General features: G+C 41.4%; 3 protein-coding genes and 1 long non-coding RNA gene across 5 annotated transcripts in view; 1 reads left to right on the top strand and 3 right to left on the bottom strand.

The window, feature by feature from the left end:
• Nucleotides 1-16147: 16147 nt before the first annotated feature.
• On the bottom strand, nt 16148-54880 carry ddb1 (damage-specific DNA binding protein 1). The gene is made up of 27 exons (XM_034580112.1): nt 54708-54880; nt 53182-53330; nt 52720-52836; nt 52165-52386; nt 51887-52001; nt 51293-51390; nt 47682-47840; nt 46327-46410; nt 45143-45259; nt 42505-42607; nt 41772-41847; nt 41585-41693; nt 40377-40555; nt 37399-37562; nt 35126-35233; nt 33277-33484; nt 32931-33026; nt 32145-32256; nt 31066-31189; nt 28917-29081; nt 28285-28379; nt 25048-25218; nt 23568-23677; nt 22724-22893; nt 19394-19496; nt 18391-18514; nt 16148-16869 (listed from the first exon to the last, which is right to left on the bottom strand). Exons 1-27 carry the CDS (start codon nt 54766-54768, stop codon nt 16786-16788), a joined length of 3423 nt encoding a protein of 1140 aa, XP_034436003.1. The 5' UTR covers nt 54769-54880; the 3' UTR covers nt 16148-16785.
• A 1916-nt stretch (nt 54881-56796) lies between these two features.
• Nucleotides 56797-67806, top strand: cfap70 (cilia and flagella associated protein 70). The gene is made up of 26 exons (XM_034578114.1): nt 56797-56917; nt 57613-57799; nt 58531-58626; nt 58752-58819; nt 59422-59613; nt 59895-60077; nt 60185-60279; nt 60549-60636; nt 60879-61016; nt 61149-61310; nt 61563-61646; nt 61853-61944; nt 62189-62249; nt 62383-62565; nt 62666-62797; nt 63165-63293; nt 63627-63760; nt 64676-64791; nt 65308-65508; nt 65694-65833; nt 65966-66118; nt 66232-66393; nt 66602-66691; nt 66906-67007; nt 67324-67371; nt 67678-67806. The coding sequence occupies exons 1-26, from the start codon at nt 56849-56851 to the stop codon at nt 67762-67764; spliced, it is 3192 nt and encodes a 1063-aa protein (XP_034434005.1). The 5' UTR covers nt 56797-56848; the 3' UTR covers nt 67765-67806.
• A 164-nt stretch (nt 67807-67970) lies between these two features.
• LOC117759143 overlaps nt 67971-71800 on the bottom strand; it is a 6855-nt gene continuing 3025 nt past the window's right edge. The window contains exons 2-3 of the long non-coding RNA XR_004613431.1: nt 71218-71226; nt 67971-68101 (exon numbers count right to left, since the gene is read on the bottom strand). This is a non-coding gene — a long non-coding RNA (uncharacterized LOC117759143). The remainder of the gene's footprint in view (nt 68102-71217; nt 71227-71800) is intronic.
• The window catches only part of LOC117759142 (transmembrane protein 138-like), a 4958-nt gene continuing 1258 nt past the window's right edge, over nt 68101-71800 (bottom strand). For both annotated transcript variants that reach the window (XM_034581080.1, XM_034581081.1), the window contains 4 exons: nt 70362-70895; nt 70042-70213; nt 69786-69861; nt 68101-68665 (listed from right to left, as the gene is read on the bottom strand). In XM_034581080.1, coding sequence (XP_034436971.1) covers nt 68553-68665; nt 69786-69861; nt 70042-70167 — 315 coding nt within the window. In that variant the 5' untranslated portion in view covers nt 70168-70213; nt 70362-70895 and the 3' untranslated portion in view covers nt 68101-68552. The remainder of the gene's footprint in view (nt 68666-69785; nt 69862-70041; nt 70214-70361; nt 70896-71800) is intronic.

The raw sequence follows: 71800 nt of genomic DNA, 5'->3' as shown, positions 1-71800 counted from the left end.
TGGAAATCCATCCAGTATAGTTTTTTTGTGTAATCCTGCAGACAGACAAACAAAGAAACAGGCAGGGGCACAAACATAACCTCAACGCTGGAGGTAAAAAAGAGAAACTGTGAAAGAGAAAAGGATTTTTCAGACCGTTGTCAATAAAAACACTCAAAAACAGCATAGGAGAAAATAGAATCAACAAAAAACTAACATTTGAGTGAATGAAAGCAGCTCAAGGCCACAGAGGTTCCATCTAACCGCTGTTAGAACGAGTCGGTTTGAGACGAGGTTGAAAGGCAGCGATCTTTGCCGGGCTGAGGAGTTTTTAACCTGAGGACCCTAATCTCTGATTGTGCTGCCTGAGAATCTGCCGGCGAGGGACGATATTCTGGGTCTGGGAGCCTTCTGGTTCCTGTTCCTACGTTGACCAGTCACGTTTGAGGGAGGTTTGGTTTCCCCGCAGGCAAACAGTCCGTGTGGAGAGAGAACGAGGTGAAGCAAATTGACCAAAATGCATCGGTTTTTTAATTAGCTGTTGAAAGGGATTAGCCGAGATGTCGTCTGGACCCGAAACACAGACAGAAAGTATCGTAGTTATTCAGCTCGTGTGCTAAACAGACTCCTGACCTTGATATCGATGGACTCTGAGTTTGTGAAGACCCAGATTATCATTATTTAGACAGTCGGGTGAAAGGCAATCATTTATTTACTCTGCTGTAAAACATCCAGAGTCTGGTATGTGATTAAACTGGATTCTAAAAGAAACTGAAAGCCAAGATTGTTGTGCCATCTAAGAAATGTTGTGTCATGTGTTAAAGAGAGAAAATTACGACACGTTATTACATTGTAGTGAAAATCTGGATGTAAAGGAACCGACTCTGCTGCTGCTGCAACGGAAAATATTCAGACCACGCATGAGTTGAATCTTCCGGCTGAAACTGAAGATATTGAATCGTCAATGTCACCGAGTGAATTTAGTTGAGAGGCTCCCGTCACTGGTGACTGGAAGCATCACTGTCAGAGGAGCTGGCTGACAGTCTGCAAACGCCACTGAAACAATCAGACTGTGACAAGCGCTGCAGCAAAGTCAAACAGCTTAGCTCCCGTCCTGTTGCAACACGAGCAGCTGCTCTGAAGGTATTTCCAGAAATCCTCAAAAGACTCATCTCAGACTCATCCGAGCGTCTAACAACATTTCAATCAGACAACGTGCTCGTTTGAAACGCGTGTTGCAAACGGGAGAGCGGCGTTTGGTGCCGAGGCGCCAACTTCATCGCTCCTCCAGATGTGATGAGGTTGATGTAATGAAGAGTGAGGAGCAGGTATCTTTAGCCTGGAGGGGTGGAGGAGGGGTGGAGGAGGGGCTGAATCGACGGGCCAAGGGAGAGATGGGAAATCTGTGCAGCTTAAACAGACCTGGGAGGATGTGTGATGATGGAGGGGGGGTGTGGAGAGTGAGGCAGGTCACATGGTTAGAGCAGCGAGTTGACGGCCCTCTCTGACTTCCAGCACACTTGGATTGTTTCTCCTCAGAGACCCAAGGACCCACCCTCCTCCTCCTCCTCCTCCTCCTCCTCCTCCTCTTCCTCCCTCGACAGACTCTTGCATTTCGACTTTCTTTTACATTGTGAGAAAAGAAATCTGGCACATTAACAGAAGTGATATCTACGAGTTTGTGCAGCTTCATTGAATTTAAGGGGAGCGTTGGGCCTTGTCTCTACGCTGCTGTGTGAATGTATGTTCATGTTGTTATGATTGCATGTGAGAAACGGTCGGTTAAGGTCAGGGAATGTGCGTCACAGCACTGCTCATATCAAGGTCTTACATATTCTCATCATTAACATCATGATGTTCTACAATGATTCCATCAAGTCAACTTTGTCACACATTTATTCCAGCAGCAGGACACTGGATCTTTTCCCAGCATGCACCTGGTGACACGCGTCTCACATACACAACATTTAGCCTCATTCACACATTTTATTATTCATGCAGCACATTCCAGTTTAATTCGTTCCCCAACAAATTTCACCCAAAGCACAAATCAACATCTGCCTGAAACGTTAAACTAAACCTGCAAACCAAGACTCACACAAGGAATTCACCACACACAAGAATACGACAGGTTTCAAAGTGTGTCAGGGCACAGATGGTTTGTTTTCTGAAACGTAAAGATGAATTTCCAATTTTAAGTCAAGTTTATTTGTGCGGCGCTTGAACGCATTCGGAGTCTCAAACGGCTTCGCAGCAGCTGCAATATGAAACAACAAATGAAAAACAATAAATGAAAATGATGAACCTCAACCTCGGGCCTTCAGAGAAAGTAAGAACAAGTTCCCACTTAAACTTCATCACACAATGAAGGACACACACTTTAGTAAAACTGACCAGGAACAGTCGAACAGAGTTTTCCGTGCGCACATGTGTCTCTGCCTCTAATGGCTCAGTAAACGTGTTCCCTGCTGTGAGACAGAAAATGAGCTATTCTGGTGGTGAAAATGAGACTCGAATACCAGCGGCTGATGTGACCTTAAAAACATAGTGGAAATAATTTATAGAGCGGTGAAGTTGAAAGTAAGGAGGAACGTGTTGGCCTAGATTGAGGCTCCGAAACACAAAAGCTTTGGAAATAAAATGGGCGAGTCAAAGTCGTGGACGGTTTAATAACTGAGTCCACTGAAAGAGACACAGGACGACAATATTTATTTGTCGCTTTGTGTCTTTTAAGTGTGGACGAACCGTGAGCTGTTCATTTCAGTACTTATTTTTTGAAAATAAATTCTCCTGATGTTTTCGCCTGGATGGGTGCAGACTTATTTCCTCGCAAACACATGAAAAACACAGCAGGAGATTCTCCGCTCAGACGCGTTCGGGACAGCACAGAAGTCTCTGGAGCGCTCAGGTGACGGGTTGAAGCTGCAGGACGTTGCGTATTAATTCTGCTGCGGAGATCAAGTGACATCTCCAGCATCACCGACAACTCTCTTGACATCTCCGTGACAACTTTTAAGTTTGTGGCTCCACTTTTTTCATCCTGAGATATTCGTTTTCTTTGAGTTTTTTTCAGTTTTGCATCTGTCGTGCACTAGAAACATCATCAGCGCCCCCACTGGCTTCCAAGGAATCTCCTGCTGCGTTCTCACATCAGCTCCTTTGGACATTATCCTGAGTTTTTGGAGGCTGGACGGAGAAACTTCGCAGAAAGTCTCGTGGCTCTCACTCGGACATTTGCGTTCTCACATACAGAACCTCTGGAGAATGAGGTTCTACCGAGTTCAGTGCATAAAGCAGCAGTAAGTCCTCCTGAAAGTTTGCGTTTTCCTAACCTTTTCATTTTTACCATGTATGTAGCATGAATAGGTTCTTTCTTTTGTCGCATGATCCATCCATGGTCAGACTAGAAAACTCCAGAGGGAAAGACACAGGTCATGAGCAGAGTGACAAAGACATTAACCTGTTGATGAGCTTATCAACGAGCTGGAGGCTGTGACCCTCTCACAGTCCAACTGTTCAAGCACGAGCACAAGTGGCTCCATCGACTCCATTAGCCGGAGAAGGCGTCTGCTTAAAACCCAGCGAACCTTCTCCAAACCCCAGCGTCGCTCCCCATCCGTCTGTGTCCCCCTCGACTTCACCTCCCCGCTTCACCGCTTCTCCGCCCCCCCCCCCACGCCACCTACCCGTCCAATGCATTATTCATTCTCATGTTCGCGGGCTTTCTCAGATCCTGCGCCTGATCAATAAAACATACCTGTGTGCTTGCTCCCTCACCTCTCCACCCTCTCGTCTTGTTCCTGAAGCCAAACTGTGAGCCCATGCTGATCTGATAAAACAACACGGATGAATGGCTCTTTCAAACTGGGAGAAAACGACTACAATTCAGGCTTTCTCCTGCCTGCGTGAGTTGTGTCTTCAATTCCTGGTGAAAGGAAGTCATTGCATTTGTCACTCACTTAGAATGCCCGCCACCCCCGCACAGGAAAAAAGAAAAATCCTGATAAAGGTGTCTTTGAAAAAAAGAGAAAGCAAAGAGAAGCTTTAGGAGAGATCATCCTTTTTTCTTTCTCTGTGTCTGACTGAAGAGACGAAGCATCGTGCAGAATATTTCTCTCAGGCACCAGGTTTGACCAGTGCTCTCCAAGGACCCCCCCCCCCCCCACACACACACACACACACACACACACACACACACACACACACACACACACACACACACACACACACACACACACACCCTGAGTCTGTCTTCTGTCTGAAGCTTCTTCCCTCCAATGTTCTTTCTCATTGAGGGAGCTGTTGGGACAGAATATTTATACATACTTTTGTTTTCAGGATGTTTTATGAAATCTTACTGCTTTTCAAATCACTTCCTAAAACTTTCTTTCAAAAAAAAACAACAACTTTCATCTTTGGGTGAATTTAAATTTATTTCATTTTCCTTAAATGTTACCGTGAAGCAATAAATAAAACTTTGTTGTTGTCGTTTTGTGTTTTTGGAGTGGGTTTGCGTCTTTGAGTTGTCATTGTGTCTCTTTGTTGTCATTTTAGGTTTCTTTAAAGTAATGTTGTGTCTGTCTGTTTTCTTTGTGAGTCTTACAGTTTGAAGCATCACGTTTTTATCTGTATTGTCATTTATCAGAGTTTACAGGCATTTCACATATAAATAAATACTTTTATATTTATAATTATAAATATGGCATTGTATTGATTCAACATGTAGGCTGTGAAGTTTCACTTTATTGTGGATTTTCTCTTGTTTTAGGTGTGAATTCTTTATTTAAAACTTTTAATGCTGATCTCACAGTGTCCTGTCATTATTTTGTTGGTATCAAAGTATGAACACACACACACACACACACACACACACACACACACACACACACACACACTCTGTGTCTGAACAGTTAAGTAAGATGAACTAATCTCCAAAAGGCATAAAGTTAAGGTGAAACATCATTTTTATTTGAACATGCTGTTGTTTGTGTTGGAGGCTCCATGCAGGACACACCAGCTTCTCTTCTTTAGATCCGGATCCTTCTGCTCAGTAGTATTCATCCTCCAGGTTTGGTTGATAAGGATTTTCCATGTCGGGCAGCAGGGGAGGACGGAGCGGCCTCGTATCGTAATCTGCAGAAACACAACAGCTCATTCAGATAGGTGTTAAGTATGTGACAACGTTTTAAATTCTATGGTATTAGTAGTTTTCCTTCTTTCATTAAAAGAGACTTACACAAAAGCTACTGAACAGATTTCCAATGAAACTTTTCAATGACAGGCACAGATCCAGGAATCTTTTATCTCTATAGACACAGACTTTCTAGAAAATAGTACATGGGCTGTTGCTAGGCTACATCATTTGTTCTACAATGGAGGTTGTGGTTTCATGATATGCATTGTTTTGTTGGCTGAGCTGTGAGACTCTTAAAGGTGAAAACCTCACCGTCAGTGAGGCCATGGTGGTGTTTGAGGAGGCGGGGGTCGAAGAGCAGCACCAGCTCTGCGCTGCCTTCACCGTCTCTGCAGGAAAACGACACGAGATGATGCCACAAATAGTTTCTACGCTTTACAATGTTTGCAACGGAACCAGGTCAGGGCACTTTAAGGTTTGCAGTTACTAGTTTGCTGGAATTGATATAAAATAGGGGGAAAGTATTCAGTGAAGCATTAGCACCGAGCCCTGTTTACTGAGATTACAGGGAAAAGGAGGATGAGTCGGCAGCACACACAGTAGAATGTGAAGTAAAGACGACCTACCTGCTCAGCACAGGTGCAGACAGACTTCCACTGATCACCAGGGACACGAGCACGAGGAGAGCAAACATCTCGTTTCCTGAATTTCTTTGGCCACGTTGTTAAAGAGAACACACAGAGAAAACTGCAGCATTGAATCAAAACAAAACTCCTGAGATTATTTATTCTATCATTCAAGTGGTTGCTCCTGTCATGGCCATAATTTGAATGTAAACACGTTTACTGTTAATCTGAGTGCACACCACTTCAGCTCAATGAGGATCAGTCAGCTGTATAAATCATGTGATATTGCAAACCACGTGTTTTTAGGCTACAACAGAACAATGACATTATGCAAAAAAGAATACTGAGGTGGGTGTGGCTGACTTCAGGTCAGTCAGATTCTTCCTCACGAGCCCTGCTTTAATAACCCTTTGATACACAAGCTATGCAAACCACTTCTAACATGAAGAACATGGGTCAAAAATGACCAGTATTGATTTCCTGTGTTATTTCATGCACGGCTGGGTGTTTTCTTTGCTTTATTCTTTTATAACTTATTCTTCCTTCTTCATTATGGAGATATAGAAAATGTGTCTTCAAAGACTCATCTTCTAAGTCATCAAAGGAGTCTTCTCCATTTAGGAGAGCTGGATTCCAGGACTGTTAAATTTCGAGTTTTATTTTGTTGATGTAGCTATGGTTAGCTAGCCAGAACAGAAGCTAGCTAGCTAAGAGCTAGTTAGTATTGTACATCTTTCTCTTTCTCACTAGTAATGGATGTCAATTAATATTTCATTATTTCACAAATATAGCAAAGAAAAACTCAGCCATGCATGAAATAACAAAGGAAATGAATACAGGTCATTTTTAGAGGGGTAATGATACAAAAATAGGAAAACTTTAAATAAGGATTTGTGATGATCAAAAACAAGTTCATTGGGGAATACCTGAAATAGCCGGGTCACTTTTGACCCATGTTGTGTGTCACAGGGTCAAAGGGGGGGGGGGGGGGGCACCACCACATGATGAAACAGAGAAGGCCCCTGTAGGGACAGTATAGGGTTGTGTGTGATTTCTCTCTCTTTTCATTTCAATTTGTTCTCATTTCAATTTCCTGAATATTACTTGACACAGAAACATCCTGGATGATGTAACGACTCTCTAAGTTTAAGCCACATTTAATTACTTCCTCTCTGTTTTTGAGAAATCCTGTTTTGTGCCCGTGTTCCCTGAAGCGAAGCTGAAGCGTTGGTTGCGTCCTTGTTGTCGGACATTTCCACTCGACGCCAGCAGCACTCACAGGAAATGTTTGACCAACTCCCGGGTCAGACTCATTTCAGTGGAAAACGCTTGTTAATAGTGAATAAGTGGCTCTCTGCTGGATTTCACCACCTGTTAGCGATTGCTGAGACCATTGAACACGCTAATTGGACTGAGTGGTCATGTAGTGTGGCTCGGGGTGGCCGGGGTGTGTGACATTCGAAAGCTCTTGCAAACTAGCTTGTTGACTCTGTGACCTCGTGCATGAATAATCGGTGGGATGCCGCTCAGCTAAACATTTACTGAGCTCTTCGAGTGCATCCTCTGATCGCAGCAATTTCGCTGGGATGGATTGTTTTTCACTGCCAAATTTAGCTCTTTTATATCCTGATGTGTTTCAGCCCTGAACACAAACGCTCATCAAACTAATTCCCCAATGTTCAAACGGCTTTGAAATCTGGGGTCCTGAATATCTCCCTGATATAAATTAATTCCCCACGTGTGCACGTTGAGAGTCTGTGTGTTTCACAGTGAATAAACAGTTTACGGGCTCGATTTGACTTTGCACCGGTCAGACCTGGCTGTCCCTCCTGCCCGTGGCCATCCATCAACCTCTGGCCGGGTTTGTTTAAACCTCCACCAATCAACTGACACAACACATTACTGTGCAATTTATAAGCGGCAGAAAATCCCTTCCCCTCGAATCAGTCTTTACGTTTTTCACGATGAGAGAGCGCCGACCGTTTTAATTGTCCTCCAATCGCTTTCCCACAATGTCAGCTTTGTTTGACCTTTGCTTTACGATCCATTAAGTCTCTCTCGGTGCTGAAGTGTGATGCCAACATTGATGAGACCTTCCTGATCCTCAGCTCAATGACTGCACCCTGGCAGGAAGTAAACAGGCATTTAGCTCGGGCCAAACCTTGAAGTGTGAGCGGAGCTTCTCTTGATTAATGTTCCATGAGGCCGCCTGTTCTAACAGTAGTAAGTGCCGGAGTCATTACACAGACCGCAGCAGGTTTGTTTTGATGGATGCTGCGCTGTGTTTTAACCTCCTCTCACATGGAGGACTTAGGATTCACTTCACAGGGAAAATGAGACGGATAAATTCATTTAGCATTAATGACAATTCGATATCATGTAGAGATTTACCAGCTTTGCTACTTGAAACACTGCAAGCCTCCATGTTTATCCCAAAGTTAAGTGACACCACTAAATCAACAATGACAAGAGATGAAGACATTTCTGAAAAGGAACAAATGTGGTATTCGGGTCTGCATGGTATCAAAAAACTTTGTTGTTAGCTTAACAGCAAAAGCAAAATTAAAAAAAATGGTTTCAGACACTACTTTGCATTTTGTCTGTTTTCTTTTCTTTCTGGTAATTACATCATTGTCGCAGGTTTATGACAAACAACAACTGAATGTGCAAATGTTCCACATAATCAAGTTATCTGCTAAATGAACTAACAGGAGCACGACACTGCGTCCTGGGCTCAGCACTGCCCAAGACCATGTGATTGATTTAAAGAAATAAAACGAGCCAGAGAGCTTTTTCCCACCAAGACAGAATGATGAAGTCCTTTCTCCAGCACTGAGGGGACACGTCTGTTTAGGACTGTGAGACTCACCTGAACACAATATCTCACAATACCTGATTTAAAAGATCTCAAAACAGGCAAACTACCACCTCTGAGGCAGAAGAAGACTGTTTGTGTCGGACTGGAGATGAAGACGACCTCATGATCCTCGAGTTAAGGGCCGGTAGCAGATTTTAAATATTCGCTCTTGACTGTTTTTGCTGCAACAAAATAGTTTTTTTACGATTTCAAATACTGTTTTTTAGCAATGAGAGAAGCAAACGACGGCAATCAGTCATCAGGTCCAGACTAGTCGTGACTTTTTGTGATCCGCTGTCGTTCCTATCTACCACCAACATGAAGCTGACATTTGGTTTTTACTGAAATGTCATGATTTGTCGATTGATGTTTGTTACGAACAATGTTCCTGGAATAACTTCTCAGGTCGTTGTGGCCACTGGCGGTTCAGCCAATTAAAACATATACAAATAAGGTGACATTTAGTTTTCGGCATTGCTGAGCACAGCCTCACCGACCTGTGTGACTGAGGGTTGTATTGTTTCTATACGTTATTGTAGATATAATTTATCTAGAGGAGAGTTTGACCGTTACCAACACAGACAGCTCGACACTCGAGGGCTCGGACAAGCATGTTTCCCGTGTTGTGTCTTGTATCAACACATTGTAATCAAACCAGAAAATGTCTGTGTTCCTCTCTCTGCAACATAAATGTGTTTGGACTCTCAGATTAGCATCTCAACACGCCTATCAGAGAAAGGCTGCGTTATCTCGCCAACTGAAATAAGTCGAGCCTCACCGCCAAAATGTAGGGCACCTTGATTTGAATATTTCATGCAGCACGCTGCAGCATTCAAACCCAATCCCATATATACGTATTAAGCTAACGTGATTAGAGGCGCTCCATTATTAACACGATCTGCTGGAAACGATTCCACAGAGGATGCGTTAGTGGACTCGGGAGCAGTTTCCTTCACAATAAAGTTCAACAAGCTGCGGTCACTTTTGTGTCTAATTCTAAAGAGCGATGGCCACTCGTCTTATCGCCGGAACACAGCTGGAGCCGTCAGCTTCCTGTTTTTAGTCTGACACGTCCACATCACTGTGTCAGACATCTTCTTTCTCCTGTGTTATTATTGTGGGAATCTGAGGGCAGCGAACACTTTCTTTAACCAAAAGCAGCTCCACTTGTTCTCCAGTTCCACAATATGCACCCCTGCAGATGTTTTTAATGTGTGGAACAAGAAATCGTTTAGAAATCTCCACACTCGCAATCTCTCAAAGTCGTTACTGAAAACAATTCGTTCCATAACGAGGCGTAAAATCCTGCAAACGAAACCCGAGCGGATGTCGTCCCATCCTGTTAGGAGGAAAAACACTTTGAAGCCAAACAAACCGAAAGGAGAAAACAAAACCAGCACCCAGGATCGGATTTACTCGAGCTGGATCGGAGACTTCGAGAAGGGTCCAGCAACCGGGGCCAAGACTCCCCCTCAGCTGCTGCAGGACGGTTATGGCAGTCACAGAACCTGCCAGAAGGTGGGGGGGGGGCTCCCTGCCAGGGCCCATTGCATTACTGTGTAGACTCAATGAAACAGTTCACTTCTGTCCTCGGTAGAAACACAGAGTTCATCCAGGGACAATGTGGAGTTTGACTTGTTTCAGTCTTTGAGGAGAATCACTTTCTGTACGTCCTCCAGCGCTGAACGGGGAACAGGGAGCAGACGTCTGCTGGGGAACATGGGAAGTTCTCCAGACGGGACTGGATTTGGATTTCCCGTGCAGTGGTTCCCATAGAGCGTAAGTGAAGTTGGTTCCTAATGTAGGGGTCAGGGTCCCTGTAGGGGGCGCTAGATACGGCAGAGAGGAGTCCTAATCCTAGTAATGTTGGTATTCTAAATAAAAAAGGTTTCACTTCTTAATAAACAATAACCAAATTTACACATCAAGATCACTTTTTAAAAAATGTCATGGCTAAAGGTTAAAGTACAAGTTGAATTAAAAGTCTTTAAATTGCCTGGTTAAATAAATAAAAATGTATAATAATAAGAAGAAGAAGAAGGAAAATAAGAATGAGAATACTACAAAAGTAACAATAAGAATTAGAATAGAATGATGATAATATTGTAAGAAACACACAACCAGTGAGATTGGACTGTAAACACAGACTGATTCTCTTTAAAGTGTCAAAAATAAAAAGGTTAGAAAAACAATGATCAACACAATATTCATGGTTTGTCTTATTACCAGCACATTTCATGATAAGACCCACAGCAGTTTTTTCTCCAAACAACATATGTATATATGAATACATAATGTATTATTATTCCTGATGTATTATTCCTCTGTGTGTCTGGGAACTCCACTATTGTGCAAAAACTATTAAAAACACATAATTGAACCTCACTGTCGCACTGGGTGAAATATTGTATTTATTCATTACTATGTTTTTTTTGCATCAGCTTCAACTGTGTATTAATCTCCAGCGGAAAATAGTCACACATTTGTTTGCTGTTCAGATTGTGAAGCCCCTTGAGGCACATTTGTGATTTGGGGCCGTATAAATAAGAAACTGACTCGACTCGACTATTTGTGACCTAGTTTTAATGATACACATCTTTAGAATGAGCAGTGGAAGCCACAGATGGAGGGGGGAAGTCATGAAGTGTTGTCAGACACACACAAACCAACAATGTGTCTCTTCATGAGATTTGCGGACGGTGAGTAAACATAGAAATTAGATTGTTGCCCTTATCTTTAAATCTCATGGGAAGGCTGGGAATCATCCAGATGTGTTAATACGCACACAGACCTCGTATTGTACGACCGTTCAATAAAGAATAAAACTGAATCAATACTTAGGAATAATGATTCTCAGTGTTTGTTTGAAAGCACAAATCGTGTTCGGGTTAGGGTCAAAACATTGGGAGTGAAAGGTTCCTCAGACCAGGATCCAGACCCACGGAACCAAAGACAGGATTCATTCATTCGCTGTGTGGAAACACTATTACCAATTAGCACGAAGTTGAGACAGAATCAAATCATAGAAAAACCAAGAGAAGAGGAAGCAGCTCGCTGGGTCGCTGAAGACTTCATCTCCGAAAATATAATGTTTAGACAAGAAGACGATTTAAAGGCTCAGTGTGTAAGATTTAGTTGAAAGGGATCAATTGGCAGAAATTACATATAAAATATTCCGAGTGATGTTTTCACTAGTGTGTTTGTGTAATGGTCCCTTTATATTTAAATACTTTATATTTAAATACTTTATATTTAAATACTTTATATTTACATCATTTACATCATACATCTCTCTACGGAGGCTGCCATGTTTTTTACAGTAGCCCAGACTGGACAAACTAAACACCTTTTGAGTTTTTATGACGTCTGAAGGTTTCCACAGGTTCTCCTTCATGTTTGGAAGGAGAGGGTGAGGTGAGTGGTGTTCAGCTGTGACATACAACTTCACCGCTAGATGTCAGTAAATCCTACACACTGAACCTTTAAACCAGTGTGGAGAACTGCGCCTGAAGCTGGTGATGATGGTCCTAAAACCAAACTGGACCGCTCCATTCATTTCTTTCATTCAAACAGAAAGACGACTGCCTGTCAAACTGGAAACACAACGACGTCAGACACACGCCCGTCTTCAAACCAAACACAGTCAAGTATAGAAAGAAGCAGCTCACACAGGTGACGACGACCGGACGAACACGTACGTCGTGAACAAGCTCGCTGAATCACAACGTGAAACCAAAACCCACCAGATCAAATGTAAATGTAACAAAGACATGAATGTTGGTTTAGATAATAAAGTCTTGATCCAGACACTTCTCCAACTAGCACTTTTCAAAACAGAGCAGCAAACACACAATAAAACCACCGGACAATGATCCCAACCAGCAGCTAATGACATAAAGACTGTTTAATTGTGTTACTGACTGCGGCTGCTGTATCTCCTGTGGTGGGATGTGCCCCGATATCAAAGATTCTGTCACTTCTGGTGCGGGGAATGGCCGGAAGTGGCGTCTGGCCCCGACTCAGTGGGATTAGAAGATGTGAGCTGTGGCCGAGAGCCCGAACCAGGCTGAGGCGCGAAAAAAACTTCCCAGTGAAAAGTGCCAATCAGCAAAATCAGAACCAGTCGGCCTCTCTGACGCCTGTTTGGACAAGCACACGTCAAACTGTGTGAAATGAAAATATTTTGTCCGGCCTCGCCAGCGCTGGAGCCAAGCTGCTACAGGTTTAATCACACTGTGGGTGCAGTTCCACACGGTCGACTTCCCATTCCCCCTTTCAAGTTAAATCCGGCCTGAGAGCCTGTTACATGGAAGATATCAGCCACTTTTTGATGTTGTTACAGAAGCTATTTCAGGATGTGTTTCAATTCGCTTCTCTTTTTTTAAGGGGGGGGGGGAATCAAGCTTGTAACAACCGCTGCTTGTTATAATGGAGTTCTGCTTCACTTAATGACTTCCTGTGTTTCAGGAGCAGCCACAGAAGAAACCTGAGCCTGTTTCATCAGGCAGGTTTAACACAGATGGAAATAACCAACAAGTCACAGTGTTTGCTCCTCGCACACATATTTCCTTTTGGAACTTTTCAATTTGGGTGAAGTGAAGCTGGTGTGTTGTTTGAGTAATTATCATATGAATTCACTCACAGGAAACCGTCTGTATTTGCTCTGCCAAGTCTTTGAATGGTTCATTTTCCCAATCAACCTGCATTCATTCAAGTTTTGGGTCAAAATAAATCCATTAAAACTAACTCAGTGGAGCTCACATCTCCTCCACAGCCCACCAGCCCCCTAAGTCTGATCAAGACACAACAAATCCACGTTCATCCACATTCATACGTTAAAGCCTGAGTAAAAATAAAACGTCAAAAAACGCCCTATCAAAGATTTAGTGAAGCCACCGTGACCTTGACCTTTTGATGTGACCTTGACCTTGTGGTGGCGATTTCAGTTGATAAAAGACAAAAAAGTCAAATCTGGTCTTTCAACATCTGCAGATGTTACCCGAAAAACATAATTCAACTTCAGAAACAAAGTAATAGGTTAAGAACTTAAATCTAAAACTTATTAAACATATATTCTGTGTCATTCTAAAGCCGAATCACACATTCTAGCGTCTTCACATGGAAACCATGGAAAGTGTTTTATGTTTTTACATTTTGCTGCATCAGCATTTAGAATAAACACTGTGGTAAATATACCCGAGCACAGCCCCTGTGTCCTGTTTCCTGCAGTGTCCTCTGTAAAGTATTGCTTCTGTGTGTTTAAACACAAGAGAGTTACCACAGTTAGTTCACATAAATCCATAATGAAAGTAGAGAACAGCAGTGAAAAGGAGTCTTCATTAGTTTCGATGTGTAAAAATACCTCATATTTAATCTCATTACCATATTTGAGGAAGATTGATTAATTTCATTTGAACTTATTCTGTCATCATCAGATTGGCTGTTTACTCATTTTCCATTTAACCTCTTTTCCGTCTTTATCTGGTGCTGGAACGCTGCTCGCCGGCTCAGTGCCGAGATGTTGTTGCTTCTCAAATTCATGAAACAGATTTGAATATGAAGACGGGAGAGGATTTCAAACAATCCAGTGCGGTTTGGGAATCGGGTGAAGAAACGCCAGAGGAAAACAAAGGGAAACGTCAGGGTGTGAGACAGGACGACAGAAACAACTGAGGACGTCCACTGCCAGTTACTGACCAGTTTGATTGAAACCCCCAGTGCAGGGAATCATCACTGGAGCCGGATTCCACCGTCGCTGTCGGTGCTTTGATATCTCAGACGGGAGGAGATGGTATCTTCCGATCTGCTGTTTACCGCAGATGAAAATAAATATGCACACAACAGACATTAATGAGGTGCCTGGGAAAAACAATGCTCGGCAACCGTCAGCATTTTCGAGCCGGTCTGACAGGGAAACCGGGAGGAAACCCCACGTGTTTAATATGCATACACGCTGATTAACTGACACAGATATTTAAAGCTTCATTTTCATTCCATGTCCTCTGGTGTGAGTGTGCGAGATAGATTCATTAGGGCTGCATCGGGCTGGGGATCGACTCAAAGACCAGGATGTTGTTTTTATAGGATAAACATTGTAGAGTCGTTTTAATGCATTTAATGGTGACACGTGGATAGTAAATGAGTTAAATCTGTGTCTACATGTACAAAGTTGGCCTGAGTAAAGAGGATTTATATACTGAACTACAGTTTAAATGCTCAGCGATGCTCAAAATACCTGAAGCAGTTTAGATCCAACAAGGGCTGCAAATGATTTTCTTATTATCAATGAATCTTCTAATCCTTTGAGACACGGAGGAGGAGGTTGTGTTTTCATGGTCACTCAGCAGAATCACTGTTAAACCTGTTACTTCCATGACAGTTTATAAGAGGTGGAGCAGGACCCGAGGAAGAACACGATTCCCAGCAACTCTGGGATTCGTTTTTAGTTTTTCACTTACACGCTGAGACGTGGGCTTTAACACCATTCTATTTTTTTAATGCTTTCATGAATGTGTTTAAAAATTCTCAATTTGTTTTTAACTATGAAATGGATTAAAACGCGAAGCAAACATTTCTGTGACATTATTCTATCCATAAAGATTAAAGATGTGTTGATTTGTACATCTGAGCATGAATCAAAATGGAAAATTACATCAAACGCAGTATTTGATTTTATCCTTTTAGGCAATTTGATCCTGATATGATGAATAGATTCAGCATTAATGAAGATTAAAATGAAAATGAAAACATTTTTCGGGGATAAATGTTTCTTTCTGTCATGTTGCGCGCGTTGTCTGATCGAAACTCAAAGATATTTAACTTAACAACCCAGAGGACCAATAAACCCAGTAAATATTCACATTATAGAGCATTTACAATGTTCACTATCTTGGTTTTAAGTAATTATCATGTGTTTTTTAAGCATTGGACAAAGAATTAAAAACCTGATGATGGCATAAGGTGAAAGATTCAAGTTATTATAATTCATCCTCTGAAGGGTGCTCGGTGAGAACAGATCTTCATCAAGCCAAACACCAGAACTCTTTAAAGAAAGTGAAATTCCTCTACACACACACATTCAGTTCCACTCCAAAATGTAATGGGTTCTTCTTTGGGTCATAACCCACACGTCCACAAAGTTTCACAGAAGTTAGTTGTGTATTTTTTGAGTAACGCTGCGGGCAAAGCAAATGGAAATGAAAACCACCTCACACAGTGGCATGGGCTGAAATTCAGATGATCATCAAAGTCAGTAGGATTCATCTGGGATCTATGAATATGTTAGATGTTGAAATTTAAATATTCAAAAAATCAATAAATTCATCAGGATTTATGAGATGAATATCTGCTGCAAATTTTTACTGCAATCCATAAATATTTGTTGAAAGATTAAGCGGTACACCAACTAACTGAACATGTGATAAATCCACTTCACTGAATCAGCAAAACTACACAAATTAAGTGACTTTTAAAACGTCCGTGAATAAAAGCAGAGGCGACCGGTTCTGACGAGAGTGAAGGTGGGAACAGAGACAAAGTGACACTCGGGTGTTTACCAGTACTAAAGCAAATTTATTAGAATAGACAAAGAAAACATCACACAGACAAAATAGCTATAAATCTACAATTTCCTCAATTTGTTTCTCAGACGTGTGTTTCACTCCAGACTTCAACAATAACTTGGGTGTCAGATTTAAACTGTGGGGGGGGGGGGGGTGTTGAGGATTGTCGAACCTTTAACCTGCCAGTAACTGTCACAAATATACCAGGAGGATTTTACTGAGGAGAATCTCCACGTGGGGGGGGGGGTTTCCTCTTTATTCCACACAGACGCAATCACACATACGCACACAAACTCCAACACACTCGGACCAATGTCTTGACTTTGGTCTTTCTGTTGTCCAAACAGGATTTTTACGCACTTCGCCTAGAGACTGTCGTCTGAATGAGGAGTGCTACACTCGTCGTCCAGCACCTTCAGGGTCTCAGCAGTCGACTTATCATTGAAGTCTGAAGGACGAACATGCACATACTGTTTATTTATAATTATTTACAAATCTGCAAAAAACACAATCCATTCTCTTTCGCGTCGTTTTTTTTTGCAGAGACTTTGTCCTCGTGACTCTGCTCTCACTCAGCGGGTTGGGTGGGGTGGGGTTGATGGGGGGGGGGTCCGGGTGGCAGTAACGTTAGTGGATCCTCGTCAGCTCCTCCACGATCTTAATGACCTCGTCCACTGTGGCCTCACGTTTCATGCCGCTGCCGTCATCGATCTGCAATCGAAACCAAACTATGAGCCTCCGCTGCCGAGACTGAGCCCAGCAGAGCTCACTTATGTCACATTACAGGAACGGATAAACAGGCACATGCACTAAAATGTGGTTTTCAGTGTATTGATGTCATCAATATTCTGCAACTCAACGTGATGCAAACGAAGTAACTAAAGATAAAACCCTTATTTTTTTTGTTTTAATGGCGTTTTGAGTGAAGCTGCTGAGATTAGTCAAGGAGCCAATCGAAAGATTGAATCAATTTGCAGTAACATTAAACAGTGTAATTTATCGAATGATTCCAGAAATATCTTATGGACTTCACACTTGACATGTGTAAAGACCAGTGTCGAAATTGGTGCGATTTAGATGCAGATAAATTCAATTTGATTATAAACTTTGAATAAACTCGTAGCAGCAGCGGCGGCTGGGACTGATCATTGGAATCAGCCCGTTCACAACAGCAACAACTGACTCTCCAGTTCAGGTTGTGTGAACTGAGTCGAGCTTCACTGAGCTTTGAATAAACAGGTGAGCGGCTCTTTGTGCAGCAGCGCTGGAGCAGCTGCAGGTTCTGAGTCCAGCAGCAGCAGCTCTTTACTTCCTGCAGGTCACTTTCACACTTTCAGAGAGAAAAGCTGCCCGTTCCAAACAGGCAGCCTCAGAACGGACGATGCACTTATCTTCTCAAACATGAGATTCTGCTGCTTGTTGTCGTCTGAACAGTACATTTTAAATCTTTGAATTTTGGATTTGATCAGACAAAACAATTTGCCTGTTCTCATCAACCTTGAGCTTCAGGAAATGGAGATTTCTCACTGTTTTCTGATGATGTGCAGACAGTTGTTTTTTTTATAGCAAAACTCGAATAGAAAAGGGAATTTTCTTGGCAGAAGACTGGCTCAAATGTTTTGGATTGTCTTTTATCATCTGGTCCTGTCAGGGAAACAGAGAATCGCCTTTGTTTCGGAGCTAAAAAGGGATTTTTTAAAATTGCAATTTGAGCAACGTGTGTGAAGACAGACTCAAAGCCGCATATAATTAATTGTTTACCTGCCAAAAGCTCTTTTGGCAGGTAAACAAAGAGCGGCGCCACCTGTTCTGCCGTGAAACTTGTGCCCTGTTCCCTCTCAGGAGCGACTCAGGAAAACTGTCCAATGTTGCTTTGAGTCAAAAATACAAATGTAAGCAGCAGTTTTACATCACCTCTTCACCAGATGCTCCAGTTGGACCCGTGCTCTAAAAACAAGCTTAGGCCTCCCTGTTAATAAACTAACTATTGTATTCGTGCCCATTACAGGTCAACACAGGCGGCAACAACAAGCTGGCCGTGGGAGCTGTTGAGCAAGCTGCCTTTAATGCCTGTTAAATAGGAGTATGAATCACTGTAGTGTTTGCACAATACTGAAAAGCCTCATTTCTTCTCATGAAAGCAGGATAAAGGAAAAGTGCAGAAAAAAAGACTAAATTCACATTTCATCCGGTTCAAAATCGGTGCTGACGTGGATGAACATGAGCTCTTACCTGCAGAGTGCTGACGACCTCCTGCATCTTAGCCCGGCCGAGATCCAGGAAACTTTCAATCAGATCCCCGTCGATGAATCCCGTGGCCTGCTCCGTCTTCCGCTCGGTGTGGAAGGACCTCCAGGTGCAGCGCAGTCAAGGAAAATCAATACAAGGCAGCTGCTTCGCCCGAGGGTCGATCTTCAGGTACAATATCAAATATCTCACCTCGGGCGCAGCCGGCTAATATTCAGCGTGATGAAAAAGAGGTGTAATGAAAATAGCAGTGTGCCACACGGCTGGTGTAGTACAATAGTGAGATGAAATACAGCACTGGCTCTGCTGGAAACAGGTTTTTAAACTGCAGCTTAACAAGATTAGATTGAAAAATATAGTGTATATTTGAAACCTATTAATAAAACATGTCCAGTACAAACCACCTATTTGGACTGTAAGTGCAATCAAACCTCTAGTTGTCCAATTAATTCTGCTTCTCAGGTTTGAAATCAAAACCATCATTAAAATATTACAGACTTTTTCTGTATAAAATATAAGATATATAAAATCTTGTGAAATTATTTTACCTCACCTCTATTTAACATTGACTGTAGTACTGGTACACGGATAGACTGTATATATAAAGATGGACAATGCGTCTGCAATTCCTTCCACTATCCAGAACTTACAGTTTGGTCCATGTTCCACCCGATAACATAGAGGAGGCAGGACTTGTGAGCTATGCTGCAGCCAGCCACCAGGTGGCGATCAAGATGCTATGGACACTTATTTTCATAAGAGATTAAACGTTTAACCTCTAAATTAGCAAATCCTATCAGATCAGGTTGTAGAGTAAACACATAGAAACCTGTTCATACATGACACTTGCATCAAACTCCTTCAAAGCCAATTAAAGTGACTCCCATCACCTTTACTGTCTGGTTTACAGCCGACAGGACGACCCCGGTGGTCAGAGCCGGTCGCCTGCGACAGATGGCGAGCGTCCACATGTACATAACAAGGATATAAGCTGTGCTCGATCTTGCCCACGCTCTTGATGACCTTGTTGAGGCGGTTCTGCAGGTCCAGGAGGAGACTGTACCAGCCCTCGGACAGGGAGGTCACCAGACCTAACACACGCACACAGACACACACACACACACACACATTTATATCAGGCAACAGTGCAGCAGACGATAAACACTTTCTTGGGGAAAGGAAGTAGTGGAACTCATGAAACATGTACGATAAATAAATGAAAAGATCATTAGTGTGACTGCAATCCTTCTCATGCAGATTTCATGTTTGTATGCTGGCACTATGTCGGGAGTAAAGTAGCCTGATTTTTATACTTAATTATTCAGGGCCTTTCAAAATTGCTTTATTTTAGCGAGTGATTTCCCAGCATAATCGTGGAATCACAGAGCTTCGAGGGAGTAGCGTGCTTTCCTCTGCGCTAAAAAGTCCAACGGCCGTGACAGTGAGTGCATTACTCTGATGCTCCGGGGAAATAATTTCCAGTGAAATTGACAGAACAAAGAGTTGCACTGAGTTTTAATGCAGAGCTCGTTTCACTGCACACGAAGCAGCAAAAGAGTTGGACTTTTGGGACAAACTGCCGGGAACAGTCAGGACGACGGTCGGGCTGCAACCGACAATCTTTTTTCATTATCACTGATTTTCTCGATTAATGGATTCAGTCGTTCGGTTCCATCGCCAAATGTTGGATCTCGCATATTAGCTCATGTGTCCTCTTCTTCTGCAGCTGTTTAACGGCACATCATCGGAGAATTAGGTCCACTAAGTTATCGCAGGTTATCTTCCACATTCTTGTACATCTTTTAAATCTAAATTAGCGGGTATACACAGTTGTCAGGTACACACGGTGCAGCATCAGTATCTAAACTGCCAAAATAAAGTGGAAGAACAATTTAGTGCGTTCACCCGGGTGTCTTGTTTCTATCCCTGCTGATCGGAGCCACAAACGATAAAAAACATGTGGACTACAGTCATTTGACCCGGGAGTGAATGCCAGTTATTCCATTCACATCGAAATTTGTTTTTTTGACCAGTGGAAAAGGCGACGGGTATTCAGTTGGTTGCAATCTGCACCTTTACCACTAGATGTCGCTAAATCCTACACAAGAACCCTTTCATTTGCATTATCTGTTGTTTTATCTCTTTTGCCAATATTCTCTCTATTGCATATTGGCTTGTTTTGCACAGTCAACCGTCAAAATCCTAGAGATGATCGATCCGGAGTTTATTATATCAGGGAATTGTTTGAGAAGCTGTTTGTCATTTTTACATAAATAAATAATTTCATCAAGTAGCTCATCAAAATAATCGATTACTTGAATGATTGTTTCAGTTGTCAAGGATCGTAACTTATTTTAATAAATGACTCTGTTCTTTTTTATTCTGTCATCAGTCAAAAGTACCTTGGTGCAAAGTATCGTGTGAATCAATTACCTGAATAAAGATGCATATGGTTGTTGGTAAGTTTTATCAGTATCGATTCATGATTGATTGTTTTCACAGTGCAACATTTAAGACAAGTTAAAAGTTCTGAGTTTGTGTAAAATGATTTTAAACCTTAGATGACATTCTTGTTTACTTCAACTCTTCTTCTAACAGGGTTGTTAAAAGTTTGTCAACTTCTTTTTAGGCACAATAATCATGTGACTTTACAGCTCCTCTTGAGAAACATCTAATCTATCTGACCATCAAACAAACGATAAGACTAGCCGGGCTATTTTTCCTTCATTATACACCGAAGACCATTTTGGTTTACGGGCTACTGCGGGAAGTTTTCACTGGACTGTGCGACAGTGGTTCTCATTTCCTGTTAAACTTCCCTCAGAGACTTTTTAAAGAATCGCAGAGGGCGTCGAGGTGATGCAATGTGCTGCTCGTCGGCGCTGTGGGAGCGCATGGGGTAATTTACTGCTGTGTCCAAATGATGCACACCGCCTGTTTTTCATCTCTGCCATCATTACTGCCAGGCTTTAAGTTACTAGTTTAAATCTGAGTAATGAGGTGAAAAACTGAGATGTCTCACTCTCTTGCAGAAATGGAAACATCAGTTTAGTATAAATGGTTTTGACAGAGGTTGGAAGTCTCTGTGCTGCTGTCAGATGGTTATTGGAAAAGCTTGAAATGAGAACTGTGTGTTATAATTCATTGATTTGTCAGATAGTGGATGTAATCTTAATTCTCATATTTATCTTTGCTTTCCTGCATTAAATGAACAAATAGTAACATTTTCATGAGTTTTTAAACTAGATTTTATTGTATACACATGTTTGTTTTTACTATAAAGCGGTTTTGTCACTGGGAACTGATTAGTGGGTTTACTCTTTTCTGCCAAAACTAAAACAAACGTGTTCACAGCGATGTCAGTGGATTACCCTGAGCTGCAGGGACAATGCAGTAATTTTTCAATTCCAAACACTTTTCAGCTGCACAAAGTAAATGAGCATCTTCACTGAATCAAGTTGCAGGCAGAAGTCTCACTTGTGTATATCACAAAACAAAGAGCTCAGAAATAAAACTGTCTGTGCGGCTCGATGCTATTAGAGTTGAATGGAATTGGATGAAGGAGCCCTGGAGGAGAGAATCCAGGGGCAATACAAAAAATGAAGAATTTAAAAGGAATAGCAAGACTTTTTGAAAACAAGATAAAAAAGAGTGAATGGTTCTCAGTTAGCTCAGCTGAGGTTTCAACAAGTTCAATTTAAGACTTTTCAAGACCAAAAAGAAGGAATTTACAGACCGAAGAATATCAGAGTCCCAGAATTACTTAACACCCATAATTGAATAAAAGGTAAAGTAGCCAGATGGAGAAACCCCTCAGAACACCACGTTATCTGACAAACTACAGAGACAGTAGGTATCCACAATCTTAAATTCCTACTTGACTGAAGTTATCAGCTCCACGTTGGGCTTGTTTCAAGTTTTATTACAGATAAAGAACAATGGAGACATTAGAAAACTGAATAATAATATAATCAAGACCTACCTAAACATAAGAATTAGTATTTTAACATATTTAAGACACTTTGAGGCCTACAACTCTGATTATTAGATTTTTTGGTTGTTATTAAATAAACTGACATGTTAATTATCGATTGTTTGAGGTGCTACAAGATGTTGTCAGCTTTTGATAGAGATAAGCTGACCAGTTTCTCCCGAAGCACTAAATAAGCATGTTTCCCAAATGATCCAATAGCTCATGGTTTGAGGTGTAACACAGCGAGGGTTCACCTGCAGCAATATTTTGTGCTTTTGTGCTTTTGTGTGTTTGTGTGTGTGTGTATATATGCTTGTGTGAGTGTTAAATTGCCCGTGCTCCTACCAATCATGCCGTTAACGGTGCCAAAGAGCACAGAGCCCTGGGTGGGCGTGGAGCTCTCTCCCAGGTTCTGCAGCACCAGTGAGCCATGGCAGAAGACATTGACAAACTCCCCGAGGTGGAAGACCCCCACCTCCTGCAGGTGCTGCCGCTCCTCATCTGTGGTGGCAGCGCTGGGAGGAAAATATGGGAGAGATGAAGGGGAGGAATTACAAAAATGTTGGCGGTAGAAGTGTAAAAACAAAGAGAAAAAGATGTCAAAAGGAAGGGTAAGGAAATGTTGGGGGCAGGGGCGATCAATTAGGCAAAAGAAAAACCAAGAGGGCCAAAGATATGAGAGACGTTGGTAAAGGTCAAGGAATGATGGAGAGGTAATGGATAAAAGGGTGAAGAACAGTGGAGAGAAACAAGAAGAGAGATGTGATACAAAACTAAAGGTCAAAAGCATTGAGTGGTCCAACCTGACATATTAGGCGCATAATAAGTGGTGGCATAAATGTAATACACTCACTTTCAGGCCACATCTCTTCCTTGAAATCAACATTTGTGTGATAACCGTGACGAAAATGAGAAATGCAGCACGGCTGACTCATGATTTCCAAAACAAATGCAAGGACAATGCTGTTGCATCACATTAGTATCAAAGATGCGGCTCTTATAAGTATCATGGGAGTCAGTGTGGCCTCCTAATGACCCAATGCGGATTTGAGTGGATGAACGTTGAAGGTTATTTTGAAGCCTTCTGTTCTCTCGGCTCTGGAGGAGCAGCTCCGGGGAGCATAATGATTATGGGAAAGGTTGAATGACCTCAGTTTTTCTTTACTTTAAGATAGGAGCTTCTGCTCACCTGTCCTTCTGGCACACAAACAGGTTGAAGGCGTTCTCGGCCCCCAGGAAGTTGTCATCATCCAGGATCTCGACTGCGCTCATCCAGTTGGGATTGAAGTCACGAGCAATCTGAGCAACAGAAAAACAGACATGGTGTGTTTTTGTGGACAAAGCTGCACATTTATGCAAAGCTTAACTAACCACTGGTTACTGACTCCAGCTTCATACTGGGATTTACCCCACTGATGAGACGGGGATCAATCTTTTCATCTAACTAATGAATTAATGTGTTTTCCAAATGCCCAACTCAACCTGTAACCGTGTTTTGAGTTATGCAGGAGAAGCAGAGAAAACCTGTAAACACAACCCTGACATATTACAACCATGTTAAGCTCTAACAGTGAACTTGATTACACCCTGTTCTTTATTTACCTACATTAGCATTTTAAGAAATTCGATTTTTGGCCTCTTTTCAGTCTCCCGAAGGGAAATATCAGCTCTGCTCAGCAGCCACTCGCTTAAACAAGTCTGTCATTTGGTGCCGGCCAGGTAGCATGAAACAGATTTTCAGAGTTATTTTGCTGCAAACAGCCGCATGCTGCGTCTGGGAAAACCCGCTGATGAGAGCAGAGTGGATGAACTAAAACAGTAAAGCTGCAGGCTGGAAAACCAAAACACTGTTCTGAGAGATTCTCCAACGCCCCACAGAGCTGAGATGAACCAATACAGATATGGGTTGAGAAAAATCTGTGGGTTTGTCAGAATGAGAAGGATCCATCAGCGATGCAATAAATATTCATTACAGCTGCTTTTTTGGGAAAATAATGGTTTGAAATGTATGAATAAGGCAATTTCAATGGTTAAAGGTTTAAAAGGAAAAATATGAGGCTTGTGCGTTTTTTCTTTCATCTAGTACTTTACATTCATGAATGTAAAAGATCTGCAGAGTTAAAAAGTCTGAAGTCTGTGGTAAAGGGAGCTCCTCTTCCCCAGAGGAAACACTGAAGCTTCAGCCGATATTATACCCAGTGTGAGGAAAGTGATGTTTTCTCAATATTAGAGCATGTAAACCTTTATTAAGTCACAACCAACATTAGAATTATGAACCTGAATACGAACAGAATATGTCTCCTTTGAAAAAGGAAAAAAATAAAGCCTGTTCTCCCTCTATATTGATTATTGTGCTCTCACACACAATGAGCACAGCTGCACAGCAGGAGTTCAGCCAGTGTGCGGGACCCGTCAAATCGCTTCATCTCTGCAAATCAATTTTACACTCGGCTCATCAAAAGGATGAGATGTAGAGTATATGTCAGGTGCAACACTGAGGGAAAATATTCATGCACCAAATACAAGTTGCAACGTGTTAGTGTGGATAAAAACACCAAACACCAGCTTTGTTTGTGTTTTTAATTCCTTCCTGTCGAGAGCAAACGGAAACTAGGCTCAACTTGTTAAACCTCTGGGATTCTTTCGTTTCCGCCTCCTTCACATCTCACCTCTTCAAAGTTTCCCTCCATGGGTTTGTACGCCAGCAGCAGGACGGACCTCATCAGGTCTCCCACCAGGATGAAATCCCCCTTGGTTTTCAGGTACAGGGCCATGATGTTGTTGTAGTGGTTGCACTCCGTCCTCAGCTCCTTCTCGGCCGTCCACTCGTACAACCGCACCTGAAACAAACCGTTGAGGTGAGAAATTGTTTAAGAGCAATTAGCTCTGGCACAATTTGATGAATGGGCACCGGGCGTTTTACTTTTCATCACTTCTGGATATGATCCGCCTCAGTGAGCGTGAGGCGCTGATTAAAAAAATCCCAGTTATTGGACGTCACACTGCATGAACACTTAACGGCTAATTACACTTGCACTGTTTGACAATTTCAAAGAAAGGGTTGTAGGGTGGATGAATGATAGAGAGGGGGGGGGACTCTGGATATAATGACTTTTTATTTGACATCATGAAGTCATGTGGGCTCAGCAATGTTAAATGTGCTTTAAGGTAAGCAGAAGAAATAAGACCTGGACCTGATGGAGTTCAGTTGATCTCATTCAGAGGGCGATCGTCTCAATGTGGTATGTCATGTAATGGGTCCTTCACTTTTAATCATTTCTTCATATGGCTTTGACATTTTTAGTCTTTGATTTTCTTACAATTTTTTCCACCAAATGTTCTTCTGACGCGTCATTGTTTTATTGTTTACGTTCCATCTTTTCTTTGTTCTCGTATTCCGTTTTATTTCTTCATCTTAATCCCTTTCATGTGAAGCACTTTGGGCTAAATCTTTGCACAGTGCTGCACAAAACAAATGTTTGTTGTTGTTTTTTTATAACACTTAAAGGGGAGAATCCTGCCTGTATTACATATTTATCTACTCCAGATCTTTGATTCTTAGTTCTTGAATTAATTACTTCCAACCAAGGTGGTTAAACATTAAAAGTTGGGATGGATCCAAGATTTTCTTTTCCACCTTCTTCAAGACATTACGTGTTTTGACATTGTCACTGATTTCCCAGGGAATAATTTATGGATCTTGATGAAAAATCTATTTAGGGAACTGATCTGTGATTGTGTGAAATTTGGTGCAGCTTAATTGAAGGGAAACGTGTGACCCCATCTTCTTACTTTTACCATCAGCACCTGCTGCTGAAGATAAAGTGGAACCTCCTGAACCGTTTAAAGACCTGGAACACATTAGGTAATTTTGTGGCCTAATTATAACATCTATATCCTCCCCAAAGTAAAATAAATAGAGACTAGAATCAGATCCAGATCAATCCTGACTCACGATGCTCCCTGGTTGACGCACGGGACAGAGTGTGACATGATATTAAGCGTAATATGTAACTTCATCCTTCAAAAATACCTAGTTTGATGACTAATGAAGCAGCGTGGGATCATGGGAGTTCTTGTCTTCACCACCATTGCCAATGAAATCTACCTGACATGACTCAGTTTTCACAGATGAGGTCATTGCACTCAGAGTAGTTCCCAAGCCTTTCCAGGAGTTTAAACAAGCAACAGTGATGAAGTTAACCATTTACAGCCAAGAAAATGTCAGCGTGTCCAGTCGATGAATTTACTGACAAGTAAATTATGAAGTCGTTTCACAAGTGACTAATGTCACAGCTTTGCACCGAGCTGCATGATGGTCTCCTGAGGCTGCTGTCAAGGGGGAAAATTGAAATCACCTCCATGATGGATTAGACCTCAACGATTGTGTAACTTTGCTGCGTCATAGTGAGTTTAGGTGGAGAAATTAGCTCCTTGAATAAAAGAAACTGACACAAAATAAAACTGCAAATTCTGTGACTGATGTTTTGAATTAAATATGTCATATGAGAAAATTGCTGCTTGTAGCCAAAAGTAATTTTAACATAATACTGTGGCGAGCTTTAAAGAAAGGAGGTGGTAGGAAGTGAACCCTGTGTGATGACTTGACGGAAACAGGAAATCCATGACTATTTGATTGTCGATATATTAAGATAAAGCCGCCTTTTCAAGCTTTTAATCCTTTTAATCTATATATAGCTCGATGTGGATGAGCGGAGCATTTCAGGACAGTAGGGGGGGGAGAAGCGGTTTCTTTTAAACTGTATGTCAAGTGATTTCACACAGCAATCCATACAGAATAAATCTATTTACGTATTGGACTTTGAATTGACAGAGGAGGCACTTTTCTTCCTCAGCAGATCACATGCTTCTTAAGAAATCAAAGAAAAGGAAAGTTGAAGCAGACAAGTCATCCGGAGGTTGACTCACTGATGAGAGGAAATAAAAAACATCAGAGTATGAAACTAAAAGAGAATTTCTACTGGACCAGACTCTGTAATGGTCGAGGAAATTGATAGAAATGAGAAGAGAAACAGAAAAAGAGAGAATATAACGTCTGGATTCAGGTGAAAATGACATTATCTGAATCCAAACTATGAGAAATAATTATTTGGCCGATAAAATGTCAGGAAAAGGAAAGAAAGAAATGCTGGTCACGGTCCCTTCAGAGCCAAATGTGACATTTTCAATCAATTAGTCACACACTCATATTAGAGGGGAGGGAAAAACTATTTTCACTTGCTTGACAAATGGCTCCCAGAAAACTAGTTTCTTCTTCAATTCCAATGAGAAACTTGCTTTTAGCCTCCCGCTTGTTTAATTCAGGCACTTTCCTCTGTGTCATATTCACTCTCACTTGCTTTAACTTCATTAACCGCAGCAGCAACACGTTACCACTCAGTGCGTTATCTTTTATTAATGATATCACTTCTGTGGCCACCAAACAATCTGTCTTTCTTCACCTCCACCTGGCCCCTGGCGTTACCATTCGTCTGAGTGATCTGAGGACAGATTTGGGAGCTTTCAGACCTGAACTTAAGAGCTGACCACTCAGGACAAATGGTAACACCAGGTCTTTTCAGGTGGAAAATGGAAAAGAAACGACGAGAGAGCTTCACTTAAAAGACACACTACATCGGGAACTTCCCAAGGGCTGAGAAGAAAGATTTTAAATTGTACTTACATTTCTTTATGTCTTTTTGACAGTGAGGTCTGCGGTAAAATATAGAATCTGACAGAGGAACTTAATTCAAAGTGCACCTGGAGGCTAATTTAATATTCAAGCTACATTTACTCTGCAGGAATTCTCACGTATTGCATATGAGCATGACTGCGGTTCAGTACAGTTAAAGCCAAGTGCTTTGTATGCCTTGCTGAGAACTCAGACCCCATCATGCACCACTTACTGTACTATTGATGCTGGCCAGCAGTTTGCCATTGAACTCCACCATAGAATACACAGCTCCTTTCACCTCCTTCTCAGCCACGGTCTGCAGCTTACCTGCAGGAAAGAAGAGCACATCGTCAGTCAGCGTGGAGTTAACATTCAGAGTGCTACACGCTCAGGGCCAAACTAAACCAGCACCTACGAGAATGGTGCATGGTGTGTCAACAGTTTTGAAAGAGATGTGGAGAAAATGAGTCGGTGAGGCATTCAGAGTAAGAAGCTGAGAATAAAAAGCCATGGGAGGACAATTTAAAGTCAAGCAATGTACCTGGAGTGGGACGTATGAAAAGAAATGAGGGGAATCAGAAGGGGTGAGAGGAGGAAAGTCTGATGAGAAGTGATAAGAAAATGATTAAGTGAGGGAGGAAGCAAGAGCAAGGTAGGACACAGTGTCCGTGAGTGGAAAAAAAAGAAGATAGAGACTGGGGGGGAGAAAATGAAACCAGGTGAAGGATAAAGAGAGCAAAGTAAAAGGAGCTGGATGAGAGGACAAACAGGACAAGATGGAGGAACAAGACAAGAAAAGTGCATTTGGGTTTTTGTTTGTTTAGGGAACACAGAGAGAGCTAAAGGAGAAGCCAGGATACTGACCATCGGTGTAGTGGAAGACGATGATGCGTCCCTGCTTGGGCTCGGCCTCCTCTGGGTACACCATGGCGGTGCCGACGATAAAATACACTGACGGGTCTTTTCCCAGACGGCATGACACCATGCTGAGGGCATACTCGCTGGGGAGGAACTGATGGGCATGGAGAACTGATGGAGATACAAAACACAAATCCCTCAGGAAACTGAATGCGAGAGCAGAACAATGCATCGCCCTGTTAATCAGCTGGTGCTTATTTTTTCACGACTGTCCTTCGGCTTTTAGTTGTAAAAGGAGGATTCTGGTTTATTACAGCTGGAGTCTGCTTGTCTGGGAACACGGGGACATTGCTACATCACAATCTGGCCGGTCAAACATGAAACAACACGTGTGGTCACATACACAGATATATTATCTGAACCACTTCATTTAGAGGTAGAAAACAAGAGTATAAGGAGATGACATACACATACACCCCCCCCCCCCCCCCCCCCCCCCCCATGCTCCCACAAAACCTGACAGAGCAGATAATTGGGTGCCATCACATTTACCTGAAGTCGTAATATTTCTCTCATTAAATGAAAATATCTAAAAAGGCTCCACTTTGCTGTCTGGATAATAATTGTAAAGTTTCACGGAGAAAATCCAAATGGGTTTTGAAGTTTTGATCCGGAAATGAGATTATTACAGACGGACGGCCGCACAAACGAACGCACTGATCATTATTTCAGGCCCCAGACATTGTCTGTCAGGCTGTAAAATGGAAGGACACCTGAAATGTCGATAAAAACCTTAATTGCACAAGAAAGTGAAAGAACTCCAGAGCGTATCACACATCGGAGTTGAACCCAGGACTCTGGTTGTCAACTGTGAGGAAGATCTACGATGGAAAGAAGTATCTTCCAAACAACATGGAGCCAACATGGAGGTTGGTTTATCATCGTTTATGCATCTGTGACTGCTTCTGAACTTGGCAGACGTTATGCTGCAGAAAGATGATGTAACAAACTGGAATTATCCACGTTCTACATTCTTAGTATACAGACAAAAGGTGTTTTTTGGTGTGTTTGTTGTATTGCGCCTAATTAGGTCGACACAACATTGTTGTTTATTTATCTCTTTCACTCTCCAGTTCATTTTACTGCATCTGTCCAGAGACACCTTCCATTATTATCACTGGTTTAAATAATTTTTTATCCCAGGCACTTGGGCTTAAGCAAGAATAAACTCCAGGGTAAGGTAGAGTAATAAATCACATGTTCCTTAACATAAAGGCATGCACATAATGATGAATCCATTAACACATCATTTACATAGCCTTACATTGATCATAAAGCACCTGGAGAATGGAAAGAATTGAAAATCCTGTGACTGAGACATCAGATGACAATTCTGAAGGAACTGCTCAGAAATAACGGACAGATTCAAGTGTAGTAACTGTTTCCAGTATTTTTTTTAACGTTAAATAGCTCAATATCAACCGGAAACCATGACCCTGGTTCAAAAAGCAGAAGCTTCACCTACCACATTATAATATATACATATGTGACTGATTAAAATCTAACTGCATCTACACGAGAAGGTTATCTGATCGCACACTGATGAACTGGAGTCGGCCGTGGACACAATGTGCTGAACCAGTCCCTTATTTACATAGTATTAACATATAACATACCCTAATTTATGCAGGTGTGGCAACTGCGGGAATTTTTTTTAAATTAAGGCTTTGGCGCAGCAAAATCTGCAATGCAAAACAGAACGGAGCAAAGAGCTGCCACATGCAGGGGAAGTGGTTTGTGTGATGGCCAAAGCATTTAATCACGGAATTATTGCATAAAGAGCCAGAGTTTATTTTAGAAATTAACTAATAATGTCAACAGCTTTATAAACAGAAAGTGCTAAAATAACTTTAAATGAGGCATGAGATTAAATCAAGGAAAGACACAGATAAATGTAAGTGTGCACATATTTTTAAGATCAGATCTTAACGTAGGAAAGCTTGATGAATTAGTGTTGGGACCGGGCTGTGGAAAGACTTTTCTACACTGACCTAGTTTTTCTCCAAACTGAGCACATTATTTTACCATCAGCCGCCCCATATGAAAGCACCAGCTTTGGGAGATCAAATGGAAACTGTACATCCAGCTGTCTCACCTTCAAAGGTGTGCTGATCCACCACTAGCAGACTGTGGACCTCCACCTCTTCACCAAAGGAGGTCTCGTGGGGAGAGGTGCTGCTGGGGAAAAGCTTGCTGGAGCTCACGCTGCTGGAGAGAGCCTGGAAGGATGTGGATTCATGAGCAGGAGCAAAAGTAAAGAACTAATACAGAGAAAGCTAATAAAGGCTTTGGAGAACATTCAAAATTGATTTCTGAGTCAGTTCGACAGCGCTGTCAGAACCGTCTGTAGCAGATGTGCCGAATTTAAAAACTGTGAAACGTTTTTCTGGCCATCACGTGTGAGAGGTGTCATCTTTACAAAGCCGAGCTGCTGATGCAGTAAATACAAACACAGAGTACACACCCGTCTCTTTGGGGACACCACAGTGCCAAGCTAAGTGAGCACTCCACATGCTGTCACTACAAATCTGGCTGAAATGACTTTTTGATTGGCTCCTCAAGCGTGAATCTTCCTTAAATGTTCGTCCGACTATTCTGACTTGGCAGCTGAAACTTTATTAACTGTGTCTCTTGGAAACAAATCAAACAATTTGTTTAATGTTATTTGAGTTTGATTTGAACACTGGCAACAGCTAAATGCAGCTCCAGCAGGTATAGCACTTATAAAATGGGTTTACTCTGTCTTCGTTTATTGCACCTTCGTGTCTCTGGAGTGACACCGAAACAAAAAGAATACATATATTGTATATTCTTTGACTATGATTAAACTTTTTATAATAAATAATATTTAGGGGGGTTTATAACCAAGCCAAAATAGAAAACTTAATTTACATTAATAAGGGTTAAATTAAAATATACTCTTCTTATATAAAATACTCTTTTTTACAAAATACGAAATCATCTAATTATCAACAGGATGAATTAAATTCTGTTTTATGAAGTCCAGCCCCACTAAACCTGCTCGGTGTCTAACAGGACATTTGTTTTCCTGACAAAGCCCCAGTCTTAGACTATAAATAAAGTTTTCAGTCAGCATGCCTGGTTGGATAAGAGGGCAAAACAAACAAGCCCTTGGGTGTTTTATTGTCTGAGCACAACATGGAGCAACGGTACCTGAGTGCTCGCACTGGGGCGCACGGCAGATGTGGTGCCGCTCACATCCTGAATCTCCACCCTGCTGGACAGAACTCCAAAACACTGGGAAACCTCCTGGTAGCAGATCCGCCTGGTGGGATGTTCGCAGACGGAGAGAGAAACAAGAGGAGTGAGAACAAGCTGAGGGGAAGATGCTGGTTAACATGATAAGAGCAAAAGGGCTCAGAAAAAAGTTCCCTGAGAGACTGCTGTCTGTGTTTCGACTGGAAAACACAATAATCCAGTGTTTTCAGCACAGATTTCCACACAGACTTCACTGGGTGGGCCGTCCAGGTATATTCACTGAACCATTTTTGCATTTTTTACTTTTATTTTTGTTGAATCTGTTTGAGAGGACAACCATCAGTGAACTAGAGGTCAAACTCTCATCGCTTTACACCACATGTGTCAGTTTGTTTTTATTGCGAGACAGTTTTACTGATGATCGCACAAGCTCTGAAGAGAAACACAGAGAGAGAGGGAGTTCTCTGGTATCACGTTAGAGGACATGAGAATATATATTAGGATATTTCACAACATAGACCAGGTTAAGCAACGACCGAACCCCAGGCAGCTACGTGTAGAATCGAAATTCTCTGGGAAACACTGTACTCAATGTTTTAATGTCTGCCACTTGGTAGACAAGCAGAGGGCAAGAAAAAAGATTCAACAGAACTGTAACAAAACGTGAACTAACAGGATCTTTGTTTGGATGATGGGTGTGAAATGTTTACGTGAAGTTCACTTTCAAAGCAGAGAACTGACCTGGGAGACTCGTAGAGGGGAACAGTGCGGATGTGGAGTTTCTGAATCTCGTCGATGGTACCGATGGTCAGAGTGCTGTTGTTTGCCAGAGCCAGACTGTAAAATAAACATAAAACAAGATGAATTTACGCAGTGAAACAATACACAGCACTCCCAACAAATCAAAGAGAGGGTGATTGTTTGTATTTTATAATCAACACGTTGGAACCGACCGCTTCTGCTGGTAGATCAAAACAAAAGAAAGTGGCTACAGACTTCTCACAGCACAGTTTAGTGCAGCCTCATTGTTTTTCTGTAAGACTGAGACTGACAAATATGCACAAGCGGGACATGTTCTGCTGCCGACCTGTCAGGATAGCCCTCAGAGTTGAGTGGGCACATGTAGTTGACCTCCTTCAGGTTGACGTTGGAGAAGACGAGCTTGTGGTTGGAGGAGTAGATGACGGTGGGTCGGTCGGAGCAGGCGAACACGTTGGAGGTCGACAGGGATCTGAAGGTCCTGAGCACTGTGGGCTGGGTGCCGAGGGTGACCTTCTTGCGCTCGCTCAGAGCACCTGGGGCGAAGGAAATGAGATGGCAACAAAAAGTTAAAATCCAGTTTGGAGAGTGGGCGTTCCAATCAGGGTCAAAAGAGTCATATGCCAAGAACTTTTAGAGTATTTTGTCCCAAAGTAAACACACACACACACACACACACACACACACACACACACACACACACACACACACACACACACACACACACACACACACACACACACACACACACACACACACACACACACACACAACGACTATGAGCTGAACAAACCAAATCGATATTATAAGAATATGTATAAGCACACAGTTTCCCTGTTGTGAGTCTTTCCTGTTATTGAGCCTAATGTTTACAGGGAACCTGACTGTCATAACATGACTCTGTTGTTCGATTATAGCATTATCCATGCTCCTGATTTGAGGTTTCTTTAACAGCCTGGAAATTAGAGCTGAGACCATTCGTCCATTAACCGTGATTGAAGGAAAATTAATCCGCAACTATTATGGCGATCAATCAACCCTTTAAGACATTTTCAGGCTCAATAACGAACGATTTCAATTGCGACAGTTTGCCAATTTTCGCTGTTTCTTTCGACAGAATAATAATTAAACAAAATAATGTCGAGCTGCACTCCAATGGGGCTGTTTTGCTTTTGAAAACTTGGCTGAATTTCACTCTTATATCTCATCACTTAGGTTAGGTGAGATTACAGCGACAGGAACAACAGGTACAGCACGTATGATGTCTTGATTTGAAAATGTTAGATATTCTGATTGGTAAAGAAAGTTCAAGTTGTGACTAATGTCTGGTTTATTCTACAAATATGGTGATGAATAGTTAACAGAAACTGATGTAAAGACATTGCCTGATAATGTTGGATAAAAGAGACGGTGCAAATATATGCTTCTATCTAAAAGTCAAAAGAGAGAAATTAAAGTCAGCACAGTGACAGTGCACCGTTGCACTAATGCAGCAGCCCACTGGGATGTGACCCAGTCATCCTGATGGTCAGCCTGAATATAGTTGAGCCCTTGAGTGTTTATTATCTGACCTCTGTGAGTTGAAAAGCCTGAAGACGAATTCAGAGGTTGTTCTAAACCAGACTCACTAGTTTTATGTCATGTTTCAGATGCTGTGTTTGTTTGATGACATCTAATATTATGTCTGCTTTACTTCCACATCCACTCTGTATAAGACACAAGCCCAGTTTTTAAAGTCTTAACCCTGGCAATTAACATGCCTGCATTTGGGAGCAAAGCATCTGCAGGAGCACTGAAGTGAGGAGTGTATCTGCTTTTCTGATTAGTTTAAATACCAACAGCCAGACTCGATGAACTCCTCCTTTAGCAGCATTTTCTAAAATCCTGCTTCTATTGTGTCTAAAATGTTCTGTTACGTGAAACTTGGCACACAGCATGTTTAAAACCATCAAAAAGAAAAGAAAATACATACTCTTGTTTAACAAAGCTTGAATAAAGTGGTAAGCATGTACAGAATTGAAATCTCTACAGGTAGGATGAGGTTTCTTAATCAATAAAGCCGACTGTGACTTCGACGTTCTCAGACAGCTGCCTACAGCTCTGCCTTGAGACCCTTACCAGTGCGAGAAGTTTGAGAAGCTCTCTGATAAGCAGTGATGGTGATGTGAAGGACCTACCAGTCTGCAGGTCGAGACCAAAGTAGAAGAGCGCTCCGTCTCCCAGGGCACAGAGGAGGTAGTAGCTGCCTTCGAAGGTGGTCATTAGGATTGAACGAGGGATGATCTCTGAGGACACACGGACACACACACACAGTCGAGTGATTTATTGTTCCTGTACGCTGGAGTCGCAGGTTTGTGGATGAACACCCAAGTGATAAATGTCTGCAACTAAGTTTCTGTCAGAAAAATCAATCGTGGTTATTGGCCTGACTGGATGGGAACTTTTTTTGGGTTGAAAAAATGAACATTTGAATGCTGCGGGGTAAATATAAAGTCTCCTGTCTTTTCCACTTCCCAAACATGGATTTCTCTCACTGCAGAATAATCACATCGAAGCTACATTGAGCTGTGATTAAGTGCCAGCTGTTCAGCACTGCTGTTGTTCGAAATGAGACGACTTTAAAATGTTTCCATGCAAACGTGGATCAATTATTTGAAATAATGGGTCCAAAAGGGTGAAATATAAACAAATGACTGTGTTATATTAAGAAAAGCATTCAGATAAACAATTAGAACCATGTGGAAGCACTTGATTTGAAAGTTTCCTGTTCATAACCTATAAAAACTAAACTCTGCAGTCAGACTGTTCCTCCAGGGGGTTTGCAGAGTTTGTGCACCGAGTAGCTGTCAATCAAACGCACTTGAAAAATAAGTGTGACACTGCAGGAGAGAGTGTGGAGATATTCTTCATGGGTGAAGCTTTCTAATTGGAAAGTAAGAGTCCTGCCTGTGCCAGTTCACCGTGTTATGAAACTTCCAGTGTCTCCAGTGACAGCTGACTTTTTCATAAGTTTAACCGAGTAAGTCCCCTCTTACATATTTAAAAACTTTAAGCTTGAATATTGCTCAAGAGTCTAAATGGTGCACTAAATGTGTCTGGGTTTGCAGCATCGTCCATGCTCAAGTACTCAACAAGTACATACTTTAAAGTGAGGTTCTTAGCGGGATAGATAAAGATAAAATCCATTTTAGTTAGTGCTCAACTTTCATAGACTCGAATTTATATATTGGATAATTTAAGGGAATAGCTGCAGAGTCTGTCCAGTGCAAAAGGGGCAACAAACCTCAACTACCACAGCCTCCAGCTCAATTATTCACATTCATCCTTTTTTCAAGCAGCGCAACAAAAAAAAACCTTTCACGTCTGTTTCTAGACTGAGGAAAAACAGAAAACTAAATATGTTGCCCCCTAAACAAAGCTAAGCTAAAAGCCTGCTCGATGCTTGATGTTAGATTAAATTAGTATTGATCTAACTCTATGCAAGAGAGCGACTGTTGAAAAATTCCTTTATTACTGGACTGTCTGCATATAAATAAACGATTGCATTATTTTCCTAATGACAGATTTTTCAGTTTCTCCTGTTTCAACCCTCTGTCCAATTATGACGATTGTAAATTTCCCACCTTAACTGAAACAGCTTGGACAACTACTGATTAAATCAAAGGTAGAATTGATATTTTTAAACCGATCTTTACTGGCAGGACGTAGTAGCTGAATGGTGGAGGTGCGACCACATGGGAAAATCTTCCCAGAGTATTAGGTCACAGGATTCACTTTTGGGCAGCTGGTCAATTCCATGTGTGTCTCTCACCTACTCCCTGACCCAGTTTCCTGTCTCTCCTTTCTATCTAAGTAAAAGGCAAAAAACGCCAGAAAACATACATTTAATAAAGCAAATTTTTACCAGATCTTTCTTAAATCTGTATTTTTAGTCCTATTTAAGGGTGTAGGGAGGGTTGTGTGAATTTTCTCCTCATGGATAGCGTTTTTTTGATCAGCCAACAAACCATTTTTGTTCAAAAAGCAACTCTTTGGAATCAAAAATCTGAATTACTGAGATTGATGATGATGATAAAAGCCAATTTTACAGAAACACAAACGGGGTTAAATTGTAAAAATCTGTTTCCTGTCTGCTTTCGTTTTAAATCTCGTATTTTCAGTTATTTTTTTCACAGATAAAGTGCCACACATCTCTCCAGGTCTGTACTGAGCCTGTGGCTTATTGAAGGGTGAGTAACTGTGAAAAACTGAGTTTCTTTTCTGGGTTTCTCAGGTTGTGAATCTCGGCTTTCATGCCTCTGCGAAGCAGAGATATTGTGTGTGCGCTGTCGAGTTGTAGAAAGAAACTTCAAATGGGCTGACATTATCTAGTTCCACCCATCTCTCTCTACAAGTCAGGAACAGCTTTCCTTTTCTCGAGTCAGTGCTCTCTACTGCTCATTTCTCTCACCTCCTCCCAGCATTTCCTTGTGCAGGGCTGTGAAGCAGGGGAGTTTGAGCACACGGGCTGAGATGTCCGTCCAGAGACCCACGGCGCACAGCGGTGACTCGGCGCCAGCCTCCCCCAGAGGGGTGATGTCCAGGCAGGCCACCTCGTGCTCCATCTCCGTGGTGCTGAGAACAGGCATCGAGGACGTGAGAAAAAACATTAGCAAGCTGTTCCTGCACATTGTGTGAACAAGATTGTACGACAAAGCTCGACACCTGTACGTGAGATGCAAATTGAGAATTACTCCACAGTCATCTGGTGAGTTGAGCTGTAAGTTCCCACCGTTCCCAGGAGACATTTCTATTTCCTACAAGACTGTGGGAAATTTCACAGTTTCATTTCTTCCCCTCATTTAATCGAAGCTGTGACTTTAGTTCTTGAACAACAGCTCCACTTGACGAATGCGACAATGATTAACAGCAGATTCTCTGTGCCTGTTCTGTTCGAGTGCTGCAATATTTTTCTTCTGTGCAGCAATTTGTGGACAAATGGCTGCATCCATCAATACTGTGGATGTAAGAGGTTTTCTGTGAAATCTGGATCAAACAATCATATTTTGAATTGTGTGACTCATTAATCTCGATATGCATATTCTTGTGTGGAGTATTAGTAATAATACTAATTATCCTGAATATTTATGTCTGATTATAAATACGAATACATGTTATTTTAGAGTGTGACAATGTAAATTATGTCACAGACCCATTAAATTCTGGAGTGAATTCAGACAGACGGGCGAATCCAGGATTGTTTAAACTCTTTTTAACAAGGCGAGTATTTATTACCTGGAAAACACAAATTACTATCATCACATTATTTTATCCATAAATCGAGTTTCCAGGATATTTACATCAAAACATATATTGTGTAAATATAAAGTAACATAGAACCTAGAGGATTTTTATCCCGTTGGCTACTCAATAATTGATATATAATGTAAGAATAATCACTGTATGGTGTGTTGAGCTTGTACTTGCACTTTTAGGAAGTATTAGACGTAGAAGTATTTCAGCGAAGTAAACACCTTAAATCCAACTGTGACGTTCTGATATTTACTGACATCTGAGGCTTCCACACAAACCCGGCTCCTTATTGATGTAGGAACAACATTATTTCAAACACTTTGCACCTCATGAAGCTCTGGCTGCCATTTTTAGAAAGCTGTGTGCCTCTCTTAACAGGAAACAAACAAATTATTTTCATACCCTCGAGAAGTACTGTAAAAAATATTGGCTCGAGGCAGTTTTACTGTAAGAGTGACACAAACACAGTCACAAGGGTAAACCACAGCAGCAAGGTAAGTACGTTTCAGGAAAATAATACCACAAAAGTTTCTGAACAGTAAATGAATGTGTGATTAATTAGTTCTGTTGTGTATTCACGACTGTTCCCTGATGTATCGTGTTAACTTTGACAACTTGAGTTGAGTATTTGTTTCCCTGACATTAAGATTTAAGTCTCTGAAGTCGACTTTTGTTTTTTACTTTGAATTTAAGTTATAACCGGTTACTTCTACACTTTAGTCTTCATGCAAAGGGCATTTTTATTAAGGTCACAGCCCGGGGTTAATTGAAGGGATGATGATTATTCCTATTTACTCTGAAGCTTTTATAACCTCACTATCAAATTCACACAGACATGGTTGGCATTAAAAGAATAGTCCCGACGTTTAAGGGAATACATTCATTTGTTTTTGTAGAGTAAATACGCAGTTGCGGCCAAAAGCCCGTTTGTTTAGCTTGGCACAAAAACTGGCAACATGGGAGTCAGCTACTCTGACTCTCTCCAAAGGAAACAGAATTCACCAACCATCAAGTCTAAAGCTATAAAACAAAATAATTAACTGATTGTATTGTGTTTGTTCATCCGGACAGGACGGCCACCAGAGTTTGTGCTAAGCTAGGCTAACCGTTCCCTCCAGCTTCACATTTCCCATGCAGACATTAGGGTGGTTTAAAACCTCTCATCGAAGTTGAGACAAGAAAGTGAATAAGCACTTTTCTCAAAACATCAAACCATCCCTTCAAAGCATGTGCATCTCTTATTTCATTGACATCCTGAATTCTTCCGTTTTATGAGCCTGTGCCCACTGCAGCCTCAGATTTCTGCTCTTGGCGAACAGGAGTGAAACCTGATGTGGTCGTTAACTGTTGAAGCCCATCAGCCTCAAGGCTTCGACATGTTCATTCTGAGATGCTTTGCTGCTCTCTCTCACTGTTGAAGAGGTTACTCGGTTACCGTAGCCTTCCTGTCAGCGCCAACCTGTTTATATTCTTTCTCCTCTGACCTCTCTCGTCAACAAGGCATTTTTCATCCACAGAACTGTGGCTCAGAGGATGATTTTTTATTATTGGCACCATTCTGAGTAAACACTGGACTTTCATGCATGAAAATCCCAGCAGATGAGCCGTTCCAGAAATAATTTCCCCAAAAACACCTTGCCACAATCACTGGGATTCCTTTCTACATATTCTGATGTTTGGTCTGAACATTAACTGAAGCTCCGGATCTGGATCTGAATGAATTTACGCACTAAGCTGCTGTCACGTGATAAAAACTATAAAAAGGGGGTTGAATTGATCCACTACATGTATTTATATATAATGTCATAAATCAGAAGCTCCATAAATCCACAGATAAGGAGGAGTGAAGTACAGCCTGAATTTATAATGCTGCTTTCTGAAATGCACTGAAGTCCGGACATTCTCCTGAAAATATCCAGAGGAGCTGGAAGTAAATCGCAAATGTCAGTTGCTCTGGACATTCTCCAGTTTTTTCCTGCCAGCCTCCAAGTAAAATGTCCCGAGAATGACCCGGACAGTGTTCTTCGTGTGTGAAATGTGAAGACCCAATTTAGAGGACTTTTTTTATTTCAGAGTTCATGTCTGAAAACAGCTTAAGTGATCTTGACAGCTGACCTTTCCTGTGTGTGTGTGTACCTGATCTGCTTGAGCTCCCCGGCCAGGATCTGCAGGTAGTAGAGGGCCCGTCCCACGGCGAGCACCACCTGTGTGTGGTTGCAGGCGGCCACGCTGATGTTCCTGCCCTGTGGCTCCTTCCACTCGCTCGCTAATGCCTTGCTGTCCTGGAGCACCAGGCGCACAGAGCCTGACGTGATCTGCACACACACAGTTTTCCCTTTAAAGATTATTTTTGCGGAGACTGGGAGTTAAAATAAGCTTCAAAGCAAATCCCACTGTTTATATGCGAGTCTGTGCCAGGATCGTTGCTGCACTTTTTAAATGACAGAAAAGAAACTATAAATTAAAGCTCAAAGATCATTTTACCACAATTTTACAATGAAAACGAGATAAATCAATTTTCTTTTAATCCAAAAACGACCTAACAAATGATGCTTATACTAGATTCTTGAGCCCAGAGATTATGTTCAACTAGAATTACTGCCTCAAGGTTGTTCGCCTCCTCCAACAAGTCAAGCAGCAGTTGATCTCTGTCCACACACAATATACGTAGTGAGTTCTTGGCAGGAATTTAATAAAAAAAGGTCACAGGACATTATGAAGTCACGGTGAAGTTGACCTTTTAACATTTGGATGTGAATTGTCCATACTACTTCACTATTTTTCCTGTGTGCGTGAAATTCTGTCACAAGTACCACATGAATTCTTTGTTTATGACCAAAACCATTTTTTGTTTGAGGTCACAGTGAACTCCTCTAACTCTGATGGGGGGGGGGAAAAGAGTCAAATCCTCTTAAAGCATGAACAGGTTTGTATTTTAATGCTGGTTGTCATAACAACGTAAAAAAATTGTGGATGAAGGTCTAACAGTCGGCAGAATTCCCCGCAGGTTTCATCCTCATTTCAAAAAGGCAGGCCGGAACTTGAATTTAAATGAAGTGCTATATTCATCTCGACCGAGTTTAAAATACATGAAGTCCTTTTTGCGCTCTTCATATTCAAAACTGCCCCTTTCAATCATGTATGATTCCGCTGCAGCAAAGTGTCTCTTATTAAATGAAGGAAAGGCCACAGTTGAAAATTTCATTGCTATAATTAATTTTGAATGAAAAATATACGGCAATTCAGTTAATTCTAGAAGAGAAGGCTCACATCAAATGAGTGTCAATGTTAAACCAATGCATGTTCAGCTGATGAAACAAGTGTGTGCATGTGTGTTTACAAACCTGAATGAGTTGCTGGTGCGCCACGTTTCCACAGTAAAACGTCTGCTGGTTGTCCACAAAGCCGGGAAGTTCCGTTTCCTCCACTTCCTCACCACTCAGCATCAACACTCTGGGGGTAAACATGCTCTTAAAACGACATCCAGAATCGACTGTGCAGTATCTGGCATGCCGCACGGCAAACACTTACCGCGTTTGGCCCACAAAAGACAGCACCAGCATGTCATCTGTCTCTCTACCGGCCTCAGAGCGGAGCGGCCACAAACCTTGAAGGGAATACCGGCAAAAAATATTGTGTTAGAAAGAAATGACGCTTTCTCCATCATTCTGGAGGGTAAAAGAAATACAATATCCAGCAAGCACCCAATTCGATCTTTAACTATTACATCTGTCAAATGTTAACATGTTGGAAGATGTACAGGTTGCAGGGCCCCCTCGGAGAGCCATTGATTGGCTGAGTGAATAATTGCCTCTCATCAAGAGGCCAGGGGAGAAGGCAGCGTCTGAGACTTTTAGGGCAGAACTGGTCAATAAAAAGCTGAAGCCTAACAAGTGCGAGAAGACCTGAACTGGCCTGTGTGTCTCATTTAAGCACCGCAGAACCACCAAGGGAGCAGGACCTAATTTTCAGGGATTAAGACGTGTCTGCCGTCATTAAAATGGATGGATTTCTTCAACTTGGCAGCTCACTCGTGCAGACATAGCAGCACTCGTTGTTTTACACACCTAACCTCGGTGATACCGAGCCGCGCTCACGCCGAGCTTAGATGAACAAAAGCTGGTGTCTTGGCCAGGCGACAGAAACAGATGTGTGGGTTGAAGTGGCTCTGCTGTCAAGTCAGCAGAGGATTAAGGTCCAGATAAAGTCAAGACTTGAGAGAGGGGTGAAGAGACACAGGCGCACACGTACAGAGCACACAAACCTTTGATTCCCGGCAGGTCAATGCTGGCATGCTCATGAATCCCAATGCCGTTGCGGATAATCCGAAGAGAGCCCTCCTTGAATGCACCTGAGCATGTCACCAGCTAAAAGCAGCAAAGAGAGACACAAAGACGTGAAGTGAGACACGAGGAGACAGATTTCTCTCCTTTTCAAAGAATATTATGAGGATTATCCTGTTGTTCTCTTCAACATGTTTTCATTCTTAATTCTACTCCTTTATGTTATACAACCATATTTTGTAATTTTTTCCCACCGTTAAAATCTGTGGCAATAACGTACAAAATGATGACCACTAATTGCTGATATGAATTTGGCAAGTGTTTTGTCAATAAAACTAAATGCATGCTATGATTTTCAAAATGTCAAATGTCAGTGAGGCAATCAACTGAAATTCAAACTGCATAATTAGTTTTCAAATCATATTGATGCTGAATGGGCCTCACATTTCAGAAATTGGAAAAAGGGAATATTTACATTTTGTGTCTGAAAATCATTTCTGCTCCAGTTAGTATTTAAGAAATACTTGACAGTGTTTCCCCTAGGTTTACAGCTTTTGGGGGGGGGGGGGGGGGGGGGTGCAGACACGGACACAAAAACTTAAAGGAATCATGATGTTCATGTGTTTCTCAGTGTGTGTGCGCGCACACGTGTCTGTGTGTGCGTGTGTGCGCATCGGGATGGAACTCCGCCGTGCGCGATACAGAGAGCAGAGGAGAAATCTAAACGCGCGACCATGTAGAGACAGAAATGACATGCCGTCGTGTAAATAAGATAAATAACATAAGGCCATTTAGTTTGTTTAATAAAAGAGCAAGCTATAGACCTGTTTTATAGGAAAGGTAACCTTAAATGACTTATGTTGAGATCTGGCGCTATATTAAAAAAAGGGGCTCCCCCTAATATAATGGTAGGGGAAACACTGCTTGAAATATTCAGGTTCAGTGGTGGTTGTAGTTGTAAACAGAGTAGAGAATAGTGCTCCCAGTTCTAGACGAAGATGTGATGGAACGTACAAGTTATGGTAGAAGTACCAGTCAGCGTCACAGCAGTGAGTGTTACTAGCTGCTGTTGTACCGATTTAAGAATCAGTATCAGTTTATAATAGAGCTCGAGTGAGATTGCCAACACAAACATGACAACAGAGTCAGGATCCAACACCCTGAAGGTAAATAATCCTGCCGTCTGTTCAGTCTGACTGGAGAGCACCAGAATGTGAATTTATTCATTCAGCCATGGAACACTAACAGGATTAATACCACAGCCCATAATAATCTCAGCCCCTACCACCTGCCACCCAACACCTTCTTCCTAATGGAAATAACCATTGCAAACCTGGCAACCCACGTTCAGTCCCCCCCGAGCGTGTTTGCAAATGAACTCACACACTCTGTTTGACTGAGCGTAGGTTCATAAACCCCGATTTGTGTGTGAATACAATATTTTTCTCCTTTGACTCTCGCACTAAATCCGAGGTTATATTATTTTGCCCCGCAGCCAATGCCTCAATCCTCAACTGTCTTGGAATGAGTCTGCACCAATTAACCAGGTCAAATGCTCCGTGGGATTTTCAGCAAATAGCAAAATTGAAACAATTGTGCTTGGATTTAGAGGATATGTGGATGAATACAGTCAGTGACTGAATATGTGCTGGGCTGTACCCAGAGTCTGGCTGAGTGCTCCAGTGGACCGCTGCCTCTGGAACCACATCAAGCACCCGGAGGCCTGGTCTCAAACACCTGCCAACAAAACCCTCTGTACTGCATCCCTCCATACTTCACTGTAACATCTCCAGCTGCCTCAGTGATTCGACACAAAGGAGCACAAGCGCAAGTGTTTGTTTGGTTTTTTTTAGGGTAAAACTAGGAGATTTCTGCATCTATTTGTCAAAGAACGAGCCAAAAAAAAAACCAAAGGACTCAATCAGCAGCTGGTTGAAATGAACACAGAAAGAATCAGGTTTGGATATTACGGAGAAAAGAGAGATTATATTTTTAACCTTTTGTAGTAGATTGTGTCTTCATGTTGCCTTTTAACATTCAGTTATGAATCACATCATATTCAGAATACAAAGTGTGCGATAACTGCTGAAGGTAAACAAACTGAAGTACACACAAGTGCCACAGATGATGAGTTGTTAGCATACAGGCAGACGGGGGGAACGGCCGAGGAGGAGGAGAGGTCTTCACTGTCACTTTTAGAGGGTGTAAATATTATTAGAGGAAATGATAGGCACAGCAATCTGCCTCTTTGTAATGGAACAAGAAAGACAATTTAGCTTTGTGTACTCCAGATGCATTTTAACAACCAGGTATGACTGCAGTCCAGCTAAATCATACCGAGACACAACTGGGATACCAGGTGCATGTAAATGGAAACTGGTAACAAAGGAATTAGAGCAGACAAAGGAAGAAGATGCTGACAAGAGGAAAACACAGAGGAGGACTGACCACAAGCCGCACCGTGTACTCAGTGACTGTAAAGAAGGTTTTCTGTATTCACCGTGTCGTGCCTACCTCTTCTGGTGAATACCTCAAGAAACCTTCTACTCTGATTGATTTCAGTGTAAAACTGTAATGTTTCTGTGAAGTTAAAGACAAATACAGGATTTAGTTTTTTACCTGACCCTGGCCTTGCCTCTCCAAGTCCACAACACACATGTCAACGATGGGCCCCAAGTTAGTGAACGTCTCCATCACCGCCACATACGAGCCCTGGTCGTTGCTGTCGACGTTGAGCTGAAGAGAAACAAACAGATTCAGACCAATGACCACTTGTCTTTTGTCCTCCATGAAGGAAGTTATGTTATCATCCGTTGGTCAGTAGGATTACACAAACACCGCTGGACGGATTACAATGAAACAGGAAGCTTGTTATATGGGTCAGAGAATTATCCTTTGAATCTTTGTGTGGCAATTTTAAAAAGTGATTGCTTTTGTTAGACTTGTTTCTGTTCATCGACATGTTTCCTGTTTTTATGGAATTTCAGCAGCTCACAGTATAAAGTTAAGTGCTAAACTTCCCCAGGTATAAAAAAAAAAAACAAAGTTTAGGTCACCAGACCCTGACATTATATAAATTTAATAGAAAACAGCTTCATAGATGCTTTTTTTCAGGGAATAAGAAATTTGTTTACCTCCAACATCTTTCCTGCAGCAGTGGAAGTAAATTAAGCCTCGGAAGTTTGCTACCAATTCCTATAGGTGTCCCAACTTTTGATTAATTACAAACCCTCTGTCTGTGCAAAGGCGGTGTGCGAAACCGTGTGACTACACCCGCTGATGCATTATTAGGACAATAGTGCACTGCAGGGAGTAGTGGTGTTTATTTCTATCAGAGGAGTAAGAAAGGGGCAATAACAAAGGAAGTGGTCAAAAGTTCATCCTACAGCAACATAATGACCAGAAACAATCGAGAGTGTGGCCTCACTTGATGGAGGAGCAGCACAGAGTCCAGGCTGAGACTCCATACAGCTGGTTTGGGATGAATAGGACAGAGGGTTTGTAAACTTATCAGAGTTAGAGCGAGATTTATAAACAATATTGGGTTTCTACTGTGGAGGGAAGGTCAGGAGTGTGTGTTTGGCTTCTGGACAGGTAAAAATGTTTTAATTAAATTTAGTTTAACAAGATGTTTATTTGTTCTATGCATTAATTACAGAGACGATCAAACATGTACATTTATATAACAGAGGGAAAATGTAGGTGATTCTACAACTTCTGACCAGTAGTACACTTCCCAAAACCCGAAAACATACCTTTGTATTTACAGCTGGTTTAAATTCATGAACATAATAACTACTTACCTTCACTAACTGTGAGTCGCCCAGTCTGGAGCCGACGAACACCACCCCGTTGTCCAAGTAGGTCAAACACTCAGCAATAGACGTCTGTCAATGGAGAGGGACATAAGACATTTTAGTCTCTTAGGTCATGTCCACAGTGGAGCACCAACTAATTATCATTTCGTTTTTGATCAATACTCCAATTATTTTATGAGTAATCATTTATTTTGTCAATTTTCCAACATGAGACATGACATTTCCTCAGTTTGTCTAATCAGCAGTTCATCATCATAGTTAACTCACTGTCATGCGAAACAATAAAAGCAGCAAATTCTCACACTTACTAAAAGTTAAGTTAAGTTTTTATATTGCAGACTTTGTGTAAAAACAATTAATGTGAACAAACTACAAATAACCAATTTATATAATAGATTAATTGTTTCAACGAGTTTTTGCTTCCTTTCCTACACAACTGTTTTGTTTTCACTGTTGGCAAAATAAAATGAACAATTATGAAACATCACTTTAAGATGTGGTAATTTCAGATGAGATTTGTTTTGTTAGTTTTTGACCTTTAAAACAAACTAATTATTAATCGAGAATAATTGTCAGGTTGTTAGTAAATGAAAATAATGATTATTTGCAGAGCAGCTTGTGTCTGACAGCGAGAAGAGAAAGGTCACTGAGAACAAATGTGTTCAGTATGTTGAAAGACAAATGACGGTGAAGGCAGATAATGGTATTGATGAACATTTGTTGTTTGCAGAATGGAAGAGAGGGAACAGTAGAAAACATGTGTTCAAATTGCAGGTTCGAGCATTTGAAGGTTTTATCTGAAAAACAGACAGAACTCTGTTGTAGATGATCTTACACAATCTACACCACTATTCATATAGAACAAAGAATCTTTCTGTCAACGACTTTAATGAAGAGCTACTGCTACCTGTTGACATTTAGAATGATTTTAAAAGCTCTGACTCGACAGAACTACTCTGCTCGACTGTTGCCTTGCTCCCGCATCACTCTACAGACTATCAATGAAAGCATTTTACCTTTTTAAACTCCTTGACTCGACTAAATCAACTTTAAAAGGGATAGGTGACACACTGGCAAGCGAGCAACAAAGAGGTGGGATCATTTCTCCTCATGCAGACTGATCCATTATCTCCTGTCGGGTCCATAAACCATTAAAAAGTCAATCGTAACAAAGTGGGGACTGAGAGAAAAAAGGCAGCAGGGGAGGAAAATATTCAAACAACACAAAGGGAAGTTGAGGTGGAGAGCGAAGACAGGAGAAAAGACAAGAGGACAGGCAGGTGAACAGAGTGAAGACAGGCAGAGATACAGAGATACAGAGAAAACGATAAATAAAGCACCTCTCCGAGAAGCTCCACATGCAAGTCTTTGAGCGCCACTGTGCCGTCCATGAGTTCCTCCTTTTCCAGCAGCAGCATGAACAGACGTCCCTCCATGTCCCCGAGCAGGTAGCGCGAGCCGTTGGGGTCCACTCGGTTGTGACAGACGATGGTGCTTTGCTGAAATGGAGACAGGGACACATGCAGAACGTTCAAAAGCCTGCAAAACCTGCACAAATTAAATCAGTGCCAAGATGGGGCTCACCTCGTGCTTTATCTGAGTACTGTATGAAAACATCAACGTATAGTATAGCCACAGGGACCTTTCTTCACTACGCTTGCTTTATCATCTGTCATTATGAAGGAGAACAGTGAGGAGTTTCCCCTAGGCAAAACTTTAAACTACAGACTCTTCAAACTTTGCCTGACGAGAGAAGCAAGGATTAAATAAGGCAGGAACGCGGGTACGCTACAAAAGGATGAATATGAAGCTTAATACATAAAGAAAAGGATTCCACACGTCCGGGAACATTTTCCATTATAAGTTGAAAGTCGATTACAAATGTAAATGTGACACACGGGGGGCATTAATATTGAAAGATTTAGCACAATAGTAGGAGTTGGAGCGTGACTTATACAAAATTGTTGGAGCTGAAACATATTTTGATATTTAAATATTTAAAAAATTATACACTGGCAGATTTGTTTTAATAATGTAAAGCATATTAAAAAGGATCCATTAAACATGGAAATTAAACATCACACGTGACCAAGATGTGCGCAGATGGAGGATAAATAATTCAATAATAACCGTTTAAAAATTATCTATATTTGGTTGCATTTGTGTTTTCTTTATATTTATAATAAAGATTAGATTGTGGTTTAATTGTAAAGTATCAAGCCTCGATTACATTTCTACTTGTGATACATAACTTGTCTTATAAAACGTTTCCCATGAACAGAACTCTCAGCTTTAATCCAAGTTAACACTTTAACTTGTTAGATGCTTTTGACTGGAGCCTCCTGTCTCCACTATCACAACTAGATAAGTTGCTGTTCAGGCTGGAATAGAAATCATGATTGGAATTGTCATCAAAATCACAATGTGTGACTGAGCCTGCTCTACTCTTCCTCCAAAGGAAGGTGTTGTTATTGTCATTGTCTACTGTACAAGCGGAGTCAATTTCTCACTTGATCGAACCTTTACAAGAATCATTTCTTTTACAATCCTCCTGCCTGTTGTGTTGCTTATATTTTTTTTATCCACTTTTACTGTCACAGCTTCAAAAACCCTCTTGCAATCCTGTCAACTGAAAGGCAGGCAATTAGCGTGTTTGATTCTGCGAGTGAAAATAGTTTGCCGAACCAACATAGACCAATTTACAGAAAAGTATAATATGAGCTCACACACATTAAGTAAAGCTCCACAACTTCTTTGGAGTCACATTCATTTTTCACTTCTGAGCTTGAAAGGGAAAATGTAATAATTAGTTGTCAAAAAATGTTGTTATATATCAAAAGAAGCGTCTGTGTCTTCACTAAAAGTGTGCCTCCGCACACACTGAATACTAATGGAAAATTAGGTGCGAAAGAAAGTCCAAAATAAAAACGTCAGCTTCATTTAGAATGGATGATTCCATTAGTCACGTAGCAGAAGCTCCACTACCTCTTCCCTCTAACGTCTAATGAGTAATGGTGGGCGATGCGACGATGGAAACAGAGTTGTAACAGAGACAAGACAGCTTGCAAGACAATTGAGTTAGATAATCAGGGAGGGCGGTTTGGAGACAGGACTGATCAACAGCACACAGATATGAGCCGCTGCTCAGGATGAGATAACTCGAGGCTTGGATGCATTTCAAGCTACACTTAAGGTGCATCTTTTATTTCTGATATCGGTGTCTCTGTGAGGACAACTTTGTGGTGCAGCTAAACAACACTCCGTGCAACTTGCATATTTAAAATGTAATTTTTGAGATTTTAGAGATTACCTCTTACTTGTACTGCGACAAAATGACTACTTTACTTCCTTGTTACTTAAAAACTATTATAATACTAAATAAAGGAAGAAAAAGAAGATTCTGTTAATTGTGATAAAAAAACCTTGGATGGATATTAAATATGAAAGTCGAGACATTTAAATTACAAAAGGGAAAACAAGCTCTAAACATTTGATTGTGACATTTCTGCAGCGAACAACATAACTGACAGCCATTCAGGTACAAACAATAAAGGCCTTCAATAGTGAGCATACCTCTGCCGAAGCACAACAGTCCTCTTAAATTCAATCAAGCTGCACAAAACTTCATATCACTGCATATCACCCATATCACATCTTTCCACCTAGTTTTGTGCTAATCCATCCAGGAGTTATTTACGGAATCTTGCTTACAAATAATAAACCATACAAACCAACCAATAAACAAAAGGACAGGGGGGGGGGGGGGGGGAACCATCTCCTTGGCAGAAGTAATGAGCGCCAACATTAACGTGTATCAAACACTTTATAAAACAAGTACTTCATACCTCAGTTTAAATATGGGACACATAATTATTTCAGCATGAAGTATCTCATTCTCATGCTTTTTATCTACAGCAGGTGGATGAGTGAACATTTTCATGTGGTACTGAGTCAGAGTTTTAATAGAAATCATAAAAAAAAATCTGATTGCATCCCCTAATCGTCAAGTTAATCAGAAAAAGCTCATGTTGAATGAACACGGATCAATGACCCTTTATCGGTCTGACAAGTTAGTTATCAACAAAGTCATTAACTCTCACAGAGACATTTTCATCATGAAGACAGATCAAAACTGTGCAACACTTACTTAGAAGCTGCTACAGCCAAATAACTTCAAGTAAAATTACTCCTTTCTTTTCCAACATTTGGCAGAAAAGTGCAGCGAGTGAGTGTGAGAAAATATTCTCTAATTATAGAAGCAGGATGATGCTTCGAGCTTTGTTGAATGTGCACGACAGCACAGACTGCAACTTCATCTTGATAACGCTAAAAGCAGCGGTGTATCGGGAGATTAAGTCATCATCACAGCAGTTATAAACCTTCCTTTAAATCCAATTTCAACATCAAACACAAGATTCATGACCAAAAAAAACAACGTACACGTGCACCTCAGGGTCTCGTAAATGCAGCAAAACATCCTTTTTAACTCGACACAATTTTTGCCGGAGCCTCTACTACCCACTTAACATGAGTGAATTTTACCCGTCAAACAGAGACAGTCCAATTATGATGGGTTTACGTGTGTGTGTGTGTCTGACAACACAGATAAGAGGAGAAACCTATGACGCTAAATTTCATCAACCTTGCAGGAGAATTTTCTAACTTGTTTTGTGTCCTTTGTACAAAAAGGTTAGTTGTTGGGCTGAGACACACCCTTCAATCATCTTGTGTCTTTATACTTTACATGATTGGGGGGGGGGGGGGGGGGGGCGCTACAGATCTGGTGTTTAATTGAACTCTAATTTCCAAAGTAACGGCTCCCGTAACGCGAATATACGCTGTAACATACTGGAAAGAAATTAAATGAAAACATTTAAAAGGATTTTTACATAACACATAAATGTTATAATCTCAAAAAAAGAGAGCAAAAGCTTTTATGTGATGTCTTTACCTTGATAGTAGGAGGAGCGATGGCCAAGTATTTGTCTCCGTTGTGGTAGGTGATGGATTCCTGTCCTATGATTATAGCTCCACCAAATGGCTCTGGCACTAAAATACAAGCACATAAACAAGAGTGTGAAAAAATGCTGAATCTGCACAATTTCGGGATTTAAACAGTTTGTGGATTTTAAACAGGCTGATGTTTAAGTATGGCTGCAACTAATAACGTTCTATTACCATATGTTACAGCTTTATTATCTACCTCTGGGTTGTTAATTGATCAATTACTCACCAACTGCCTTCGCTCCACCTTGCTGAGGCGCTTTTTTATTTCCTAAATGTTTAAAAACCCAGAAGGTTCTGAGAGGAAAAATCTGTACTATACTAATTTAATCTATACTAAGTGTTGAATATACAGATATGGCATTTTCTATTGGGAAGGGCTGTTAAGCCAGAAAGCATTTGTAATAGGCCTATATTCTGAATACATAATCTACTGAAATCCATATAAAAACTAGATGACAAAAACGTGACTGCAGTACTTTCTGTGCTACTAATTTCTAATTGTTGACTTTAGTTATTATACAGTATAAGCACCGATTACCTGGGATGACCATTGACGCCTCAGCCTCCACATTCTCCTGTTTCCAGGGGCCCTTGTTGAACTCCTTCTCCCTCAGAGAGACCTCATAGGTCTTCACATGGCGTCCCTGGGGGTCCTACAGTACACAACAGGTTACAACGTTAAGGCAGGAGAATAAACAAAATTAAGTCGTCGTCATCCTCATCATCATTCAACTGATTCCACACATAATACAACATATCGAATTTACAAACACCAAACACACACTCCTACTTCCATGTACTTCTCCCCTCCTGTACCTGGTAGATGAAGCAGACAGTTGGAGCCTGGCAGCCGTACAGGAAGTGCACATCGATGACCTGCAGCTCCTCCAGTCTGATGTTAAAGGCCTTGAGCTCGCGGTTGTCCCGGTCCAGTGGGATCACCTTAAACAGCCCGTCGTAAAGCCGCAGACCAATCATGCGGCATTCTGGGTCGACAATTCCGATGATGCCGGTCTCAGAGGGACGTCCAATACGATCCTGATAAAATTAGCATTTGGTTTAGAAATGTTTTATGGCAGCAGTGTACTGTACTTCACAAAAAAAAAGAATATGTCACATCTGGTGTGTCATCAGACTGCTGTTGAATAAAGTGAAGGTACAAAATCGATTTCATGTTTTATACTCAAAACTGAGACCTGAGAATTCCACTGATGAACATGAACGAAACACTGGTGTATTTAACAAGTTTAATGATGGAAATTCACAATATACTCTCCTCTTTATATGATCTAAAGGCAAATCCCCTGAAATCCATGTGTTTGTTGATTAAATATTACAGTACAGTGTATCTTGTTTTGCGGTCCTACCCACCTGGACATTTCCGTGGGCACGTGTGATGATATCAATGCTGTCCCCGTTCTGCTTGTATTCGAGGATGCAGGCGTTGTACTTGGATGTGAGAATGAACAGCAGGTCTTTGCTTTCACCCTGAACAAATAAAAAAAAAAGACACTGAAGTCGTCAAAGAGCAAACATCCATCAGCCTTATTTTATTTTAATCAACAGAGTTGAACAGGCTGCAGCAGTGACATTGATTATATGATCAATCTCAGCCAGCCTAAATTGAAGAGACAGATCTTAACAGTGTATGAATCCACCTGTCTGCCCTAAACCAACTATATTATGGGATGATTGTCATTTTCTTCATAATTCTCTGTTATTTGCTTTATTTCAAATTTAATTAAACAGAAACCAGGATTATCGACTTGAACAAATTGAGAAACATTCCACTTAGTTATTGATTATACACACATATATACTCAAAATGCCTACCTTGGGCCGGAAGAGCTCCATAACAGCAATCTTTCCATACATGCCCACTTCCTTGACGGGCCTCAGCCCCTCTGGTGTGACCACATAGATCTCCAACCGTGTGTTTTTGGCTATGAGCAGATTGAGATCTTCTGCAGAGGTGAAGTGACCTGAAAACATCAACATTTAGTGTTTATTAATCAAAATGAGAAAAAAAGAGGATGATGACTTTAATCGATTTATCATAAAATCACATCACAAACTACTTGTTTTTGGTTTTAAAAAAAACATTCAATAGAAATAAGTATTGTGTGGAACAGAGTAAACCAAGAAATTGTTCCCATTTTAGAAAATCGCCAGCAAATAGCATTTTTGTTGATAAATAAACTATTTGTCATGACCACATAGGTTCAATTCATTCAGCCACAATAATAAAACGCACTACTTTTAAATCAGAGTATTAGAATACTAATACTACTAATACTAAAAAACTAAAAAACAACACGATGGTCAATCAGGTGTATAAAAAAATACATTTCAGTCATTTATTAGTCTGTTTTTTTGCTGTTATTAAAACAAAATGTTGATTTAAGACATCATCTGTAGATCTTGGATTCATCAGTATGATCTGAAGAAGAGTGGAGAGAAGCCAGAGAAGCCTTTTCACAGATATGGGAACAGACAGAGGTCATCTTATCATAATATTATCACAATATCAAGGACAAATTAAGGTTTATACAGATGCTAAAGGTTAATTCATACTGTTTGTGCAATGCAAATTCCATATTGTACTCATATATCCTGATGAGTACCTCAATCTACACTAACCCATGTTTTCTCATAAGCTCTTCCTGTATTGTATGCAAATCTCAACCTATAGATTAAGCGGTAGCTAAAGATGTGAAATACATGTATTGTAAACAGTACAATAGCAGATGTACACAGTGTCTATGATATAGAAATACTCAGGTTAAGTACAAGTACCTCAGACGTGTGTTCAGGTGTGACACTAGTGTTGAAATGTGTAGTTACACGTGCACATGGAAGTGAATGCAACGGGAACGAACATGTAACTCGTGTGCTTTTGGTTTATTAACGGTGTCAACACCTGCTTTTACATTTCCTCTATTTCCTGGCCCGTTACATCAAAGGACACTTAGCTTGCTTATTATTGTTCCAACACGTGCACGTGTCACAGTTTAATGTAAATAACGTGTTATTGGATAATAATGATTATGGGAAACGCTCCTTTGATCTGTGGTGGGACAACCAGTTCAACCCGACACCAGCTACACACCGAACCCGGGACAACGGCTGCTCGGCCTCGGGAACACAAACACACGACCGGGACGCGTCGGTGTCGCGGCCCGCGCACGGTAAACCCGCGGCTAACGTCTCAAGCAAACATTTGAGTTAGCAAAACAAAGGCTAGCTGCGGCTACGGGCCTGTCCGGAGCAGGGGACGCGTAGCGCGGGAGCTCGGCGGCTAACACACAGGTGGCGAACAGGGCTGCGGGAAAAACACTCAACGCTCGGCGGGTATTTACCGGTGATGCAGGCGTTCACCGCCGTGGGTTTCTGCGCTGTTACCACGTAGTTGTACGACATTTTCCCAAACAACACAAGACGAACACCGGAGAAGTGTTTTGATCTCACACGAGTGACAAAATCATTGATAATAACACTCCCGGAAGTAGTTAGCTGTTGGTGCGAGCACGGAGCATCACAAGCTAGCGGTGCCAGAGGAGCGGTGACCCGGGGGTTGAGCGCCCCCTGTGCCGGGGAGGACAGTTTACATCACATATCGTACACGTTAGACATTATTACACATTCTACTACACAGTTGAGCTCAATAATACAAAGTGGATTTTATCCGAGTACAATTTTAACAATATTTATTGCAACTGATACACACACAGTGAAAACTACATGTACAAATATGCAATAACTATATGTACACATTTGCAATAGGTATATGTGCACATGTGCAATAACTATAGGTACACATGTGCAACAAATATTACACGTGTTTTTATAAAGTGAGTGATAAGAAAACATCAGAGGAGCAAAGTCACTTGTTGATTTGTGGAGTTATGCACCTCAGTGCAGTGGCGCTGCTAAGGGGGGCCAGGTGGGGCCACCTCGTTACAGTAAAGGCTATAATCAGAGTTTGTGCTTTTAAGCAGCACATAAGTCCAAACTGAATGAATTTCAAATCAGTGTGAAGAGCACCAACCACTCAATAAAATATTGCACAAAAATAAAAAAAACTGAGCCGGGTCACTTTTGACCCATGTTGTGTATCAAAGGGTTAAAGGGATAGTTCAATGAAAATTCACTCATTATCTACTCGCCACTATGCTGATGGAGGTGGTAGGTGAAGTGTTTGAGTCCACAAAACAGGTTAGGAGTCTCGGGTAAACAGTGTAGCAGCGAAATACAATACAATTGAAGAAATTAGTGAACTATCTTCAGACTTAAAAAAAAACAATAGTAAAAAAACATAACATGCCTCATACTGCTTCTCTGGTGTCAGACGAATGTCCGGGAGCCCCGACATTCAAATTCGACTCGAAACAGCATCATTTACACCGTCAGCTAGCTTAGCCGCTTCTGGTGGACTTTTAGGTTTAAAACACGTTGGAAATTACATTGTTTCAAGTCGAATATGAATGTCGGGGCTTGCGGACACTTTGATGAAAGCACACGAGCAGTATGGAGGCATGTTATGTTTTTTCTGTTGTTTTATTACGTGTGAAGATAGTTTACTAATGTCTTCAATTGTATTGGATTCGGCTGCTACACTGTTTACCCCTGAAACACCCAAAGTGTTTTTTGGACTGAAACACTTCTCCCACCCTCCATCGGCATAGGGGTGAGTAGATAATGAGGGAATCTTCATTTCTGGGTGAACTATCCCTTTAAGCTGAAAAGATAACGCTTGTTTGTGACTTACTATTTAACTCCACCCTGGCTTTATATAAAAGAATACTTCAAAGGATTCATTAATCAAAGAATTCATAATGTCACAGTTTCAGTGGTCATCGATTACTTTGATGTTTTAGACTGTAGCAAAGCTGAAAGATTTATACGATCTGAAGAGAAACAATAGTGTTTTTGACCTGAACAGATTTATTAGTCTGTAAGTACTGATAGTGATAGCACCACCTACTGCCAAAAGAAGGTAAGCCTCGTTTTACAACTTTAATTAAATTTACACACAATTTTCATTGTGTGGTGTTACACTTGATGGCGTGGACCGTAATGCATGATTTGTGGGCGTGGTCCATCGCCGCGTGACGAACTCAGGAAGTGACACGTTTATCCGAGTTCTCAAGTAGTCGGGCCCGCAGAGTGCTGCGCTATCTATCTGTCTTTATATCTATCTACCTATATGTATGTATGTATGTATGTATGTATGTATGTATGTATGTATCTATCTATCTATCTATCTATCTATCTGTCTGTCTATCTATCTATCTATCTATCTATCTATCTATCTATCTATCTATCTATCTATCTATCTCCTATCTACACCTGCTGGTCTGTCAGTCAGGATATTTCAGATTGTACTTGAACGCACCAGCATGTGTACTGTTGCCATGGAAACGTGAATCTGCTGATCTGAAGGAAGAGGCTAACTGCTAACAGCTAACTGCTGAATGTTATTCTGTCGTCAGTGTTCACAATGGAGACCCCCAAAGATGCCTCAGAAGCAGTCTTTATTAAAATCACTACAACCTGTGGAAAAAACCTGGTGAGTCTGAGTTTAACTTTAGTTCTAGTAGGATAAGTGACAGGTTAGCTTCACATGCTAACTACTAACTCCACCCACTTTAAATGAAGTTACCAAAGCAACAGAGGTTTGGAAATGTGTATATTCACCTTGAACTCGCTATATAAATAGATCAATTAAAAGAAAAAGCGAAATGTATGATAATAAAACTTCTGTATTATTCATCTTCAGCGTTTCATATGTAAAAAATGTGACTTTAAGGGGTGTAAGTTGATTTTCTATCACATACAGAGATCTCATGATTTTAAGGGTGATTTAAGGGAAACACACCAAATCTGCTCTTACAGTTTATAATGATCTGAAAATATTTGATCCCCTCCAGAGCATTTATGGAAACTAGTTCCTCATTATCTTTATTTGTTTCTTTATAACAAAGACAGAGATTAAAAGTTCATGAGGCTCGAAGTCTTGTTTGATTGCATAAATTGGCCCAGAGTGAATGATCCTTACACCCTGTGCTGTAGTTGATGGGACTCATTTATTTTATCACCCTATGTCAGAATGCTTTTGATTGATGTTCAAATTTGCAAGATGTAGCTTGAATGACTCGATCAGGGACACGTTGAAAACGCTGTTCGATCAGCTGAGGCTGTGAGTGCGTTGGATGACTGTCCACACCTCATGTTATTTATTCTGTCTCTCCTCTTGTTTTTCAGCAAGGGAAAAAGGCGGACAGCTTCCAGAGCTTTCTGCAGGTTGAAGTGGACAACGTTCTGCTGGGAGAGTCAGAGAACAAGCAGTACGACCCTGAGGAGCAGCGTGTCGACTACAACCTCACCTGCAACTATCCCTGTGTCCGTGACGTGCAGGCTCTCAGTGACATGGCCAACAAGCCAATCATATGTAAGTTGAGTTTGTGATGTTTCATTCTGTTGTTCATGCAAATTGCTCCACAGTGTCTCCTTGATAACCACACTTAGCTTAGCTGTTTATTTCAAACTGATACACCAACAGCAGATTGCACACATTCTCCAATAATGGAAAAAATACATCCAGTGATTAAAATGCTGATCTATTGTTATTTTAGGAAAAGACTAAGTTTCATATTACTGACCTACAACCTGCTGTTATATTAGTTATTATATGTTTACTTACCTGAGACTTGAACCCAAATTTCAAACAAGTGTAACTACACAACTAGTTCATGTACATGGAGTTAATTTCTTAATATTTTCACTTTCATAGCTCACTGACAACTACCTGACCTAACAAGCCAATTACAAGAAAGTCCCATTATTTAGCCTTATTGTTAATTTTTGTGACACTAACTAATTTTTTATTTTTTATTCTAGCTGATATATTTCATAAGAATTGGATTACCTGCGAAAAATGGCAGTAAATGTTTATGAAAGGTTTGTTAACTGGTCTGCAGATATTCTGTCTGGACACAGCAGGTCCAGTAGCCATGAGTCAAGTAAATTGCAGCTTAAACTAAAACAATTATCCCTGATCCTTGTAATATCATTTGGAGTAATTCGCTGAGTGTTGAATGAAACAGAAGAAGGCCTGGAGTCCTAATGCTCAGTACTGTCTTCAATTTTCACTGGATTAAACTGTGTTTTTTTTGTCGTCAGTGACAGTGAGTGAGTTCCAGCCCAAGGAGAAGAAAGTTGAGGCAAAGATGGTGGTGCTGGGCCAGGCTGTGGTCGACCTGATGCCGCTGCTGCAGGGTACAGATGTTCATGTTAGAAATCATGTTCACAATATGTCTGCATTTTATGATAACACAAACTGGTGCAGCTGTGGAGGCCAGGAAAGAAGAATCCTGTGAGTACATGACTTTCTTCTTCTTCAGGTGAGTGCAGCTTCTCAGCCACTGTCCCATTGCATCCAGTGACCAGCCCCTCAACCAAGGAGTCCAAGGTTGGACTGATAATAATTCAATAATATATAATAATCATAATGTATCACTCATTTAATAATATCACTCAGTTATTGTCAGGCACAGGGAGAGAGGTCACATCTTCTGTATTATTATCTAAGTTCTACAGTTTATAGCAGAAATATTAATAACATAATTCTAGTTTTGTAATTAAAGTTTTTTATACAGCACAATTCAAAACACAGGCACAAAGTGTTTCACATCGTTAAACAGTACTAAAACGTTTCAGGACTAAGGCAAATACAAAACAATAGAGCAATGTTGGACATAAAATGGTGCACGAGGATTTATGGAGGTTTACATGGAGTTTCACTTGTTATCTGCAGCCCTTCCATATTATTCAGAAATGCTTGTGCTCTATCACAGGCGCCAAATAGAGGAGGAGCAGGAAAAGAAAAAAGCAGCCAGGTGTGCAGGATAAGGATCCACAAAAAAAACACAATTGTTTAAAAAACAATAATTAGTTGGTTGTGTAACTGTAGGTAGAAAAACTCAGGCACAGTTTACAATCTTTAATGACATTTGTAGACAACATAATTGTTGATAAGCAAATCCAACAGCGTCATCATTTGACCCCTTTCAGCAGTCGACCCTGGACGTGAGTGTCAGTGTGTCGGCTCCACTTCTGTCTGAGGTTGAACTGTCGACCTCCAACCTGCTGAAGGTCACCATAGAGACAGCCTACGCCATCCCTGAGTCCTGGACGCTGCTGTCCAATGCCGCCCCAACTCCCTTCACATTCACTGCTGCCCTGGAGGTCCCAGTAATGGCTAAGGTGAATGCTGCACTGTTTTTGTAATTTAGCTTCTTTGAGTTGTTTTAATGAACTGTTTTACTGAACAACTTGTAAAGTGTTAGGAAGTGTAGCCCTCTAAGATAAAAACAAAAACTAGCGAGATTCTACCCCTTTGTGATCTAAGGTACTGATGCTGTACAACGGTCATGGTAAATCAAAATGTAACAGGAAAAAAAAACAAGATGTTCCCACTTCAATCATGAATGTTTCCAGGATTAATGATTTAACCACTGTGGGTATACTCTTCCTCTAACTTCCAGAAAGATCAGGCCCTGGTGTTTTGTGATGGGCAGCTGAAGCCAGGGGGGCAGAGGGAGGTGAACGGCAGACAGAAGAAGAGGCCCAACCAGGCCTTACTGGTCCAAGGAAACCACTTCATGCCTGGAGTTTATCTCCAAGAAGAGCCCATCGAGCAGGAGAACGGCGAGCTGAATGGATTAGAGGTAGCTGTGGATCTGGCCTCCGTCTGCTGCTTCAACGTCTCATTGATTGATTTGAGCTGTTTGCCACGTTACTGTCGATAACTGTCAAGGTTCGAATGTTCCTACAGGACCAGGAGTTTCGTAACGTGGCAGAGACCACGAATAGCAGGGTGAGCTGGGACACAGAGATGTGCTGCCTCCTGAATGCAAAAGGAGCTGCCAGGTCAGTGAAACACACAACTCACCTCTCCTCCTCCTCCTCCTCCTCCTCCTCCTCCTCCTCCTCCTATCTGTCCACCATGCTGCCTGATGGTCATGTCTACAAATAGATTATTCTGGAAAGGACATTAGATCTTAAGACTATGCCTGAACATTTTAGGATTCTGGTAGATTGTATTCGACAACTTGGATCCCTGTAAAGAAAAGTGGTAAAGTAATGGCTCAGGAAAATGACCTGAGAAGATGTTTATCAAAGTTTGTTTCTAACTTCAGGCTACGACAGAAGATCACTGAGAGCAGACTGTGGCCAGTGGAGATCATGAGGTCGGTGGCTCCTCAAGGAAAAGCAGGAAGCAAGCAGGTGAGAGAGCTTTGTTATTGAAGTATAGGTTTGGAAATATTATATATACAGTATTATTCAATAGTTTCTTCTCCATTGTGTATTGGCTCTGTGTCGTTAGCTCTCGAGCCTGAACCAGATCAGAGTAACGGACGACAACATCCACAATTGTTTCAGGCAAAATCGCATTAAAGTTCAAGGAAAGTTAATGCAACATTTTGTGTAATTTGTCCTTGTGTGTGTTTTTTTCTTGCCTTGTGTAGTCGGCTGAGGAGACGTCAGAGATCCTCTCCCACTGTGTGGCATTTGTGGATATGGGGCAGCTGCTGTATCCCGGTATCAGACGCATCCGAGGAGCGTACAGTGTCCGTGCCTTCTCCGAGGCCGAGTTGCTGAAAAAGGTCATACAAATTCACACAAGGATGTATACTGCACTTTGCTGAATATACAAAATAACCCAAATACTGCTTCCACCGTGTTTCTGTTACTGAGCTTCAACTAAAGAGAGTTTGTCATCTGTCTTGTGCTCAAAGGCCAAGAGGAATGTCAGTGTGTTAAAGGAACTGGAGAAGGCTGCATCCAAACAGATGAAAGCTCGCACCAGCTCAGCTGTAAGCTCGAACAAGGGAAAGGCAGGGAAGAATATGGATGGAGGACAGAAGGCAGTCAAGGATTCAAAGGATCCAGCCAAAAAGGTGAGAAAGGTCCTCACTGGGAAAAATGTTACCTGTTAAAAGACAGTTTAATTAACAGAATTCCCGGAAAATTTTAAATCATATAAGATAGAAACTGTAAAACAAATTCTCCAAATTTTCCAACCCGAGCAAAAACAATTTCTTCTGGATTCATCAATGAAAAACAGATCAGATTTTCATTCTTTCAGTTTCACAAAGTACGACTTTTGGGAAATCTGTTAGTTTAAAGTAAAAGTTGTGTTTGTTTGTCAGCAACCTGCCAATCAGGGCAAGACTGCTCCAGCCGAGAACGACAGCCCGACCGAGACGGAGCCGAACGTCAACACAGACCAAAATGTAAGTTTCCACTAAACGGCAGCAAAACACTGTTCAGTAATGATGAGTCATTTTCTGAAAACTGTGTTTTTAATCACGGTTCATTACAGATTGAATCATCGCTTGTGAATAAATACTATGAACTTATATTCACTTTACCTGCTTACTGTTATGTGATACTTCTGAAAGCCTTCATCATATTGACACCTCACTCCTCTTAATGACAGACGTATTCTGAATCCAGAACCTACCTGATCATTGAGATTTCCTTGGAGAAACCACTGGTGCCCGTTACCTCTCCAGAGGAACTGTCCAGAAGGTAACGTGTTACATAAATCCAGCATCCTGTGGTCGCTGAGCTTGACCCCGTTCTATTGATTACGATGTTTCTAGATTGTGGCCCTGAGCAAATCAAACTTAAGCTATCAGACAATGAACTGTTCACCAACATGAACTCTTAGTTCTAATAGTGACACGTTCATACATTTCTTCATGGCCCTGTGGGTTTCTTACCGACTGTGAAACACTAGTGGGTGAGAATGTGTCTCTGTTTCCTCCTGCAGGGTGAAGGCATTGATCCCACCCAGAGCTCTTCCTCTAGATGGTCCTCGCAGAGCAGCAGAGGTAAAACACACACACAGTAACACAAACGTGCCAAAAACACCCACACACACAAGATAAACCACACACATCAGGGGAGCGATGCTAACTTTCTTTACATTCTTTAAACTCTCTGCGCTGGTGTGTGCTCCTGCAGGCTGTGGGGGACTTCCACAGGCAGGTAGGCAGTGTGGTGACCCAAGTTTCAGACCAGTATCGGGAATTATTTGGAGCAACATGCAAGCCGTCAGAAGACATCAGCCCGGAGCAAGTGGCAGTTCAGCTGATGGGAGCGCTCAATGTCTCTGGGAGATACTTCGCCTTCAAGGAGGAGATGAAGGTCAGAACAACTGCATACAGCACACAGGTGAAACTAGCAGGAACCCTGACAGTCTTCAATATATGTGTGTGTGTCTGTGTGTGTGTGTGTGTGTGTGTAGCATGCAGTGGTGAGGCTTGTACGTGACAAAATGCGGAAGACAGATCCAATCACTGACACTCAGGATCTAAAGGCTTTCGTTAGTAAGCTCTACGTCTATCTGGTGGATGAGATGCACATCGCCCTCAACAAGGTAACACATACACACACACACACACACACACACACACACACACACACACACACACACACACACACACACACACACACACACACACACACACACACTCAGTCGTGTCTTCAGGACATTACATTGACCTATATGGATTTCCTGAAGACTTTCTCTAACCGTAACCATACTGACTACTAGCCTAAAGCCAATCTTAACCTAAAACTAACCCCGGCCTTAACACTTGTCATCACCTTAAAATGTACTTGTTCTTTGTCCTCATAAATAAGAGAAATCCCCATAATATGACTGTGTTAATAGACCTGGTGAGTAATACCTGGACCACAAACACGCACATATAACATATATATGCTCGTTTTCTCCTCTCCAGATTTATTCAGAAGACGGTGATAACGATTCCACGGATGAATTCCAGTTGAGTTCTTCTCAGCTCAGACATTTTGCAAAGGAAGCTCAAGTGACTGGGGATTATGATCAGGCTGCTCATTACTGCCACGAGGTACGACATCATGCCCGTCAGGCCTAATGCATCCGCTCCTAAATCAAAAATAAATAGAGTTGAAAAGCAAGATATACGCTAAACAGAGCAGCGTTGGAAGCTAATTACTCACTATTGTACAGAAATATACAAACTGCAGGGCTTCTGTTTGTTTGTATCAGTGTGTGTGTGCGTGTGTGCGTGTGTGCGTGTGTGCGTGCGTGTGTGCGTGTGTGTGTGTGTGTGTGTGTGTGTGTGTGTGTGTGTGTGTGGCCATGTCCTGCTGCAGCTGTGATTAGCGCAGATAATGATATTAATGAGTGCCTGCTGAATATTGTATTTTTTCTCCCCCAGCTCGTGGTGAGAAACCCCAATGAGCCCTCCCATAGATTTGAGTGGGGGGGTCTCTGCATGATGATTGGAGACCACATGAAGGCTAAAGAGTGTTTCCATGATGCGGTATCCATCCAGCACACACATCAGCCCAGGTTAGACACGGCCCAGTTCATCTAAAACCATAGTGTCAAACTTTAATCTCGTGGTTCCTGTTTTGCACGGCTGCATGATTGTGTCTTATTGAGAGCAGTGAGCAGAACCCTGTCATCATTCTGCCCCTGTCTGGGTTCTGTTGAACTTTTAAAGACTTTTTTACTCGTTTCTTTGTGGATTTCTTTTTGTTGAGAGTTTTTATTTTAAAACAATTCCCACAGAAGATATTCTCTCGTTTGGTTTTTAGATTCCTGTCTTTGCTTGAGTGTGTAGTCTGTTCTTTTCCTTGTCTTCATCAGTGCAGTTTCTCATCAGTGTGTCGTGAGCTTCTCAGTGTTTTCAAGTTTTGTTATTCCCCAGACGGTGTTTTAGTGTTTTACTACAAAGTTTCGTCTCATTTCTGCTCCTTCTGCTCGGGAGTTTAAGATACCACTGCTTTCTTGATTGCCAATCTGTGCCAAGCCCATTAATCTGTTCGTTTAATCTGTCCTCGTGTAGCATCTACAATTGGGTCCTCACCTCACCTCTGTCCAGAGCCTATATACTATCTATCATGATTATTTATCCATCACAGATACTAAAATAATATTAGGTGTACTGCCATTATATAACAGGACATTATAAAGATACTTCCAGTTCAATGGGCCTCTGCTCCCAGTCAGTGCTAATTTACATAAAATAAAATTAATAGGTAAAGTATCTTCCCCTGCACCTCATCACATATCTTTTATTACAGATGTTAATTCACTTTGTCATTTTGTACATTGGAAACTGTGTGAAAAGGAAAATGTTGGATCAGCGACAGCCCATCCTAACTTTACTGGAAGGCGACTCAGGAGGATTTATGTTTAACCAGGCATCCAAATAATCTGATGCAGAAAATGTAAATGTGGATCCTTTCCTTGTTTCCGCAGCCTTATGATGTGTGGCGTGTTGTCAGCAAAGTCTGAACGTTACATCGATGCTCGGACCTTCCTGGAGCTGGCGACGGATAAAGGCCCTCCCAGTGTGGTGGCCTGGACGCTGCTGGGTGAGATGGAAGTTTAAGTTCCTACTCGCTGCTGTTTTACCTGTGAACCTGCTGCTAACTGCAACAACATAAACACTGCTACTACCAACCCTCTTCTGTCGAATCTCTACCCAGTTAACGTTCACCCAGTATGATGGACCCTCCTGTAATATTCGAGCTTCACAGGAATTTTTTGAATGATATGGTCTATGTGTAGTTTTGTTATTAATTTAACAGTTGGATTCCTTTTTCTTTAAGGCAGTTATGTGTTCCATCATTTCACTGCTGTAGGTTAATGTGTAAATCTGTCTTTAAGAGCTTCTAACAGATTAATTTGTCTGGCTCCAGAACATAATGTTGATTCAGTGTCCTGTTTTAAAGCTTTTCATGAGAAAATCCTCATGAGTATTCTTAAACTAGTCTAAAACAGGTATTAAATATGTATTCAAAAAACTTTAACAACATTAGTAGAGAAAGAAAGATGTATGGAAGATTTCACTATGGTCTGTCTTCATGTTCTCGTGGTCCGTTGCCCAGGTTTCCTCCATGAGTGGCAGAATGAACCCATCCTGGCTCAGAGGGCTTTTCTGGAGGCCAAAAAGCAGCTGATTGCAGTCATGGCAAAGAAGCAACCACAAGCAGGGGAGTTGAAAAAGAAACGCAGAGGCCTGAAGACCAAGCAGGTGGGGGAAGTGGACACAGCCACTCCTGTGTGTCAGTCTCCTGATGTAAATCAAGGTGAGGGGACCCCAGGCCAGAAAAACTCAAATGTAAATAGAAAATGCAGTGAGAGAGTAATCCTAATCCCTGTTGTGCATGGTTTAGATACATTGTGTTGGCAAGAGCCATCTGAAAATAAGGCTTGTGTTATCTTTTGTGTTTGTCGTACACTCTCGACAATATTATTGTGTTTTTTCTCCCAGATCCAGAGTTCGTTAACCAGAACTCAGAGAGGCACAAAGAGTCTTCAGCAAAAAGTGTCAGCAACAGTTCTGCTCCAGAACGTCCCACCACCATTTACATAGAGGCTGTCAAGTTCCTGCTGCAGAACAATGCACTGCAGGTAAAAACACACTCAGCATCGTGTGGTTTGTTAAGCCACTAGTCAAATATGTAGATAAGAGGGTCCCTTCAAGTTCAAAATCAAAGTGTAAAAGATGCCAGTTGTCAGCTGACACGGTTGTGTTGTCATCAGATGGCGGGGCACGCTCTGTCCCAGGAGCTCCTGTGTTCAGACGGAGGTCAGAGCGTCTCCTACCTCTTTCATCTGGCCCAGCTGCAGCTGCTCAAAGCTGAGTACCGCAGTGCTGCTGCCACCCTCAAGAAGGCACTGTTTCAAAGAGATCAGGTACTCACACACACACACAGTCTACTGGCTGCAGCACTGAGCAACAACCTTCAGTCTATGGTGGGTGGAAAAATGTGTTGTTACCTGTAAAGCTTATTCTCCCCTGTGAGCAGGATGCAGACATATGGGCTCTGAACGGTCACTGTCACTTCCTGCGAGGGGCCTTCAGTGGCGCCCAGGAGAGCTACGAGCGGAGCCTGCACTTACCACAGCAGCCGTCTGACTCTCACCCTGTTCTCCTCCGCTCGGGATCCATCTACCTCCGGAATAAGATGGTCAGATACTGAGACAGTTCAGATCATGTTATAAATGTGTATGTGTGTCATAAACAGAACACTGTGCTATAGAGACAAGACAGAAATCACAGTCATTCTCATTAAATGTGCATTTAAAGCTCTTGATTAATATTACAAAACACCATTTGCAAGCCACTAACTCGTAGACTCAGAGTAACTGAATCTCTTTTGTGTTTTTAACTTTCAGTTTGAAAAAGCCAAAGGGGTCTACCTGCGGGCGTGTGAACAGTCGCCCTCCTGCCTGACGTGGCTGGGACTGGGCACCGCCTTTTACCGGGTAAAGCTCCACTTCCAGAACAACGATGGAAATTACATCAACTATTATTTAAGTTTATATATAAAAATGTAAAATTGTTCAGATGACATTTAAGGAGGGTGAGGCTTAGTGATAGTACTTGAAAGTACTGAGAACTAACTTGGATTCAAGAGTTGCAACTACTTTTATGAACTTTGAAAAGAAGTGAGCCGTGGTTGTGTTTGTTTTTGTGTAGTTGGACAATCTGTCTATAGCCGAGGAGGCTCTGACCGAGGCCAACCATTTAAACAACCAGAATGCAGAGGTGTGGGCCTACCTGTCTCTTATTTGCCTCAGGGTGAGTGATGACGACTCTGAAAACACATAAGCTACGTCCCAGTTCGGTTTTTAAAAAAAAATGACACAATGGGTCCACATGAAGTCTTTCTTTACCCAAATATGGGAGCACAGCCTGTGTATCCTGTGCTCCCACAATCCTGCAGAGCAAGTTTAGTTCGACCTTCAACTCCCCCTCAAAGGACACACGTGTGAGTGGGCTGCGTCTCTGCAGGAATGCAGCCCCTGAACTGGGACACAGTTTAAATGCACTTAAATCACTTGTTCTCTGTTCCTCAGGGATCTGATCTAACATGTGACGAACCATTTGTTTTCAGACCGGCAGACAAGAGGAAGCAGAGCAGTTCTATAAGTTTGCAGTGAGGGTGAGTGGTGTTTTCAAAGTAGTTGATCTTTGTTGCATTTCATTTGTTTCTAAAACAGCAAAAACAAAGCTTATGAATTCCTTGTTGAATCGAAAAATAAACACATTTAATAATAAGAGAAAATGTTTTCATAGATATTCTGTTATATATGCTTTTGTTTTCTGGTTACACAAACACATCTGAGCCTCTGTGTTTATCCTTCATTTTGTCATAATGTTTTCATTTGAGTAACGTGAATTATTATTTGGGTTTTTTATTTTTCTCCAGACTCACAAAAACCTTTCTTCTCTTTTTTCGTGTTTTCAGTTTAAACTGCAGAAGAAGTCTCTCCTCACAGAGTTCAATGAGCTGAAGAATCAGCTCCGCCTCAGTCGCCTGGTGTTACAGTCATAACTGTCCCCTGTCCCTGTTAGAGTGAGTCCCCAGATGCTCCTCCTCTTTTTGTTATCTTTGTTTCTTTGTTTGAAATAGAACCCTGTTTCTTGCCTTTTCTGTTAGTTCATGTTACCTGCATTGTCCGTTACAATCCTACAACCAAGTTCATGCTCTGGAGCAAACTCTGCCACAGGGTGTTAATGATTTAACTGACATGTACACCGTTTGTATTTAACACTTTATTTTGCAAATGAAACACACATTCACGTAATTTATCACGTTTTCCAGACAGTGTAAATCAACGACTAAGCCAAAGCCTCAATAGTTCAAGTTCAATATTGACAGTGCAAACAATCTCAAATACATATAAATAAAATGCAGAATAGTCTTTTAAAAAATTCATAGCATTATAAAAAGAAAAGAACAAAGGGCATGTGGTGACAGAATACCGACAGAATTCAAACAAATGTAACGGGAGAAACCTTTTCATTCACCTTTATCATCAAACAGCAAAGAAACAAGACTCCCGAGACGTTCTGGCCTTAATGTTCTAAAAAATAAATCCTGCCAGATTTTGGCACCTGCGCTTTCAAGAAATGCATTTTAGACCTGAATACTTTTAATATTTTCCAAAATGTAACTGTGACTGCAAATGTATCAACAATACATTCTCTCTACCTTTAAAAACAAATGTGTTGAGATGGTCACTTTTGCCCTTATATGTTTCTAAATAAAAGAAATCTTTCCACATGTTGTGTAAATTGTTCCATCCGTGCTCTGTGTCTGGCGTCTGTGGCATCGTGTGATCACTGTCTGACCTGAGCGAAGACGTCTCGCAGCCACGCTGAGTCCTCATAGAGACGAGGGTCGCCCAGGTACTCCGCGGTCCTCTTGTAGAAGTAGTAGTACAACACAGAGGCTGGGAACAGGGGGAATATGGGAGAGAAGGTTAAATATACAAAAAATATATACTTGTTTCCCACATTCTACTTTATTTTTAAGGTTCCCTGAGTGAGAGTGTCTTGAAATATTAATAAAAAGTAACGACTCCGAGGTGACTTTATCACAGACGCTGACATTTATGATTTTAAAATAGTTTTTTGTGTCCCAAGGAAAACGTTTGTCATCAGTGCAGTGTGTATATTTGGTTGTAATGTGTATTAACAACCTCCTTTGCTGTGGCATCGATCGTATTTTTTGTTTTTTGCATATTTCACCCTTCGAGTCCAAGTTCCTACTGTTTATTATGACTGTTCACAATGATAGAGTTTTCTTGAGGCAGCTACAATACGTGACTGTACACAGACAATCAGACATTGTAAATCCCCTCCAGCATTTACGTCTTCAGGATCATGAAAGAACAGTTGAGGTCAGCAGACTTCACCGTGTCTTATCTTTACGTGATGATTAGAGAGATTTGGTGAAGTGGGTGACGCAACACTGCATCACACTAACTGTCTGGCTGGGTGGGTGCTAACACAGTAAACACACAGACACAGAGAACAAGGCTGCAGTGAGTTCTCATACAGCTTCACCTGCAGAGAACAACAGCGAGACAATAAATCCCTTTATCCACTTAGGAGCTTATATGTGTATGAAAATCACACCCACATAATTTTGTGTGATCACTGTCTGGAGCCTGAGGACAGACGGAAACAATAAAACTGTGAGGACGAGGTCAGTCTCCTCCTTCAGAGAATAAGGAGGAGACTCATTAAGTTAACAGGGTGACATTAGCCCGTTAAAGGTAAAGGGAAAACCAGCATTTATTTTATTTTATTTTAATAAATTCAGCTGAAAGAAAACAAAACTTCAGCTGGATTTTAATATGTCATTAAAACGTCCTGTAAACTGAGCATGTTTCCAATTCAAAATATAATTTATATGATCAGTGCAGTACTGTGTGCTTCACTTGGTGTGTTAAACAATTTAAACTCATGTACTGTATACCTCTGTTTTTTACTTTTTGACAGAAAAACATGCTTAAGGAAAAGTTGTGGTGAACATAAATACATTTGACATTTAACTTATCATCTCACCTGTTCTTTGGAACACAAACAGCACCTGAAGACCGTCTGTCCACACAAATCTGTTGGTATTCAGCCAACGCAGATTCTGAAAAGATGATAGAAAACAGGAAACGTCACTTTACTTAAAAGACAGAGAGGATGAAAAGTATTATACTTGATAATCTTCTTCTCATTTATGAAACCAAACTGTTGGGGAACTGGACAACTTTTCATCTGTTAAGTCACCTGACAACACTGGTAACTACTCTCCAGTGCTGTTACGTACCATAAGCCAGGAGTGGAGTATGATGCTCAAGGTCAGGTAGAGAGCAGAGAGCATTAGCAGCATTCTAAACCGCTCTAGCAATATGGCGACCAGGCCGACCTGGAACACGAAGGTGTTAAACAGCATCAGCAGAATGATGATCACGTTGAACAGGATGGAGATGTCCTGGATTCTGTCAAAGAGAAGCACAAGAAGGAGAGAAGAGAAGGAAATTCAAACTTTGAGAGGAGGAAAATATCATTTCATGTCATTCCAGCTTCCAAAGCAGAGGATTGTTTAGATTGTTTGGAGCCAACGATGATGTTTGTCTGTAAACTTACATGAAAAGCACCAGCTGCACGGCCGGTTCAGTCCTCAGCAGTTCACTGAACGAGTTGACAAACAGGTCGAAGGAGAGCAGGCTGAGCTGAATCAGCAGCACCAGAGAGTAGTTGCTGGTCTGGAGCGTCTCCGGCCCGAAGGCTGGGCGCCCGGGCGGACTGTGGTTCCACGATGGATCCAAGGCTGCACCGCTCTCGCACACATGCACTACATAGAAACATAAATCCACACGCACACACTACGGTCCTGACTGTGTGGGGTTCCTGATGAGGCGTTCTAATGACTCCACTCTGGTTTCCTGAACGCAGGTGAGGTGATACAACATCAGGGCTCCTGTTCACTCGCTGAAAAACTGAAGTCCGTTAAAAATGGGAGAGTAAGTGTTGGGTTGGGATGAGCTGCCAGGAAGATGTGAGCATGTCACAGCTGTTTTACAAGCAGCTCAATCCAGTCTGTGTGGTGGTGAAGCCCTCGTGCACTGGGAGGCCACAACGGGTCAGACATCAGTGTCCATGTTACATCCAGCAGAGATTCTGTGGAAGAAAACAAGAGACTCATCAGTGTTCTGATAAACTGGGCAGGCTTTGTTTTAGGGTGTTACTGCTTCACGTGCACCTGATGCAGAGACTTGATTTGAAAGAGAAAAATACAAAACTACCAAACTTATCCAAACATTTCACAATGAATCCATTTAACTGTCTAACGCTGTAGATCTCAAACCTCTGCCAAGGCCCAAAGGTCCTTTGAATTCAATCAAGCATATTGCACACACTCATAAATATCCGTCCCCTGAATATGCCTGATTTTCAGATTATTATTCTGTGACAAATCAACAAAAATGTTGTGGAAAAAAACCTCAAAGATCTGCTCCCTGATCCAGATGCTCACCGAAGTTTAACTAATTCTTTCTCATGTCTCACCCAACAGCAAAATCTCACGGGAAGCGGTTATGTTGTTTTTACGGAATCCTGCTAACTAACAAACAAAGAAGCAAATGAAACCCAGACGACCTTGGCAGATAAACTTTACACTTTTCTGACTTTTTTTGCACCTTTTTAAAAATATTGAAATGTCAGTATAAACTGAAATTTTAAAGAGCATAAATCTTCCCAACTCAACAATAATAATGATAACTTTATGTGTATAGCACTTTTCAATACACGTAAAAAGCTTCACATCGAACAATATGACACCCACAATTAGAATATAACAGCCTATTTTTCAGAGTTCTGTGCTGCTGTTGGTTTGAAAGGAATGAATAGTTTAGGGCCAAAAATCAATTTCTCATCCCTTTTTGCTTTTGCTTTCACAATTTGTTAAAATTCACTTTGTATTTCATGAAAAGCGATTTGAATTGCTTTGTTGTTTAAAATGTGCACAAATAAACTTCTCCTCAGATGGTTTGTGTTTTATTTCTTCACATTTCTGTTTCTCTTGT

Source organism: Hippoglossus hippoglossus, chromosome 3 (genome assembly GCF_009819705.1).
Source record: "Hippoglossus hippoglossus isolate fHipHip1 chromosome 3, fHipHip1.pri, whole genome shotgun sequence".
Lineage (NCBI taxonomy): Eukaryota > Metazoa > Chordata > Actinopteri > Pleuronectiformes > Pleuronectidae > Hippoglossus > Hippoglossus hippoglossus.
Note: the sequence above shows the minus strand (reverse complement) of the source record. Positions and strands in the feature narration are given on the sequence as shown.

Bases quoted from the DNA above. Each gene is read 5' to 3' on its own strand.
- ddb1 (XM_034580112.1), bottom strand. From the start codon at position 54,768: ATGTCGTACAACTACGTGGTAACAGCGCAGAAACCCACGGCGGTGAAC. The intron at 41,694-41,771 runs GTAAGTGTTTGC...GTTTACCCCCAG, and splicing joins TCTTTTGTGGGCCAAACGCG to AGTGTTGATGCTGAGTGGTG. The intron at 16,870-18,390 runs GTAAGAGCTCAT...TTTCGATTGCAG, and splicing joins AGGTCGTCAGCACTCTGCAG to ATCGATGACGGCAGCGGCAT.
- cfap70 (XM_034578114.1), top strand. From the start codon at position 56,849: ATGGAGACCCCCAAAGATGCCTCAGAAGCAGTCTTTATTAAAATCACT. The intron at 61,945-62,188 runs GTAACGTGTTAC...TTCCTCCTGCAG, and splicing joins CCAGAGGAACTGTCCAGAAG to GGTGAAGGCATTGATCCCAC. The intron at 63,761-64,675 runs GTTAGACACGGC...TTGTTTCCGCAG, and splicing joins CAGCACACACATCAGCCCAG to CCTTATGATGTGTGGCGTGT.